This window comes from Camponotus floridanus, unplaced genomic scaffold (genome assembly GCF_003227725.1).
Source record: "Camponotus floridanus strain SB8 unplaced genomic scaffold, Cflo_v7.5 scaffold108, whole genome shotgun sequence".
Classification (NCBI taxonomy): domain Eukaryota; kingdom Metazoa; phylum Arthropoda; class Insecta; order Hymenoptera; family Formicidae; genus Camponotus; species Camponotus floridanus.
The window spans coordinates 170,001-232,500 of record NW_020229224.1 but is presented as its reverse complement, the minus strand read 5'-3'; the positions used below and the strand labels follow the sequence as shown (position 1 = coordinate 232,500).

The 62,500-nt window shown below is 33.9% G+C and overlaps 3 protein-coding genes and 1 non-coding gene across 11 annotated transcripts; 3 read left to right on the top strand and 1 right to left on the bottom strand.

Moving 5' to 3' along the window:
* The first annotated feature begins 9,764 nt into the window (after nucleotides 1-9,764).
* On the top strand, nucleotides 9,765-15,505 carry LOC105251607. 4 transcript variants are annotated; one of them, XM_025412330.1, is made up of 4 exons: nucleotides 9,765-9,927; nucleotides 10,371-10,418; nucleotides 10,503-10,811; nucleotides 10,911-11,947. In XM_025412330.1, the coding sequence occupies exons 1-4, from the start codon at nucleotides 9,856-9,858 to the stop codon at nucleotides 11,652-11,654; spliced, it is 1,173 nt and encodes a 390-aa protein (XP_025268115.1). In that variant the 5' UTR covers nucleotides 9,765-9,855; the 3' UTR covers nucleotides 11,655-11,947. The 4 variants fall into 4 exon arrangements, with proteins under 4 accessions (XP_025268115.1, XP_025268116.1, XP_025268109.1 ...); XM_025412331.1 differs by having other exon boundaries at nucleotides 10,349-10,418; XM_025412324.1 differs by lacking the exon at nucleotides 9,765-9,927 and adding an exon at nucleotides 15,331-15,505 and having other exon boundaries at nucleotides 10,181-10,418; nucleotides 10,911-11,654.
* LOC112639168 lies at nucleotides 14,783-15,951 on the bottom strand. 3 transcript variants are annotated; one of them, XM_025412348.1, is made up of 3 exons: nucleotides 15,814-15,951; nucleotides 15,324-15,393; nucleotides 14,783-15,239 (listed from the first exon to the last, which is right to left on the bottom strand). In XM_025412348.1, exons 1-3 carry the CDS (start codon nucleotides 15,825-15,827, stop codon nucleotides 14,940-14,942), a joined length of 384 nt encoding a protein of 127 aa, XP_025268133.1. In that variant the 5' UTR covers nucleotides 15,828-15,951; the 3' UTR covers nucleotides 14,783-14,939. The 3 variants fall into 3 exon arrangements, with proteins under 3 accessions (XP_025268133.1, XP_025268128.1, XP_025268125.1); XM_025412343.1 differs by having other exon boundaries at nucleotides 15,324-15,371; XM_025412340.1 differs by lacking the exon at nucleotides 15,814-15,951 and having other exon boundaries at nucleotides 15,324-15,479.
* Nucleotides 15,952-16,066: 115 nt separating this feature from the next.
* On the top strand, nucleotides 16,067-40,161 carry LOC105248827 (ubiquitin carboxyl-terminal hydrolase 45). 3 transcript variants are annotated; one of them, XR_003123331.1, is made up of 14 exons: nucleotides 16,067-16,310; nucleotides 17,528-17,661; nucleotides 18,501-18,679; nucleotides 19,486-19,515; nucleotides 20,465-20,627; nucleotides 21,832-21,999; nucleotides 22,152-22,373; nucleotides 23,316-23,578; nucleotides 23,665-23,879; nucleotides 24,204-24,690; nucleotides 25,710-26,004; nucleotides 26,170-26,193; nucleotides 26,265-26,439; nucleotides 28,342-28,524. XR_003123331.1 is itself a non-coding variant. In XM_025412307.1 (14 exons), exons 1-14 carry the CDS (start codon nucleotides 16,226-16,228, stop codon nucleotides 39,865-39,867), a joined length of 2,769 nt encoding a protein of 922 aa, XP_025268092.1. In that variant the 5' UTR covers nucleotides 16,067-16,225; the 3' UTR covers nucleotides 39,868-40,161. The 3 variants fall into 3 exon arrangements, 2 of the variants coding, with proteins under 2 accessions (XP_025268092.1, XP_025268098.1); XM_025412307.1 differs by adding an exon at nucleotides 39,795-40,161 and having other exon boundaries at nucleotides 26,170-26,439; nucleotides 28,342-28,526; XM_025412313.1 differs by lacking the exon at nucleotides 19,486-19,515 and adding an exon at nucleotides 39,795-40,161 and having other exon boundaries at nucleotides 26,170-26,439; nucleotides 28,342-28,526.
* Trnas-gga lies at nucleotides 38,695-38,767 on the top strand. The gene has a single exon. It is a non-coding gene; the product is annotated as a tRNA-Ser (tRNA).
* Nucleotides 40,162-62,500: the final 22,339 nt, after the last annotated feature.

Below are 62,500 nucleotides of genomic sequence, written 5' to 3'. Positions count from 1 at the left end.
TCTTATATAAAAGTTCCATGTTGTTTTAATATATTTTAATGTATTTTTCAGTCTTAGTCGATCAACGTTTATATTTTTTGTTGGAACTATTAAGTCCACAATTAATAAAACAATCCGAAGAACGAGGTAGACATACTATCAATCCAGGAAAAACATTATTGTTAGCAATATGGATGATGGCAACTCCTAATTCATACAGGTAAGTTTAATTTTGGATAGAAAGATAGTACCAATGACCAAAATCGGATAAGATGTTTTAAAGATATTATATATTTAATAAAGTATAACAAGATGTAATAAATACATAATATTTAATATTTACTTATTAATTCTATTCTATTATTAATTTTAGGTGCGTTGCTAATCGATTCGATGTAGGAAAAGCAACAGCTTGGAGATGTGTTCAGAAAGTTGTGAATGCATTATATTCACATCTTAACACATTTATTACATGAAACGGTCCACTTTTCTCTACGCTCCGGACCGGCTCGTCGGACAGGATTTGAGCGAAGGGGGGGGGGGATAAATCAATCTGTGCGATCATTTTACTAAAACTAGATGTGTGTTTATTGAATGAAGTATGTACAATGTATGTATGCGAAAGTATAAATGTCGGTGTGTTTGTTCGTCTAATAATTAAACTAGAAAATAATATCCGGTGTACAAAAGAAAACGGTAGAACCTGCGCGGACAAGTAATATTCAACAGGCATACGAGAAACGCGTATAACTGGTACCGGACGATCACGGAATCGCGGACTTAAAGCTACGGACAAGAAATCAAGACAGGTACTTGGGACGGACACGGAATCTAGAGCTAGAGTTGTACCGTCGACGGGGCTGGTTGTCAGGACGGCTCAGAGATGCCGGCGACACCCCGTGCAGTTGGGCAATGCCTCAACTGAGACGCGTACAGGAAACCGGAGCTGCTCGGTGGGTCGGACGACAAGTCGTCTCGGACTGAATCAGGAGAGACCGGAGACACTCGGTGGATCGAGGAACACCTCGATCTGGAGCGGTTTCGGGAAGCCGGAGACACCCGGCGGATCGAGGAACACCTCGACCGGGACTGGCACAGGAATCGAAGTTACTCGGCGGGAGTCGAGAGACACCTCGATCAGGACTGGCTTCGGGAAGCTGGAGACACCCGGTAAATCGAGAAATACTTTGACCGGGACTGGTACGGGAGCCGGAGTCACTCGGCGAGAGTCGAGAGACTCCTCGACCTGGAGCGGTTTCGGGAAGCCGGAGACACCCGGCGGATCGAGGAACACCTCGACCCGGAGCGGTTTCGGGAAGCCGGAGACATCCGGCGGATCGCCTCGCCCGGGATGGGATGATCGAAATCGGAGACATCCGGTCGAGCCGAGAAAGCGTAAGAGCATGCATGGTTGCGAGCGAGATAACAGAGGTGTATAGCGGGAAATTAGCGGGTGCGTTTAGACAAGCGAGTTGAAAAAAATAGATTTTATTAAATAGTGACAAGAAAAGGAATGATGCGCGAGCGCATCGTTACTCATGGCTAGATAGTAGAAGACTATTTTCAGCTCGTGTCCATATATGTTGTAAACAGATAAAAATAGAATATAAAATGTTAAACAGATATAGAATATAATATTAAACAGATAAAATATAATACATATAATAAATATAATACATGTTCTTTCGTTTGAAAATTATTTTTTTAATTTATACCTTTTGTATCGATTTCAGTACTGCAGTTTGCAGTATCATCAGATTTGCGTTGCACCTCTGTTTCATCATGTCTCACTTCATCATATCTTGCATCTGTATCTGTAAATGTATCTTCTATAAAATATATAATTTATTAATTTGACTATTTGAAATTGTCCATTTTTTATGGACAATTTTAAATAGTTAAATTAATAAATTAAACATTAAAATAATTTGTTTGTTTGATATCTCTTGATTATCTGTTTGTATGACATTTTGCAATTCTATATGTGTACCTTTATTTTTTTGCTTGACGCAATAATGAATAAGCAAATTCATTATCTGAAAAATTACAAAATAAAATAGTATAATATGAATGTTCCCACAGGGCACAAAGACGTCTAAAAGACGACTAAAACTGGACATATTTTCGTCAAAGATGTCTTTTAGTTAGAGACAATAGTCGACGAAAAATCGACTAAAAGTCGGCTCATGACCCGAATTTAGTCACTAATCTGTCAAGCCAAAAAATGACTAAAAGATGACTAAAAGACGACTAAATCATATCATAATTTTTAAACGAAACATATATATTTCAATCCCTAAATAATAATATAATTTATCTATTTCATATAAAATTTTACATAAAAATTTTGTATAAAAATTTTATTTATAATTTATACTTGCATATTGCACTTTACATCTTAAATAGATAATGAAAAATTATTTTCATTCATTTGCCGGACATTTACTTGTCCGACTTATAATATCAAATATCTGAATATCTGAAACCCATGGTTTAGATCAGAAATTAAATTGAACAATACATTTTTAATCTTATTTGTTATCTTTTACAAACTTTATATAATTCTTATAACTGAAACTTAAATACGAGAAAGATAACGCATTGCACGTCGCGTAGCGGTAAACGAACGAACTAATACATGCTTGCGTGCTTGCGAGAAATTTTGACCTCCAAGACCGGACATCCAAATTGTGGACGTCCAAATATTGACCGTTAACGAATGTCTTAAATCGGATGTACGATGGACGTTTATTTTATGTCCATAGACGTGCGGACGTAAAATAGACATAAAATGAATGTCCATAGAATGTCCTGTGTTGTCTGGGTTTAGACGTACAAATTCTAGACTTTAAAAGGTCGACAAAAGGATGTTTTGTTTTAGTTGTCTTTTCGACATGATGAAAAGACATTTATAAGACGTCTTTTTCGCCATGTCCAAAAGTTGACTTAGAAAAGACATCTTTTCGTCGTCTTCTAGTATTTTGTGTCCTGTGGGTTATAGTAAAAATAATAATATAATAATATAATATGTATATTATAAATAATATTATAAACAATAATATAATATGTATATTATAAATAATAATATAATATGTATATTATAATAAATAATGATAATGTCACTATTTGGGCATTCAGGAATAATAGATAAATTAACTCAAACTATAAACAAATAGGTTATGTATTAATTTCTATTCCGAAATATTTGTAAAATGAATGCATATATTACAATAGTTGTAAATTTAACATTTCTTGCTCTTGCAACATCTGTAATCGATATTAAAATTTTGTATTCTTTGTTATTTTCTGCGTCGATGAGAGTGAACTTCTCCATGGCACCGTCCATGATTTCCGCCATCTTAAATATTGTAACTGCTTCACCTTTCCAGCAGTGATGGTAGGCCGGGTGACTTTTTCGCGCATGCGCCGCGAACGCGGCGTTAACGAAGTATCTAGTAGAAGCAAATGGTGTGTCACTGATCGCCCTTAAATAAATTTCTGAAAGAAAATTTTTAAAAAATTTTTACGAGCGACCAATAGTGCGTTCGAAAATATGTTTGGTTGGTGTTGTGAAAAAAGATAAAGTTGACAGTATTGAAAACTCCCAGGGCTGCGTTTCGTTTCTCCCACTGGGATCACTGAGATTAAAAAAATTTGCTACTTCAGATATTAAAAGAAATAAATAAGTAGTTAAATATATTTTATAATAATATGTTTTATTTGTATACACATATAAATAGATATATACACTATAGTTATTATAATTAATGTAATCATTATTGAATACAGTAGAACAAATCTGTTCTAACCTTTATTTAATAAAGTGACATGATTTACCTAAAATGTGATTTAAATTCAATATTTGTATATCTGGTAATAACATGGACGTAAGAAATACAGAACAGAGTGTATTGCTGCGGGGGTGAAGCTCAAAGGGTGAGAGAAAAGAAATGTCTACTGAAACGGAATATGAGGCATGTAAGATGGTAACGAATATTAATTTCACGGAGTGTGATATTTTTGAATTCCTTAATATTCAGAAATGATTCGGAATAACACAGCGATTTCAGATGATAGATGATTTCACGGAATCTCTCATATTTTATTCGATTTACGTCCGTGCGCCGTGAAAATAGACACTACATCTGAGGCATCTAAGATGGCCGCGACAATAAACCCCTTACCCTTCAGGCTTCATTCCCCTCGTCTAAAAGAGTACTTTATGCTCTGTCCTGTATTTCTTACGTCCATGGGTAATAACATTTTCCAAATAATCTGTTATTTTTGGTATTATTTTCCTTTCACCTCTATTGTTATTACCTCTATTTTCGAATAAAATATTTTGTAATTCTTCATTATTATCATCACTATCTGAAGAAGAACTACTCGAAGATTAAAAAATGATGTTTTCGAGTAAAATATATTGTTCCACAATAATAATTAATGTAATTGCAACACTTTCATATATTGTACACTCCGCGACAACGATTCGTTCCTTCGCGGGGCAAGGGGAGCGTAGCCTCTAACCAATCAGTCACTGCCACGCTGCCAGCTGATTGGTCACTTCTACGCTCCCCTTGCCCCGCGAGAGAGGGGCCATGAAACGAATCGTTGTCGCGCAGTGTACACTGGGCGACAACGATTCGTTCCGTGGCCCCTCTCGCGGGGCAAGGGGAACGTAGACATATATCATAGCGCCATCAGGCGGCAGCGGCCAACTAGTCCTGATTTATCGATCTAATTACCGATCGCTACAAAATAATATTCTGGGTCGATAATGGACAGAGTTGGTAATACACACGCGCGGTTTAATTATACGAGAATAAATCATTAATATAAGGAGGCAGGAAAGGAATGAATGATACATTAAAATACAATGCTTTTTAAAAATGTTTAAATGAAATTTCCGCACGAATGTTCCAACGTTAAATAAATTATGGCTCCGAAAAGAATCGTTTTAATCAATGGTTTAGAAAAAAAATTATTTAATAAATTCAGTCTACCATTCTATTCTAGCATTCAATCTACTACGAATAATGTTAATTACACGGTGGCTATCTTCTTATATATTAACTTTTACATCACTTTATTCTATACAAAAACAAATGAACATCATTATGAAAAGACACTCGCCAGGACCGATGTTCAATTGTTTTTTATCAAGTCCTCTTTACTCAACAATGGCACTTAGCGATTTTACTCGTGGTCGGATCGTAGGTTTGTGGGAAGGAGGTATGAGTGTGAATGACATTGCTGATCGTATTGAATGTAATGAGAGAATGGTGAGAAAATTAATTAATCGGTGGCAGGAAGAAGGTCGCGATCTTATAGACAGACGTAAAAACAACCGTGGACGGCGATCTACATCTGTTGAAGAAAATATATCTTTAGTCAGACAGGTAGATGAAAATCCTTTTCTTCCGGTCTCGCACTCTGTAAAGAATTTAAATTTACAGATAAGTAGTAGAACAGCGCAAAGGCGTTTGCACGAAGCGAATGTGCACTGTTATCATCCTGCACGTAAAATTCCTTTAACGAATCGACATCGCGATAATCGTGTCGCTTTTGCGCTGCATCAATTAAACACCGCGTCACCGGAAGATTGGGCTCGAACTATCTGGGTTGACGAGAAAGTATTTTGTTCGGCAGATGATCGACGTCTGTTTGTCTGGAGACCTGAAGATCATCGATTACATGAAAAATATGTGCTTTCTTATGGAAAGAGTGGGCGCATTACTTGTGCTATGTGGGGGTGGATTAGCTGTCATTGTCCGGGAGAACTAGTCGAAGTGTCATCGCATATGGACGCCATCGAATATATAGATATTCTGGAGAACATTTTGCTGCCAAGTGTTCGCAGAATCTATAGTGAAGACGATATGCCGACATTTCGACTAGTTCAGGATAATAGTCCAGTGCACACCGCCGGCATAGTACAGGAATGGTTTGCTCAACATCCAGAAATTGAAGTCCTTAATTGGCCAGCGAAATCTCCGGATCTCAATTTAATTGAAAATATTTGGGCAGCAATCGTAAATTCGTGGGATCCTGGCCATGAAAGAACTAAAGCACAATTAATTATGCATGCAAAGAATGCGTGGGAAAATCTCAGGCAGAAGCCTGAACTTTTCACAAACCTACGTGAATCCATTGAGAAAAGGCTAAATCAAGTTGTTGAGCGAAATGGATGGTGGACTGATTATTAAACAGTTCTTTTTAGAGCTAAGTAAACGGTTCTTTTCAGAGCCACCATTTATTTAACGTTGGAACATTCGTGCGGAAATTTCATTTAAACATTTTTAAAAAACATTGTATTTTAATGTATCATTCATTCCTTTCCTGCCTCCTTATATTAATGATTTATTCTCGTATAATTAAACCGCGCGTGTGTATTACCAACTCTGTCCATTATCGACCCAGAATATTATTTTGTAGCGATCGGTAATTAGATCGATAAATCAGGACTAGTTGGCCGCTGCCGCCTGATGGCGCTATGATATATGTCTACGTTCCCCTTGCCCCGCGAGAGGGGCCACGGAACGAATCGTTGTCGCCCAGTGTACATACAGTACAATACAATCCTAATGATCTCAGTGGGAGAAACGAAAGCACTGGGAGTTGTCAATACTGCCAACTTTATCTTTTTCCCCAACACCAACCAAACATATTTTCGAACGCACTACAACAGCACACTTTCATTTCACTAATCACTTTTCTCGCTGTATTTTAAAATACTATAACATTCACTCGGGACTCAGGACTTCTTTCTGGCATCATCGATCTCAGCTTGCCCGCCAAAACTTTAGCGCCCATAATCCGCTACACCGTTGCTTTCCTGTGATTACTACTGCGCATGCGCGAAAAAGTCGCCCGGTCTACCATTGTCACGTCTCAGTGACTTACTTTTTCCCTAGATACCTCGGTTCTAGAGTAACGTGCGCTCTCTTTATTTTCAAGGCAACCTGCTTACACCGGCTATACCTTGGGGGAGCTCTTGCCGAGAGCGAGGATCTGACTTATCGATAACGGAAAAAATTGTAGAAGCCGCGAAACTTTAAGATGAGATTATATACATGTATACTAAATATTTATTAGAATGGAATTTCAAAATTCTCTATCAAATACATTAATTGATCGATATCAATATCACCCGAGATATAGTGAGCTATGAACTCTAATAAGATTTCGAGGATTTGAGTTTGTTCATCGGTTGTTAGCGCGAAAAAATCTTTATCATTACAAGAAGGCTTCATTGGAGAGTCTGTAGGAAATTCTCTATTTCATAGTGGTTTTCTGGTAATTGATATTTTAATTGATTTATTAGATCTCCTTGTTCAGAGGATGGGCCTTCAGTGATATCCTTATATTTGATGATCTCTAGGTAATAGTTGTAGAAAGAGTCAAACTCTATGTTTGTAGTAATAGATTGATAGAATTTTTGTGATATAAATTTTAGAGGTAAATAAAAGAGAAATTTAGCTTTGGTTTTTAGAACTGATATAAAACTTTCAGGGAAGAAGACCCTTCTAACGGATTTTACGTAACTAGGATTTGAGTTTGCCTTTATTCTTTGATATCGACGGAATCGAAAGATGTCACGATATTCTCTGGTTATTTTTCCCGCTCTATGTCTTTTCTTTTTAGAATTTAGTTGTGAGTTCACCATTGATTGAGGAAATTAGTGGATATTCTCTTTTGTTGATGTTACTATCTGATTAGCGTCAGCTCAAGTGATCGAATTTTACAATAACGAAAAAGATATATTTCTTTTTATTTAGTTCAGCTAAAACGTCAGTAATTTACAAGGATATGGATGTCTCCGGCATGACGGAGGATGCCTGGGGACGACGGGACTCTTAAGGTGGAGTAACGTTAGGATGACAGAGTTTGTATAAGGAAATTAGGATGCATCCGGCATGACAGAGGATGCCCGGAAGCGACAGGAAAAGGGAGAGAGAACAAGAAGGTTTTCAGGCGGCACCGAGAAGATGCTGTTTCCCTGTATTCCTTTTCCAGAGGAAAGACGTTTGAGTTGAATGCAGTAGATTATATAATTTCAAATTTCGTTTTTATATTCCGTTTTTATATTCCGTGAAACGCCGATTAACGAATTAATTTAGGAAATTAGGATGCCTCCTGCATAACAGTGGATGCCCAGAGACGATGGAAATTTAGGGTCGGCTAAACTAATAATGAATCCTTTTGGAGTAAAAACAGGAGAATGCAGAAGTCTCCGGCATGACAGAGGATGCCTGGAGAGATCTTAAAGGAAGGATGTACTCGACGTTTAACGGATGAGAGCTATATAATTTTAATTAATGATTATCTTGACGCTTGCCAGAATAAAATGATAAGGTATTGCGATTTTATACTGATTAGGAAAGGAATACTATCAGCAGCATGCCGGTGCTTGACAGTATTATTATTTATTCATTTAATCTTCTATTTCTTGTTTCAGGAGGTATAATAAATGCAAGGAAGGTGAACGAACAATTGAATTTGAAAACGAGAGATTAAAATAAAGAATATAAAAGAATCTGGTACTTACCACCCCGAGATAAAATTCTGTTGATTGTAGTCGCCTTCGTATATGGGAGGTCTGGGTCTTTCCAAAAAAATGGACACGGTAGATATGCACAATTATAGCTCTTTATTCGAAGTCCACCGAGAGGAATAGCAAATTGACAAAAGTTAACTTAATTATTATTAATAGCTAGGATATACGAATAATAGCGACACTTGACAAAACGACTGGTAGCAAGTCCTTTCTACTGAATGGTTATTATTACTACTGTGTTTCGCGCCCGAAATCCGGGGTTTATATACTGGTAATTCCTTTGTTACTTGCATGATCTTTTGCTAAAGGAATTCTCGAGTAAGGTGATCTCTTCATCGGACCACGTCGTACTCGGAAGCATCACCGAATTTCTTATCGATTGTTTAGACATAGATATCTTTTCATCGAAACGCGGCGGTGATCAGAGGGTAACGCGTGAATTTCATCGGAGGTGTCGGTTGCCGTCTCCGAAAAGTCGATGTTTGACATATTTATGACTTCCTCTTTGATTACCTCGCGAAAAAGTTATTCGTTCTTAATTTTAATACTAATGTCTAACGCAATGTATTGAGATTATAGAATCGTTATATGTATAACTTCCCTTATATTTTAGAAAAGATTTAGAAATATAACTCGATTTAGATAAAATAATCAAATTTAAATTACAGCATATAAAGGAAATTATTTACACTGTTTGTGAATTAATAATGAGTTTAAATAAAGCGTTTTAAAGAGTTAAAATGGTTTGGTAGTTATTAAAAATAATCCAATTTTAAAATCCAAGTTTAAAATTAATCCAATAATTTCTTTGAAATACCTTATTTACGTGATTATCTATTTTGGTCGCATTTATTTAAATCTAATTTTTAAATTTAATATGTATAAAAAGTCCTTATTATGTATTGATTAAGGGGTACATAGTTAATTAGCAGGTTAAATAACCGTGTATAATAGGAACGGTAAGCAAGTGTTGAATGTTATAATTCATATATTAAAATTAAAATCTATAGTAATAATGAATAAATTCGGATTATAATTAATGAAATTGAATATTCGTTCTTACTCCGTGATTATAATAAAGAAGCAAGATGGATAAGCGAATAGTAACTAAATCTAGTAATTTTTAAAATGGCGAGACGTCACACCATCACTGCTTTCCAGCCGCAGTAGCTGCAGCAGGAAGTGACGACAAAATCAATGACGTCATTGTTCTCTCACAGCACTGCCGTATAGAGACCTATAATCAGAGATGCGCCATTGGCGAACAGTTTTTGATTGGTCACTGTAAATCACGTGGTTTTTCCGCCATCTTGTACCCCATGACGTCATTAATGACGTTACTGATGACGTTTATTGACATCATGCTAACTGTTGCTCATGTTAAATCTGAGGTAAGATCTTATTTTTTATATAATATATATAATGTATATAATATATATAATTTATAATATATAATATTATAAATTATAATATTATATATATTATGTAATATCTCTAATAAATAATTAACGTACAGTTAAATTTGTATCTGTGTCTTATTTTATCTCAATATAATGTGTAATATCGTTAAATAGTTTCAATGTAAGGTTAGTTTGTGTCTCTTCGTGTCATTATGTTTTACTTATATATTATTTAAGTTACATTTTATTTACATTAGAGTCCTATAGGACTGTAAGGCTGCGATCGCCTCGACATTGTAGCCCTGTTTTTTTTATATGTAAATAAAATGGTCCGTATATGCGAAGTAAACGGCTGCAATGTCCGGGAAGGACAGAGAAAGATGCTTTTTAATTTTCCAAAAAATCCTGAAAGGCGTTCTATTTGGGTGTCACAGACTGGACGGAAATTCTGGCTACCCGGAACCTCCAGCTGCATCTGTGAAGTGAGATATTTTTATTACTGCTTGTATTATGTGTTATATCTGCAATGTGTTATAATGCATTGATTAATTTTGTCACAATTGCAGGATCATTTTGATGCATCACAATGGGAAACAGTGCGTGTAGATGGGTCTAGAAAACTCCGACGTTTTGCAATACCTTTGCGTGCAGAAAATAATAAAAACGTTTCAAAATTTGTCACAATGCATGATCATAAGTATACTGTTGACGCAAGTCAGCGTCTTCCCTTTCAAGACCTCACTACACAAATGAACTCATCTCATGACAACAATTATATCTCAATTCAATGTGTGCCATCAAGATCCATTCAAGTTGCAGGAAGTCCAGTAATAACCAGAACGAACAACATTACAATAGAGAATATGCATCAGGATGTAAGCCAAGATCTTTTCTTTACCTCTTATTTTTCTCCTAATCTCTTTAGATCTTTAACGAAAACTAATCATAAATTCTTTTCTGCATTTTTTTTCTAGTCTAGTGATAATCCCGACCCACTATCTATTTTGGCCGATATTTGTGCTGTCTCTGAACCGGTCGATATACTTCCAGCTACTGCAAGTTCAGCATCAATAAAAAAAATTCAAGAATTACAAGATCAGCTGAAAAAACAAAAGGAAGAAATAGAAACCTTGCAACATGTCAACGAGCTTTTAAATATTGTAGCACAAAAAGTAACAGAAAAGTTCCATACTATTAAGTCTACTTATGATAAATGTAGAATTAGACTATGGAGATTAGAACAAAGTAAGATAAAATCTACTCTTACCTTAACATCAAGACTACGTGCTGATCAGATTGCATCTCTGAGAAGGCAATCCAATCGTGGCCTCAAGTGGAGTTCAGAAACTATAAAGGATGCCCTTGTGTTTAAGATGAAATGGGGGACTACGAATTTTTCTGATTTTATAAATTATTTACCTATCTTTCCATCAGTGAGGACTCTGCAAAGAACGATTGAGCACATTAAATTCGAAAGTGGCATTTTAGATGAGGTTTTCGACATGCTGAAGTATGCAGTAGAAGGCATGTCTGAAAATGAAAAAGACTGTATGATTGCTGCAGATGAGATGGCAATTAAAGCTGGATTAGTGTTTGACCCATCAACTAAAAGAATGATAGGGAAATGTACATTTCCTACTCATGTCGGGCCAGCTAACAAGATCCTTGTTATCATGTGTGGAGGAATTTGCATAAGGTGGAAAGTTGTTCACTACTAAGTAAGGGCCTTCCCAATTGTTCTGCAATTTTTGGGCTTTCCCTTTACTTCTTCGAGGGTTAAATAACCAGACTCTCTCTCCCTCCTTAAAAAATACTGCTCTAGCTTTCCGATCATATCTGGCTTTCATTAGAGAGGACTTTAAAACCATACGTTCCCTAACACAAGAACGAATTTCCTCTAATTTTGCTCTTAAATTTTCGATAAAATTTTCCGGGGGTAACCTTTCTTCGTCAAAACTGGGAGTTTCTTGAAACAAATCGACCGGTAGTCTTAGTTCTCGAGCGAAGTACAATTCTGCAGGGGTCACTCTTGTGGTTTCATGTTTCGAAGATCTATAAGCCAAAAGAAACATAGGGACCCACTCGTCCCAATCTTTTTGATTCTCGGAGATGTACTTCGCCAAGTAATTAATAATTGTCTGATGTTGGCGTTCCACCTGGCCGTCTGACTGAGGGTGAAGAGCTGTAGTCCTCGTCTTTTTGATCCCAAGGAGTTGTGTCAACTCCTTAAATAATCGAGATTCAAAGTTCTTCCCTTGGTCTGTGTGAACCTCCAGAGGTACTCCATGTCTCGAGACGAATTGATTTACGAAAATTTCGACCACCGTTTTGGCTCTAATGTTCCTGACAGGGAAGGCTTCTACCCATTTCGTGAAACAATCTACCATAACGAGGAGATATTTATTCCCAGATTTAGTCAACGGAAGGGGACCAAGGATATCCATTTGCACTCTTTCTAACGGGGCTTTGGCGTTGTATATTTGTAAAGGAGACTTTCCCTTTCCAGAGAGACCTTTCTTCGATATACAGATTGGTGCAAGTCTTGCACCATTTTTCAACGTCAAGCTTGCAATTTGCCCAATAGAATCTTTTTCGGATCTTCTCCAAAGTCTTGTTGACTCCAAAATGTCCTCCGGATGGAGAATCGTGAGCCTCCTGTAAAATTTCCCTGATCCGATCTTGAGGAACTACTAATTGGAGGAAACTTGTATGAAGATTTGGGGCCTCCCACTTCTTATAGAGAATTCCATTTTTCAAAACAAGAGAATCCCAATAAGACCAATAAATTTGAGCTGAAATTTTCCCAGCAGGAATTTCCGGATGCAACGGTCTTTCCCCCGCTTCTTTTCCTCGTATTATGAAAGAAATATTTGGGTCAGTCCGCTGTGCTTGACGCCATTCTTCAAGATTTTCTCCCGTTAGCACAATACGAGCGACCATTCCTTCCGCGTTTTTCCTCTCGATTTTAGTGCAGTATTCGCATCCGGAGGCCTCACATAATCGTCTTGATAGTCCATCGGCATTCCCGTGGGATTGTCTCTTTCGATAAATAATCTCGAACTCAAATTCTTGCAGTCTCTCAAGCCATCGAGCCAATTGTCCTTCTAGTTCCTTAAAAGACATCAACCATTTTAACGATCTATGATCTGTACGAATGACAAATTTTCTTCCTAAAAGATAGTGACGGAAAAATTTTAAAGAATCTACAATCGCTAATAACTCTCTTCTAGTCACACAATAATTCCGTTCAGTCTTGCTAAGTACTTTACTAAAATAAGCGATCACTCTCTCTTTTCCCATTTGACTCTGAGATAACACCGCACCGATGCCGATGTTTGACGCGTCTGTATCCAAAATGAATTCCTCCTCCCCCTTAGGAAAAGACAATATTGGAGAAGACGATAACATTGATTTTAATTTTTCAAAAGCATCTTGGCATTCTTTTCCCCAAACGAATTTAACTTGTTTTCCGTTAACACGAAAAGGGGTTTCGCTAAAGAAGAAAATCCTTTCACAAATCTGCGATAGTAAGAACAAAAACCGAGAAAGCTCCGTAACTGTTTTTTAGTATGGGGGATCGGCCATTCCCTCACGGCAATAATCTTTTCGGGATCTGCAGCAATGCCTTTTTCTGAAATAATATGTCCCAGATACTTAATATTCCTTTGAAAGAAAACACATTTCTTAGGATTCATTCTCAAATTAGCCTCTTTTAATCGCGAAAATACCAAATTCAAATTTTCTAACATTTCATCAAAAGTTTTCCCGAAAATGATTATGTCATCCAAATATACTAAACACTTCTTTGATAAAAGACCGTGTAAAACTTTTTCCATTAATCGTTCAAAAGTCGCGGGAGCATTACATAAACCGAACGGCATTACGGTAAATTGCCAAAGACCCCTGCCGATTGAGAAAGCCGTCTTTTCCTTGTCCTCAGAACGGACCTTAAGTTGCCAGTATCCGCTCTTTAAATCCAATGTAGAAAACCATGAGTTACCTGAGAGTTGATCTAAAATATCGTCGATTCTAGGAAGAGGGTATGAATCCTTTACCGTCACATTATTTAGTTTCCGATAATCGACGCAAAATCTTATACCGCCGTCCTTCTTTTTGACCATGACGGCTGGAGAAATCCATGGGCTTTGCGATTCTTCTATGACTCCTTGTTCCTTCATATCCTCAATAATTTTATCTACTTCCTTCCTTAAATAAATAAGAATTCGACGAGGTACCTGTTTAATGGGGGGAGAGTCTTTTATGTTAATAACATGTTCTACAACACTACAATTGCCAGCCACAATTCTTTCGGAAAACACATCAGAGAAATTATTTAAAAAGTTTGCAAAAATTTCTTTTTCCAGTTCCTTCAAATCTAGGGAATCATTTCTAAAAAGATTCTTCAAAATAGTCGGAACTCTATAAGAATTTTCAATTCGAGAACAACCAACAATTCTATTTTCATTCGGGTTTAGTTCATTAAATTCATGATCAAAAATATCTTGCAAATTAATTTTTGTAAGAAAATCTACTCCCAAAATACAATCGTCATTTATGGCGGCAACGAACAGAGGAAATATAATTAAATGCTTCCCAATCTCTATTTTTACCTCTACTTGGAATTCAATCGAAACTTTTTCTCCCGTCGGATACCTTAAATTACAATTCTCGATTTTAGTCCTTTCAGTATACTTATCTACTAAGTTTTTACTTAAAATAGAAACATCGGAGCCCGTGTCTATTTTCAAAGAACAATCTCTTCCGTTTATTCTACCATTATAATAGAAATTACTTTGCCTAACCCTAGCGACACCAAAATCGACGAAACGATTCACCGTCGGGGCTTTTTGGGAGAAAGTTGAGCTCCCCCCGCGTAGCTCAACTAAACCGCGTTTCCCTTTTCCTCCGGGCATTCCGAACGGAAATGCCCTGTCTTCCCACACGTCCAGCATTCTCTATTCTTTGAGGAGTTTCCCCGCCATCTCCCCCTCGAAGAATTTTTCTCATCGTGCCTTTTCCGCGTGTCGATTCCAGGTTATTACTGGACTTCCTGCAACTTGAATGGATCTTGATGGCACACATTGAATTGAGATATAATTGTTGTCATGAGATGAGTTCATTTGTGTAGTGAGGTCTTGAAAGGGAAGACGCTGACTTGCGTCAACAGTATACTTATGATCATGCATTGTGACAAATTTTGAAACGTTTTTATTATTTTCTGCACGCAAAGGTATTGCAAAACGTCGGAGTTTTCTAGACCCATCTACACGCACTGTTTCCCATTGTGATGCATCAAAATGATCCTGCAATTGTGACAAAATTAATCAATGCATTATAACACATTGCAGATATAACACATAATACAAGCAGTAATAAAAATATCTCACTTCACAGATGCAGCTGGAGGTTCCGGGTAGCCAGAATTTCCGTCCAGTCTGTGACACCCAAATAGAACGCCTTTCAGGATTTTTTGGAAAATTAAAAAGCATCTTTCTCTGTCCTTCCCGGACATTGCAGCCGTTTACTTCGCATATACGGACCATTTTATTTACATATAAAAAAACAGGGCTACAATGTCGAGGCGATCGCAGCCTTACAGTCCTATAGGACTCTAATGTAAATAAAATGTAACTTAAATAATATATAAGTAAAACATAATGACACGAAGAGACACAAACTAACCTTACATTGAAACTATTTAACGATATTACACATTATATTGAGATAAAATAAGACACAGATACAAATTTAACTGTACGTTAATTATTTATTAGAGATATTACATAATATATATAATATTATAATTTATAATATTATATATTATAAATTATATATATTATATACATTATATATATTATATAAAAAATAAGATCTTACCTCAGATTTAACATGAGCAACAGTTAGCATGATGTCAATAAACGTCATCAGTAACGTCATTAATGACGTCATGGGGTACAAGATGGCGGAAAAACCACGTGATTTACAGTGACCAATCAAAAACTGTTCGCCAATGGCGCATCTCTGATTATAGGTCTCTACTGCCGTAGCGTGCTGCCATGAATTTTGGAACGCAGTTTGTAGCGCTGGCAGCGCTGGCAGTGAATTTTGGAACACAACCTTGGTATGATGTTCCACCCACAATAAATGTGCGCGCGCCTTGACTTGTTCCACATGTTTTTTTCATACACGGACGTCAGAATTGAGAATTTGGATTGTGAGCCAGTCAGATTTATTGGCACGTGCATATTGATGTATATAGGAGAACTATTCCATTTAGTTAGGCGACAAAATGAGTAAGAAGCGAAACAGACAGCCAGATGCGGATTGCGATGCCAGCGAGGCCTCCACCGAGTCTTGCGAGGAAACGAGCGCAGGTTAAAAATGCGTATACATAAATAGAACTTCGATTTTTATAGATCAGTAATCTAACCTAACTCTAACTTGATTTTATACAACAATATTTCTAAATCCAAGAATTTATCGATTTTACTTCTTTATTCTTCAATTCTACATGACTCCTTGGATTTTTCTATTCTTGCTTTATATTCTATACATCTTTGAATTATTAGATTAGGAATGAATAATTCCAACAGTTCAAAAAGTCCCAATAAATATGTAAATATATATGCATATATATTTATATATATTTTTTCTTCATTATTTATTTCTGCCAATCTCCATGTTTTACATATATATGTGTTTTATATATATATATATATACACATACATACATACATACATACATACAGGATGTCCCAGACCACTCATACACTCCTCTTAAAATGAAAATAAATGGTTTTTATCAAAAATTGCGAACAATTTTTAAGTAAATCGGGTACGTTCTATCAAATGGTGATATTTCCAACTTTTGATTCCGACCAAAAATATGCTATCCGGATCGGAAATTGAATTTTTTTAGGGGAACATGATACTTTTTACTACAGATTTGAATTGTACGTGAAAAAATAAGAAACTTTTGTATCAAACGTTTTTTCTGAAAGTGCTTCTGTCAATTTTAAAATTGACCTTGAAAGTAACTATGAATGTTTGATTCGTTGAACGTTTCTATAAAGTAATATATATATATATATATATATATATATATATAACTTTATATAATATAAAAATTGTAAATAATTTAATGTTGCTAGACGAATATTTCAATGATCCTTTTATATAATATATTTTATATTATTTTTTTCATATATTATAAGTTTATATTGATATTTATGTGTGTGTGTGTGTGTGTGTGTGTGTGTGTGTGTGTGTGTGTGTGTGTGTCTATATATATATATATATATATATATATATATATACACATACATATATATATATATATATATATATATATGTATTGTATATGGATATCTATAATTTAATTGTTAATTTAAAAAAAAATTAATGATAGTTTTAAACATAATTTTAAAATCTAAACAATCAGAATTTTTACACTTAAAAATTTAGCACTTAAAAACATAATAGTTAATATATTAAAATATTTTGATCTCTTTCATCTTTCTCTGAACAAAAAAGAATTTTTTATTCAAATTTACATAGATATTTTAATATTGATTATTAATTTTGTCAACAGGTACAAAATGTTTGCATATAGCTAAAGCTGTCAATCTGAATAAAGTGAAGAAGAATATAAAGAAGATTGGAATAATGAATAAATGTTCCGTTTGTAAGAAATTAGAAGTGGACCTTAAAAAAACAGAAGAAATTGTAAATAACATACCATTTGATTAGTATATACAGAGTGTACCAAAATTTCCGCATGTGGAATGCACATCATGATTGTTCGTACCAAAACTTTTTCCTTTGGAAAAATTGCGTCTGAACATTACTTTTTAAATGAAAGCAACATTAAGCTAATGAATAAGCGCTTTAGATTACTTGTATTAGAGTCGGCGCGCGCGCGGCATATGTGGCATTTGATTGTGTGTACGCTATTTTACTATTTCACTAAAGATTTTACAAGAATTGTGCATGATATCTAAATATCTATTTTCAATACAACGTACTTAATAAGAGTTTTTTTAAATTGATATCATCGAAGCAACGACTGAAAGTAAAATAAGTAGATTAGAATAATTTTGATCAAAAATTATTGCTCCTATATTCTAAATATATTTTAGCTTTGAAAAGGGCCAATTAAATGTTTTAAATGTTTAGCACATGTTTGAAATGTAGACTTTCTATTTGTATATTCGCTCTGCGTATGAGATTTTTTTGTATACGTTGGACGTTTTTTTGTAAGTTGTATTGAAAATAGCGATATTTAAATAATAATTCATGTAAAACTTTAATGAAATGGTAAAATAGCTTATATGCGCAAACGCCACACATGCGCGCGCTGCCCCTGATTCAAGCGTAATCTAAAGCGCTTATTCGTTAGCTTAAAGTTGCTCTCATTTAAAAAGTAATGCTCAGATGCAATTTTCTCAAAGGAAAAAGTTTATTTCGGTACGAACAATCACGCTGTGCATTCCACATGTGGGAATTTTGGTACATCCTGTATAATACATATTATAGTCCTAATTCAAAGTTATTTAAATTTGCAGTATTTCTCAAAGCCATTGTGGATTTGCTTACAATGTGGAGATCAAAATTGTGATAAGGAAAAGCATGCTATAGAGCACTATAAAAAGCCCCACAGTGATTGTCATTGCATAGTGATAGACATTCATCATTGGAATGTTTGGTGTTTCCAATGTGAAATTGAAATTCATCCTAATAGCAGGTAAATATATACATTACAGATGTCAAAAAATCGATTTTTTTCTCAATAGAAAACAAACGTTGAAAAAAATTTTTTTTTCTTTATTGGAAAGAGAATCAATATTCTTTCACAATTTTTTTAAATATATTTTTCTTCATACTTTTTTTTTTTAAATAAAAATTTTGAAATTTTTATATTTTTTATTTATTTTCTTTGAAAGTAATTTTATTTCATTAATGAGACTTTTATGGCAAAGTACATACATTAACATAAATAAACATATTTCGAATAATTTCTAGTTAAATGTACAACAAAAATTTTTATTATGCATTTAATTAAAAATTATTTTTGTTATTTATTATTTGGAATCATATTTGGTATTATTTTAATCTCCGAAATCCCATTAAAATTATTTTAAAAAGAATAAATTGAAAATATAAGAGTTTTAGTTTTTCTTTACATTAAAATAATAACTTATAATTAGTACAGTTTTAATAAGTACATTTTAAAAAATTACGAACTGTTTTTGTATCTATAATGAAAACAATTTAATTTTGATTTATTTTTGAAGAATTTACTTAAGTAAAAGTAATAACTACAGCCAACTGTAGCCAATTGGAATGTGGTCTATATTAAGATAAGATGTCTATATAATTCATTCTGTTATTAAAAAAATCAAAAGTAATAAAATCAACTTGCAAAATAATCAAAATATAATATTGTTATTAAATATTAGAAGAAGAAAAAAATGTGCAAAACGAGGTTTTTTCATCAAAAAGCATATTTTATGAAAAATAATATTTTTTTCTATTTACATTTGTACACAGACACATATCACATGATATGCACATACATGGGTAAGATATATGTAGAGTGACAGGAATAATTAATTAATGAAATTTTCAATTTTTTTTGTGATACAAATATAAAAGAAAATAATAATACATAATAATATTTAATATCTGCAATTATACTTTTTTTAAAAACAAAATTATCTTTTTATATAATAAATTGATTGTTTTTTTGTTATTTTGTATATAAAATGTATTAAAGTAAGATGATCAAAAAGTATAATTTACATCCAATTTATATCATTTTGTTAGATATGCTTGATATTGCTATTGATATAAAGTATGAATTGATATAAATATTCATCTAAAGTATATGATTTAGATAATAATAATTAATTTTAAATTTAAATAAAACTTGAGAAAAAAGCTTTTCAAAATAGCCGTTATCCTAAGGATATGTTTTACTTACTATACAGGAATTACTGAGCAATTATTTAATTTATTTCAATATAAATTATAATTTTCATAATAAAATAAAATTACGTTTTATAAATTTTGAAAAAAGTTAGTAAAGTTCGACTTTTAAAAATGCTAATAATAAATTTACAAATATTATTTTGTTTTGAAATTTGCAGAATTAAAAATTACAGCATTTCCAAATATTATTTATAACTAAAAATTACGGAAATATTGATGAAAAAGCTATTAATGAAATTATTGGCCAATCTTCTAAAATTCAATTAAAAACTAAAAATGTGTATAAAGATTTTCTAATTATAATTTTTTTTATTTTAAATATTTATGATATTTGAATATTTGTTGATTTTTTATTTCCTGATTTACACTGAAATTTTCTTTCATATACTAATTCTTTGATAAGTAACAAAAATCTTTGAAACTTATGAAAAATTAATACATGCATGTGTTTTTGTGTATGTGACATAAGAATTTCTTAATATAAAAAAAATATTTATTTTTGCACCTTTGTAAATATGCATTGTCTTTTTTTATACAGTAAAAAGTTGTTAGAAACTATTGAATTCATCAAGAAATGTGCTACTATGCAAATACCACAACCGAAAACACCAGTAACACAATGTCAAAATCAAACAGAGATCATAACTGATGTGCAGGAGAAAGAGAAGCATAAAATATTGAATAATCTTCCCAAAGTTGGGGTATGTAAATTATATGATTTATTTTTCATTTGATTTGATTCTAGCCCAGGTAGCAAGCACACGTCATTTTGACGTTTCAAATTGGTCATTCGCTGACGTCACGAGCTGACCTTTTTATAACGTAAAAGTAACAGTCTAATGTTAGATTCTTAACGTCGTCGTGACATGTATCGCATTTTAATGTCATAAAATGTACCATATTTTGACGTCTTTTTCTTAGCATAATAATATATTTAATAACGTTGTCGAATAAAGTAGCTTAACTGATTCGAGACCATCATTGAACAATTATAGCCATTCTATTCTTTAGAGAATCGATTAAACTGCTTTATTTGAAAATGTTGGAAAACAAATATGGTCCCATGGAAAAAAATAGGTCCCAAGTTTTATATTGTTATTATTTTATTTAAACATAAATAAAACTTACTTCTAATATCATATAAAATTTCAACAAATAATGTCTGCGTTTTATAAAACTATTTTGTCAATCAACTGTATTATAAAAAACTTATAAAAAAATATATTTTTAAAAATATATTATTTATTTAAAAAATATTTATTTAAAAATATATTTCTAAAAATTTATTATAAAAAATATATTTTTTGGCACTTTAATTACACTCGATTGATATAGCTAATATTTTCACTGTGCACTAATTTAATGAACATTTGAGTGGTTAAGCAACATAAGTCAAGCACATATAAACGCATGCGTCGAAAGAAAAATATTGTTAAAGTCTGATCGCGAAAGTCAAATTATATAAAAAATTTAAAAAAAATTTTTTTATGAGATCAATGTATTAACTAATCACAATAATAAAATAATCGTCAGTTCATGACTGAAATATGACGTCAAAATGGTATATCAAGACGTTAATATAAAGTCATATTACAAATGAGTCATTTTGACGACATATGACCAAAAATGACTAGTTTGGAACATCAAAATGACGTGTGCTTGCTATGTGAGAGATTGCTTTTTTTAGAGAGAAGTCTTTTTAAAGGAATTTTTTTAAAATTTAAACATAATGTAATAATATAAAATGTGTGTACAGTATATTTAACATTTAACAATAAACAAAATTGAATTATTTCACATTTATATATAACATATAATGATATATAAATAACGAGAAGAGAGAGGTAGTGTACAATCATACTCAAAATATTAATAATAGAAAAATGTTCTTAAATAATGTAACAGGGTTTAGCAAATTTAGGAAATACCTGCTTCTTCAATGCTGTACTTCAGTGCCTATCACAGACTCCTTATTTAATGAAGGTGCTGGACGATCTGCGTTTACCCGGACAAAAATTTATCTTGCCAGGTGGAAAGCACAAACCTTTGGATGCAGAGGAAGAAGTGGAATTTGTATGTTTAGTTTTGAAATTTTTTTTATCTCAAGGAAAAACAATAAAAGAACATCAATATTAATATAGATTTGCTCAATTAAATGTTATATCTTATATTTTTATTGTTATTTATCTTATTTTTTGCGAGTGATCATTCTTTTCACTTGATAGCCACCAATTGAAGGGACCTTAGAGCGATGGGGCAGTTTCACATCGGTTCTTTGTGAAACTCTATCAAAAATGCAGAATACTAACGGCTATCAGACATATACACCTCTGAATTTACTTTGTAAGCTTAGGAAAAAAACTACACAATGTGTTGATGGAGGGCAACACGACTCGCACGAATTACTCCGACATTTGTTGGAAATAGTGCGAAATGAGGATCTTCGAGTAAGCAAGAAACTGTGTTAATTATTTCTTCTAATTAAGTATTTTTTTAATAATGTCATTAGAATTGATTTTTACTTTCTAAAATATTTTAGATGTTTAAAGCAATTATGATAGCTAATTTAACAAATATATCTAATCTGCTATGTACTGAAATAGTTAAGGAATCTTTTTTTTCTTTAAAAAATAAAAATGCCTATAATTTTGTTACAAATTGGATTGGATTGATAATGAGAACAGTAATAAAAAATTGTAAAATTTGAAATTTCTATTTTCAGAATTTTTAGTCAATTATTTTTATTTTTCACAGAATTATATAATAGAAAAATGACATCCAGCAACTTGACAAATGTTTTTGAAGTTAATGAATAGCAAACATGAAAACAATGGTATAATTTTGTTAAATATATTTTAAAGAGACCTTTTAATTTGTTCTTTTAATGATTGTTGAAATTTATTTATTAATTACAAGCGTTTAAAGTCAATTTAAAATCAATTTGACAAGGAATAACTCAATGAAAAAGTATAACAACCGTATAACAAAAAACAAAGCAAAAAATCTACTTTTTAAAACTCTTAAAATTACACCATATTTATTTATTTATTTTATCTTATTTATTATTATGGCATCTATTAACTAACTGAAAAGATTTGGCAAATTGGATGTTGTTTCAAGTTGGATATTTTTCTATTGTATAATATTGTCAATTGAAATTGATTTAAAGGTTTTGAAAATGAAAATTTCAAACTTTACAATTTTTTTTTATTATTGATTTCAAACCAATTTGCAAAGTTACAGCCATTTTAGAAATTATCTTTTTTTTTTCTTTTTTTTTTTTCTTTTTTTGAGAAAAAAGAAGTGATCTTTTAATTTTTTGAGATAATACAGAAATAAAAATAAGCAAAGGTCTTATATTGTAAGTTAAAATTTTATGTATACTGTAGAGATACCAGAGCATAATTCTAAAAGAGGTAGGCTTGAGTGAAAAAACGAAACCAGACGGTGTAGAGAAGAGTCTGAAATCACGCGTGAAATTCTACGGCAACCAAGCAAGCACGCGATTACTGGGACCAGAAACGGTATTTCGTGGTGTGTTGGTATCTACCTTACAGTGTCTGGATTGTCATCATTCGTCGCAACGCACTGAGCCATTCCTAGATCTGAGTCTCCCTGTTACAGCAGACAAATCACAGCCTCCGCTCTTGAAGTAAAGAACAAGTTTCTTATCTCTGTATAATTAATTTTTTTAACTTAGCTTATAAATAGTATATTAGTATATATTTTGATATATAGAAGGAAGAACAATGAAAACGACACCTTTTTCGATGTGACGAACAATCAGCAACGCGATTATCAAACTCTTGACACATCTTGGAAGCAATTGAAAAAAGAAAAGAAGGCAGCCAGGAAAAACCGAAAGATTAAAAGGCATGAGAATCATAACAATTATGTGCTAAAAGATTTGAATAATTTCACGGAAGAAAATAATGACAACACACCAAAGTCAGGTATGATTTTATTTAGCTCTAATTAGCAATATTTTTTACTTGCTTCTCATACGATAGACCAATACTAGGATTTAATTTTTGAATCGCTTTTCGTGGTTGGCACTTAGTCTCCGCTTATTGCAATTAAATTCTTCCAATTCTGCTATTTATAAAAAGTTAACTATTTATAAAATTACATTTACAAATTTAAACTATTTAAAAAATTGACTTTCTTTTTGTGTAAAAATAAAATAAAATGTTTTGGAAAGAATATTAATCCTTTAATTTTTAAAATTAATTTTTTTCATAAACAAAATTTTGTACGAGAAAAATGTTATTTCCTAGAGGAGAGTGATGCTGATGTAGAGGACAATATTGAAGTAGATCATTCTCATCCAGAAATTGGAGAATCTGGATATAGTTCGGAAAAAGCGTCCGCCGTCACCAGTCCTATATCTCTTATTGATCCCCATCATCATCCAAGCAACGACTTCAGTAACGATATCAACAATCTGACAAGTCTGGAAGACGGTAATCTGGGTAACAATGCGGACATAACACAAATTAGACACCTGGTGAACATTAACGTGTTAACTAGTCCTAGTCCAACCGATGTATCGATGACAGACTTGACTCAAATCAGAATGCCGTCAGAAAAAAGCGATAGGAATGTCAGCTCAGTCAATTCGGAGAACGAAGCATCAGCTACGACATTATCTACCTCCATGGTTCCTAATTCTGATGTCACAAGCCCTGAGGCACCCACTGCGAGTTTAAGCAGCTCCATCGCTTCTAAGGAAAGCCCTACTAGTCCCGTTAATGATACAGAAAGGTTGTACATGCAGATATTTAAATATTTTTTAAGAAATTTTAAATACGCACGCGCGCGCGCGTGTGTGTCTGCATGTGTATGTATGTGTGTGCAGGATGTTTCAAATCACCGTTCGCCTCTTTTATTTTGAAAAGGAATGGTGTAAATAGTAGGAAAAAAAAATGTTTACCATAAAAACTCATTTGAAGCGGTACTTTCACTTTTGAGAAATTTTGAGAAATAACCGGAAGTAAATTAAAAGTTTTAAATGACAATATGGAACAACATGGATATTGTTTGATAGAGCTTTTAAAAAGAAACAACTTTTGCTTGCAAAAAAATTGATATCGCTTACTATTATCGAGAAATGAAAAAAGTACTCAATCTCTTGTCTTAAAAAATCGAGACTCATTATTAATGGTATATTCGCCAATTGCCAATATCATCAAGATTATTTAACTACTGAGCATCTTGAAAAGTTCGAGCATCACAACAATTGCAAGCATTTTTTAAAGAATTATTCACGATAACGATAAAATGTTATCAAGTTCTTTTTTCAAGTAAAAGTTTTTTTAAAGCTCTACCTAACGATTTATGTAATCATATTGCCCTATGTCACCATTTAAAATTTTTAAATTTGCCCCTATTTCCAATACTTTCGAAAACTTTCATTTTTCAAAAATGAAAATATCATCATTAAAAACTTTACATAGACTTTTATGAAAGGTATGTTTCCCTCAACTTCTTAGCATTACTCTTTTCTAAGATAAAAAAATGGTACAAAATATTCTGTGTAATTTAAATTCTGAAAATTTATTATGTATGTGCAAAATTTACACATTTTTTTAAATTTTAACTTGAATTATTATTAAATTGACACATTAAATACGATTTTTTTGAATATTTATATTTTTAAAATTTCATGTTATGGAAATTTGATAAAATTTGGGATTCTAATGCAGTATATATTTAAAAATGTCGAGATTTCTAGAATAATGAACTGCATAAACATAATATTGATAAGCATGATATTTCTTCAGATTAGACGGTGTCGAGACATGGATGGCAACTACCTTATCAAAATGCAATAGAAATAAATATAATGACGGAACTCCTAATGATGATGATGCCGAAGAACAAGATTTATGTAATGAACTCGGCGATATTATGATGGGAATGTCTAAATTGGGAATTTCGGAACATCAGTCTGGGAGATACAAAACTAAAGAAGGCGAATGTTCTGTGGAATCATGTTTGAACCAATTTACTGCACTGGAACTAATGACAGGAAGTAACAAAGTCGTGTGCGAAGCGTGCACAGCTCGCGAGAAAAAGGTAACTTAAAGAAATAAAAAGAAGAGGAAAAAAATAATTCTTTTTCTTCAAAGATTAAAAAAAAAATTAAAATAAAAAATCAAACTTTGTTCGTTTATAGGCAAGAGTCAGTAATCTAATTTTTTTCTCACTTTTTTCTCTCTCCTCTTTCTTTTTTTTTTGTAGAGTCAGGAGAGTTCATCGAAAATGGTATGCACTTCAAGTACCAAACAATATCTCATTTCTCAAGTACCTCCAGTATTAATATTGCATTTGAAAAGGTTTCAAACGCAAAGAGTTGGTTTTCGAAAAGTTCTCAAGCATGTGTCATTTCCGATGTTATTGAACTTGGCACCAGTTTGTACGGATTATAAAAAACGTCGACTTTATGCGCTTTATGGGGTCGTCGAACATAGTGGAACCGTTCATGGTGGTCATTATGTTGCTTATGTAAAGGTAAATTATTTCTGACTTATAAAATTAGAACTTCAAAAAGAAAAATGTTTTTAGATCTTAATTATATTAAATAAGATATATAGTATTTAAAATATAATAATTAATAGTAAAATTATATATAATATTGAATTATAATCTAACAAATACTATAGCATATTTTATAATCATGCATAAAAAGGGCTCCATCTCATACAAATGTTATTGTCATATATTATCAAGGCCATTAACATTCTGAAGGTTTTAGCCGACGTTCTTTATTCAAAAATTATTAATAAATAAAGTGGGAATTATTAGTTAAAGAGATGAAAAGTTTCTGCACAGAATCTTCTTGAAACTTATGTTAAAAGATAGGTTAATAAGAGGAATCGAAGTGTCATTCCCATTTCTTAATTCCTATTTCAAACAAAGGGTTATAGGTAAAAAACTAAAATCACTCGAAACGCGTATTTTTACATCGATAAGTAGAAGATTAGGAACTGTTGCTCTATAACTATAGAAAATATGACAAACTCAAATTCTCTACATTTGTGAACATTTATCCACTCTATCTAGAAAAGATAGGGATGTATGTGGGAGGAGGTCAGACTATATGCCTATTCGGTGAGTGAAAACTCTCTCCACAGGATATGCGTTGATGCCGTTGCCACGGATGGATTTTGTCGCTCATTGTCAAATGGGCGTGTAGACACGTCTGACCTCCTCTCACATATATCCCTATCTTTTCTGGAAAACACTTTTTAGCCCAAAGAATCATTGTTAGAAAACAATATTCGCGGACTAGAAAAATATGTGGGGTGCAAGTGGCTGGATCGAGAATCGAACCCGAATCTTTCGCTTTCCGGGCAACTGCTCTAGACGGAGGGTACCCGATTGAGCACGTCGCCAATTGGCCAATTCAAAGTAGGACTCTCTGATTAGTTAATCGTTGCTGGTTAGCCTAGGCACAGATCGATATAATTGGCTGTGGTCAATCGCAACGTGTTCAAACGGGATACTCCCGCTCTAGATCACTGAGCTATCCAGATCTCACACCTAATGCCTGCTTTTTAACACAGTGATGTGCAACTCCAGAGCGATGTTGAATATCTTGCAAAGTTCTACATCTAATTTTAACCCTCATTGAGAATGAACATTGTCTTATCTTGCAAAGTGGGTACAGTGAGTCCCCCCCCCCCTTATCCACCACTTCCAAAAAACCTAATCTAGTCTAACCTAACCCGAGTCCGAGAGGTGGAATGGGCTCTACTTTGCATGCAAAGTATATGCGTGGATATAGTGAAATCCACTTCCATAAAATCTTCAGAATGTTAATCAGAGACATGACCTTAACAACATATGTCAATGAAATATTTATAAGGAACATTCTTATGCCTAATTATCGAATCTATATGAATAATTCGACTGGGTTGACGAAAATTACATGGTGTACTTCTCAAACTTTATTTATTATAATTTTTGAATAAACAATGACCGCCTGCTAAAATCTTCAAATGTTAATCAGAGACATGACCTTAACAACATATGTTAATGACACGTTTGTGCAAAACTGAGCCTTTTTTATACATGCATAATTATCCATTTTATATATTATATTTTTTGTTAACAAGTGGATATATAATTTTGATAAACATGCGACTTTGCTAACAAACAAATAATCGATTTTTTTATTCTATTTAATTAGAAGTAATATATTGCAAAAAAAGCATGCTAAAATTTTACAATTACAAAAAAAGTTTTTGTGTATGTGGGGTGAAGAAATTTTTCTTAGAATTAAAACATATTAATGACGAAATTTTCTGAAATGCATCTAAAAATGTTGAAAATATAGAATTCTAACTGTGTATAATTTAATTAAAAAGCTGTTAATAATTTCAAAATTATTTAAGTTGTTTTTGTGAATAGACAAGGCTGCCATTATCATCGGATGACCACCGATGGAGTTTTCTTCCTAAGGATAAGGATCCTAAATTGGATAATGTTAAATCGAGTAATACCAGTTCAGATTCGGAAGGAGAGGAAGCATCGGCGAAAGCCGCATCTGTTGTAGAACCACCACCTGGAAGATGGTATTATGTATCAGATTCTCGGTAAGATTCTTGTTGTTGAAAAAAATACTAAGTTTTGCATTTGTAACATACATCAAATCTGAGCTATAATATGAGTATGTAGTTTAAAAAAATACTGATAGAGATTTTTGAAAAAAATACACTCAAAAATTACATTCTAAAAATTCAGAATTTAGGAATTAAAATAGGGATAAACTTCCGAAAACCGATTACCTCCGATTTGAATGAAATTTTGTAAAAAGCTTCCTTTTAGCTTAAAATACAAGCCTGTAAAAGGAATTTTGGCGACTCCTACAAAAAAGTCATTTTTTTTTAAAGAAAATGAAAAATATTGGGACCTTGAATAAGTTCTCGCTGTTTTTTCGTGAAAATTAATGCTTTATTTTAAAAAAGTCGTAAAAAACATGTCACTAAAAATATTGTCCATCGCTAGCCACTACTTTTTTCCATCTTTCTGGCAGCATTTGAATTCCACATCGGAAAAACGACATGTCTTTTGAGGCTATCCAAGAGTCGACCCATTTTTTGGCATCTTCATAAGAATGTAAGTGCTGGTCAGCCAGGCCATGTGCCATCGATCGGAACAAGTGATAATCAGAAGGGGCAATGTCTGGTGAATACGGCGGGTGGGGTAGGACTTCCCATTTAAGCGTTTCCAAGTAGGTTTTCACCGGTTTTGCAACATGTGGCCGAGTGTTGTTATGTTGCAAAATCACTTTGTCGTGTCTCTGCTCGTATATCGGCCGTTTTTCCTTCAATGCTTGGCTCAAACGCATCAATTGTAATCGATAGCGATCTCCTGTGATGGTTTCGTTCGGTTTGAGCAGCTCATAATAAATTACACCCAGCTGATCCCACCAAATGCAGAGCAGAAGCTTCGAACCATGGATATTCGGCTTTGCCGACGATGTTGATGCATGGCCGGACTTACCCCATGATTTTCTACGCTTAGGATTATCGTAGTGTATCCATTTTTCATCGCCAGTCACGATACGATGCAAAAAACCTTTCCTTTTCTGCCGTTGAAGCAGCTGTTCACACGTGAAAAGACGCCGTTCGACGTCTCTCGGCTTCAACTCGTATGGCACCCAATGTCCTTGCTTTTGAATCACTCCTAATACTTTCAAACGTTTCGAAACTGTTGTGTGATCAACTCCTAATGATTCTGCAAGTTCATCTAGCGTCTGACATGAGTCTTCATGAAGTAATGCCTCCAATTCTTTGTCTTCAAACTTTTTCGGTGCGCCAGAGCGTTCTTTATCTTCAATATCAAAATCATTATTTTTGAAGCGTCTAAACCAATCTCTGCATGTTGTTTCCGACAGAGCATGGTCGCCGTAAGTCTCAACAAGAATTCTGTGTGCTTCAGCTGCAGATTTTTTTTGAATAAAGTAGTGCAGTAAAATTCTCCGCAAATACTCTTTTTTTGGCACGAAACTCGACATGTTAACACTATGAAAAAAAAAAGTTGTTTACACTTCGGCGCAATGACATACACTGAATTTCAAGCTTGCTTATAGTACTTCCCTATAGATGCGTTACCATCTTAAATTACACGCACGCAGTTCTGGTAACACCATCTGTTGGAAAACAGCGAGAACTTATTCAAGGTCCCAATATAATAATAAGAGAAATATATATACAGGATGTCCCAAAAGTCCCGGACCGGTCGAATATTTTATAAACTATGCATTTTAGAAAGAAATGTTTCAGACAAAAGTTGTTAGGCTTGAAGGGGGCCATCAGATAGTGGCAATGATTTGACATGGGAGAGTCATTTAACACGTGCAGATCACCGTCAATTTCTTAAATGGAACTCCCTATTTTTTATTAAATATTCTGGTAGCTCACGTCGGGAGCTTTCTAAAACACTATAATTAAGTTAGTTTTCATTAAGTACTTTCCGAATTATTCCGAGGTTTGAAATCATTTCTTAATTTTACATAAACCGTAAAATATCTTGTAAAATATTCATTTTTCGATTATCTTATCTTAATACTTTTATGTACAAAATAATGAGAGGAATCAATTGGTGTAAAGAAAAAACATAGTTGTTTTTAAGAAAAAATATGGAATTGTTAATTGCAAATTACATATTTTTTCTTAGAAACAACTATGTGTTTTCTTTACACCAATTGATTCCTCTCATTATTTTGTACATCAAAGTATTAAGGTAAGATAATCGAAAAATGAATATTTTACTAAACTAGAACAACACAGGCGCGCGCTTCGCGCGCGCTATTGAGCTATTACAAAAAATGAAATAAATAAAATATTCAAATATTTAAATATTCAAGATATATAATATATATTCCAATATATACTTAATGTTATAATTCAATTTAATTATATTAAATAACTTTAATAATATTATATAATATTAATAAAATTGAACAACTATATATATATATATATATATATATATATATATATATATATATATATATATTAGGTGTACAACTTTGCTTCCGCCGTTTTTTTTCCGAAATTCGAGGCTTTATTGTAAAAAACTAGTTATACATTTATGATTCAAAGTATTGTCCATCGCTGGCCACTACTTTCTCCCATCTTTCGGGCAGCGTATGAATCCTGCGTCGAAAAAACTGATCATATTTTGAGGCGATCCACGAATCGATCCAATTTTTTACTTCTTCATAAGACTGGAAGTGCTGGTCAGCCAGGCCGTGTGCCATTGATCGAAACAAGTGATAGTCAGAGGGAGCAACGTCTGGACAATACAGCGGGTGAGGTAGGACTTCCCATTTCAACGTTTTCAAGTATGTCTTGACCACTTTCGTAACATGGGGTCGAGCATTGTCATGCTGCAAAATCACTTTATCGTGTCTCTCGTTGTATTGCGACCGTTTGTCTTTCAATGCTCGGCTCAAACGCATCAATTGCGTTCGATACCGATCGCCTATGATTGTTTCAGTCGGTTTTAACAGCTTAATACAATCTTCTTTCTTCCACCGCTATGCCGGTCTTCGACGTCAAAATCACTGTTCTTGAAGTATTGAAACCACTCACGACACGTTCTTTCACTAATAGAAGCCTCACCATAAGTATCTGAGAGCATTCGATGAGCCTCAGCTGCAGATTTCTTCATATTGAAGCAGAAAATTAAAACCTCCCGCAAATGACGAGAATTTGGCTCGTACACAGACATTTTCAATTGAGAATAACTTTATGATGGAGACACAAATCGACTAATGTTTCTATGGGGTTATGTTGACAGATGTCCAAGTATATTGTATGACATCTATGATCTATTTATTTCGACCACCACCTACCGCTAAAGCGATCTACAAAAAAACGGCGGAAGCAAAGTTGTACACCTAATATATATATATATATATATATATATATATATATATATATATATATATATATAATTTTTTCTCATCGTCCTTCCTTTCCCTACTTTTTTAATAATTTAGCTTTCATTCTTTCCCTCTTAATTTTCCTCCTTATTATTTTATTCTTTCTCTCTCTTTCTCACAATCTTTCTCTCTCTTATTTCTCCCTTTTCCTTCCTTTCTATCTCTTTTCCTCTCTTTCTTCCTCTCTTTCTCCCTCCCTCCCTCTCCCTCTCCTCCCCCCCTCTCTCATTATTTCATTTTTTCTAAACTAATTTTATAAATGTTATTTTCACAAATTAAAAAAAACAAATATATAATATTACTGTGTAAAATATTTAATAGTTTTTTAATAGTTTACAAATTTAAAATATGCAAATTTAAATACTTTTTTTTTAAATTGACTTGTGACAGTTTAAAATAAAATTTGCATAGTGATGATTATCTGTTTTATATAAATTATCCATATACAATAAAAAAATTTTTTAAAAAATAGTCAATTTTTGAATTTTTTAAATTAAAAAAATTTTAATTTTAAATTATTATTAATATACAGGGTGTCCCATTATAAAACATCCAGTCGAATATCTCGAAAACCAAACCCAGGAGAGAAAAATGTTTCAGACAAAAGTTGTTTGGTTTCGAGGGGGCCATAAGATGGTACCATTGGTTTGACCTTGAAGAGTCATTTGAAGATCACGTGAAGATCACCTCAATTTTTTTAAATGGCACCCCCTATTTTTTATTACATATTCTTGTAGCTGACCTTGAGCGCTTTTCAAAACACTATAATAAAATATTTTTTCGTTGAGTATTTTTCGAGTTATGAGGCTTGAATAATTTCTTAATTCTACATAAATCATAAAATATCTAGTGAAATATTCATTTTTCGATTATTTTACCTTAATACTTTTATGCACAAAATAATGTGAGAAATCGATTGGTGTAAAGAAAACACATAGTTATTTTTAAGAAAAAATATGTAATTTGCAATTAACAATTACATATTTTTTCTTTGAAACAACTATGTGTTTTTTTTACACCAATTGATTTCTCTCATTATTTTGTACATAAAAGTATTAAGGCAAGATAATCGAAAAATGAATATTTTACTAGATATATTATGGTTTATATAAAATTAAGAAATGATTTCCAGCCTCATAACTCGAAAAGTACTCTATGAAAAAATATTTTATTATAGCGTTTTGGAAAGCTTTCGAGGTCAGCTACAAGAATATGTAATAAAAAATAGGAGGTGCCATTTGAAAAGATTGAGGTGACCTTCACGTGACGTTCAAATGACTCTTCAAGGTTAAACCAATGGTACCATCTTATGGTCCCCTCGAAACCAAACAACTTTTGTCTGAAACATTTTTCTCTCCTGGGTTTGGTTTTCGAGATATTCGACTGGATGTTTTATAATGGGACATCCTGTATATAAATTTTAAATTTTTTTAAATTTAAATTTTTTTTAATTATTATTAATATATATAAATTTAAAATTTTTTTAAATTAAAATTTTTTTTAATTATCATCATGTTATCATCATTATCATTATTATTTATAAAATTATAAATTGAATTATTTATTAATTTTATTATAATAATTTTTTTATTATTTATTAATTACAAAATATAAATAATGAACAAGTAATTTAATAAGTAATTTAAGCATTATATAAAAAATAATACAAAATTATAAATTAATTAATAACATATTTAATAACTTTGATAAATGTTTACTTTACGTCACACAGCTCGAAAAAATTTTATTTTCACATATGTTGTCGAGGATATATTCTTAAGTAATACACCGTTTGAATTTTGTAGCGCTCTCTCTTCGTTCCTGAGATATGCAATTTTGAAGTTTCATACTTTCATTACTTTCTTTATATCCTATTTATGTATTCCAATTTTTTGTTTACATTTGCATTGTTACATTGCTTATTCGACTTTAGTTATATTTTGAAATTCATAAAATACATCTCATATTTCAATTTTCACAAAAAAAAATCGAAAGCGAAGCAATTTTAAATTTTCAACATAAAAATGGCGATAACTCGAAAACAACGTATTTTCGGATCTTTGTTTGTATTAACTTTCTTCCTTGTTTTTAGTTTTCTATTCATCTCCCGAACGACTTACCTCGACTTAACGACTCGAAACACCCTATACAGGATGTCCTAAAAACATCGCACTTCCTCTTAAGGGCAGATTCCTTAGAAGATTTTAATATGAAAATCCTAATAAAAAAATGTCGAGGCTATAATAATTTTAAAACGGGAAGCGATTATATCTGACTAATAACAGAGCTGAGGCTAAAGTTGAAACATGTCGCAAATTTTTTTATTTGAATTATTTTTAAAATGCTCCTATGAATAGAACACCCTTACTATGATATTATTATATTATTATCATGAATTTACAATGACATTGTCTTTATATTGCAAACACATTCCAAAATATTGTAAAATGTAAAGTAAATACATATCAAATCTAATTCTATTATAATTTACTCGTCACAGTGTAGCATAGTAGACACTTTCACGATTCTAATTTTGATCGATTACTTTGACAGCTAAAGTTTAAACTTGTCGCAAATATTTTATTTGAATCATTTTTAAAATACTTTTAATTTTTGCGTCCATCATTCATAAAATAATGTAATGCAACGTATAAAGAAGCAGAAAAACTTATGATGACAATGTCATTGTAAATTTATATAATAATCATAATATCATAAAAAAGGTGGGATTCATAGGAGCATTTCTTTCACTTGTCAGTTCGTCGTACTTGAGCACACGTAATCTCAGCTCTGTTATTAGTGAAATATAATCATTTTCCGTTTAAAAAGTGCGATATTTTTAGGCACCCTATACACACACACACACACACACACACACACACACACACACACACACACACACACACACACACACACACACGTAGATTCATAACATATACATGTATCAATTAAATATATTTTATTTTTATATTTAATAATATAGAACAGTATTATTACCTTTTTATATTATATTCCTCCTTTTCTTTTTCTTTCTATATTTCTATCTCTTTTATCTTTTTCTCTGCTTCTTTTATACTTAATTTTGTTCTTCTTTAATTTTACTTTTAATTTTAATAAAGCTTCTTTCTCTCTCTCTTTCTCTCACTCTGTTTTTTCGTGTATTTTCTAACTTTAAATAAAACATTTACATTAATTATATATTATGATTATCAATGATAAAAACTCAAACAAATATTTCAAATAAAAAAATATAAATAACTCAAATAAAAGAAATATTTAAAAATCCTTATTAATTATATTTAACAAAATATATAAGATATGTAAATAATGTAGTTATATAAATAAGTTATCTAATAAATATATAATTACCTAATATTATATTCCTTTCTTTTTCTTTCTCTTTCTCTGTTCTATGCAAATATCATGTAAAATTCGCGTGATCAGGTCTGTAACAACATTTATACATTTACAGATGTAGCGATCTGTTATTGATTTTTTCACATTAGATGATATTGACTATTTTACTACACAGCTAATTTCATTTAAATAACTCAAAGAAAAAAAGGATTTAAAAATATTGATTTTTACTACACAGCTAATTTCATTTAAATAATAACTCAAGAAAAAAGGATTTAAAAATCATTAATCTCTACTTTTCATTACATATTCTTGTAGCTTATCTCTTTCCAAAACACAATAATTAAGTTATTCTGCATTCAGTATTTCTTTTAGTTATTAGGCTTGAAAAAATTTTTCAAATTTATATAAATCATAAAATATCTTAGAAAATATACATTATTCCATGATTTTATCTTAAACACAAAATATTTAGAGTAATTCATGTTATAAAAAAAGGACATAGTTTTTTTCAGAAAAAAATATGTAATATGCAATTAACAGTTACATATCTTATCATAAAGATAACTATATATTTTTTACAACAATGGATTCTTCTCATTATTTTATCTAAAAGTATTGAAGTAAGATCATCGAACAGTGAATATTTTACGAACTTTCTTCTCGCTTTTTATGCTTATTCTTCTTTAACTTTAAATAAATAAAATATTTATACTAATATTCTTCTTTCACTATCTCTCTTTTAATATTTTTTATACTTTTAATACTTTTATGTACATATATATATATTTATATACATATATATTCCTCTCTCCTTTTCTTTCTCTCTTCTTTTCTCCTTCTCTCTGCTTTTTTTAATAAAATTTCTTTATCTCTTTCTCTGTCTCTCTTCTTTCTCTCTCTCTCTCTCTTTCGCTATCTTGTCTCTTCTATATAATTTTAAATAAAACATTTACCATAAATAACAATTATAAATAATAATATTAAAATATTGTATACAACATAACACAACATAATTACCTTCTTTTCTTTTTCTCTCTCTCTCTTTTTTTGCTTCTTTTAATAAAGCTTCTTTCTCTATTTCTCTGTCTCTCTTCTCTCTCTCCTTTTCTTTCTCTCTCTACTTTTTTAAATAAAATTTCTTTATCTCTTTCTCTGTCTATCTTCTCTCTTTCTCTCTCTTTCCTACTTTAAATAAAACATTTATCATAAATAACATATAATTATTTAAAGGCATTTTATATATATATATATATATATATATATATATATATATATATTTTATATATATATAATGCCTTTTCTCTATTTGTCTTTCCGCTTCTTCCATCCTTTTTCTCTTTAATTTATTTTATATTTCTTCTTTCCTTGACGTAACAGTCAACCTGTCAAACTGTCAAACGACACGAATGAAGCAAATCGCTCAGCAAATTACTATTGACGATCAATAACCAATCATCATCCCGGAAAAGAGGCAACAATGTCAATAACATGCCTTTCTTAGACAAGGAAAATATTTTATGATTTATGCAAAATTAAGAAATGATTTCAAGCCTCATGACTCGAAAAATACTCAATGAAGAAATACTTTATTATAGTGTTTTGAAAAGCTCTCGAGATAAGCTACACGAATATGTAATAAAAAATAGGGGGGGTTCCATTTAAGAAATTGAAGGTGACCTTTACATCACCTTCAAATAACTCTCCAAGGTCAAATCATTGCCACTATCTGATGGCCCCCTTCAAGCCATACAACTTTTATCTGAAACATTTCTTTCTAAAGTGCATAGTTTATGAAATATTTGACCGGTCCGGAACTTTTGGAACACCCTGTATAATAGGATAGTTAAATTGTCTCGACCTTGACAAAATATGTCAAGGTCACTGTTCTGAATACTCTCCATAAGATTTTTAGTAAAAAAATCTTTATTAAACAAAATATAAACATAAAATATTATACATTTTCTAACACATTTTAATTAATTCTTCCTGGATAAACTCTTTTAATATCTTTTAAAAGTTGATCAAATGGATCTATATTAAGTTTTCGTACGCGATGACGCCACATAAATTCGCACATATGGTCAGCTATTCGACTTGAACCGACATCACCATGAAATAATTGACGACGCATCCATCGCCAAGATGATTCAATATTTTGTGTATGCGCACCAGAATTTGTAGAATCAACAAATTTCACAATGATTCACCGTCTTATGTATATATCCATTATCATTGAGATTAATATATCCTTTCCAATCTGTGTGAATTTCAGTACTAGGTACGACAGTTTCTTTATTAAACTCAATAGAATATCTTTGTTTCTTTTATTTTTTGGATAAATTTCTAGACGATAATTATTTGAATATCCACGATGAATCATTTCAAGAATCCAACATCTTTCTACAACACGACCTCTATGATATTTGCGCCTTTGACCAATTTTGCACACGTTAATTTCTACTATTTCATTGATTCCACCAATCAATCTTTTCTCTTCAAATTCAGCATCTAATGCAAGCATACAGACTTCTCTACAATAAGATATTTTATCTGCAATAGTTTCGCTAGATAGTTTCTCTGTTGGTAATAATACTATTTTCACGAATAATTTGTTCGAATGTCATATTTACGCAGAAACAATACGTTATAATGATACAAGTTGCAGGAGATGAATGACATCTTTCAAATCATGTATTTTCTGCGATTTTTAATGATTTTTTGTTTATAACTTTTTAATTATTGAAAAGTCACGGTTATGATCTTAACAGCTGACCTTCGTATGATTCCCTGAAGCCATCTGGAAAGGTCGGGCCCGATCGGAAGGGTATCCCATTTAAAAAAAACAATTCTATTTTTTATAATTTTCTTTTAAAGAAATGACTTTTTTGTAGGAGTCGCCAAAATTCTTTTTACAGGCTTGTATTTTAAGCTAAAAGGAAGCTTTCTACAAAATTTCATTCAAATCGGAGGTAATCGGTTTTTCGGAAGTACACCCTAAAATAGTTTGTACAAAAAAGTAAGGTAATTATTTACTTTAAGGGAATAACCTCTGATGCCTTTGACCTTGACATATGTTATAGAGATTACCCTTCTGAATAGCCTTCAAAAGGTTTTAGCCGTCGCTCCCACATACATCCCTATCTTTCTCTAGAGGCCTTCCCCGGCCCTATATTAGGGTCCATCCGCCACTGCTATTTGGTACAGTGAGGATTTTAGTATATTCTAGAGAGATCTTGGGGGATGTGGTCACTCTACGGCGTTGTGCTGGTCGGTGCCGTTTTCATACGAAAGGCCAGTCGGAAGCCAGCATATACGCGAATACCTCCACTGATACTTATTTGGTCAGCGAGCAACCTTTCAGGGATCCTGCGTGGTAATCGGCATTGAGTGAGATATCAACATCGCTCTGGAGTCGCATCACTGTGTTAAAAAGCAGCATTAGGTGTGAGGTCTGGATAGCTCAGTGGTCTAGAGCAGTTGCCCGGAAAGCGAAAGATTCGGGTTCGATTCCCGATCCAGCCACTTGCGTTTCACATATTTTTCTAGTCTGCGAATATTGTTTTCTAGCAATTATTTGTTAGGCTGAAAAATGTGTGAATGCTCTCTCCACAAGATGCGTCAATGCCGTTGCCATGAATAGATTCTGTCGCTCGTTGACCAAATGGATGTAAAGACACGTCCGACCTCCTCCCACATACATCTCTATCTTTCTCTAGAAGAAAAGCGTCTTGCTTTACGTGAATTTCAATTGCTCACAACTTCTTAATAAACAATGACCGCCAACTAAAACTTTTTGGAGGTTACTCAGGATCATGACCTTGACCACATATGTCAAGGTCATGATCATCGGTGAAGTTGCCGTTCTTCTAGATAATTACCCTTCCTATTCATTTCTTCCAGCAATCCTCTATAAAATTTAATGATTGTTATGATTGTTATGATAACTTTAATTAAATCAGATTATGTTCTTACACACATTTGCATATTAAATGAATTCGATTCATAGCATATCATTGATTAGATATTATGTCAGAATTTCAAAATTGCATAAAATTATAAGAAGAAAAATATATATATATATATATATATATATATATATATATATATATATATACATATGTTAAAAAAACAAAATAAGGAAATTTTTTATTTATACTTACAGAATTTAAAGATCCCAAGAAATAAAATTTTTATGCAATATTTTCGAAAAATTTTTTTGATTCAGAAGAAAAAAATTAAGATTTAAAATAATTATCAAAATTATTATAAGTTTTATAATTGATGGTGATATTGATAATTAATATCAAAGTTATGTCGTTTTTTTTTATAATATTACAAATATAAATTTTTAATGATAATGATAATAAGTTATATTTCTTAAAATCAGCAATAAATTATTTTTAAAAATCATTAATAGGATAACAAGTTATTTTTATAAAACATTATAGTTATTTTTATAAAATATTATAAAATATTATAAAATATTTTTCCAATTTTGCTTATTTTATCATAATTTTCTTCGGTATTAATTCTCAGTTTTTTATCACAGGGTATCAGAAGTAGATGAAAATACAGTACTACAAAGTCAAGCGTATCTGTTATTCTACGAAAGGATTCTCTGACTCAATAGAACGAGGCAAGATGAACTTGAAACTTGAAGGAATTATTCGCATTTCTGGTTTTCGGGCAAAAAGAAAACTTTTACTTTTGAAAATCTGAATTTTACAATTTTTTATATTATATTGCATGTTATTATATATATGAAATATGTAACTAATGCTTATAATTTTATTGATTGTATGTACATTGCAAGAAAAAGAACTGGAAACTATTAGAAATAATGAAAATTAAGTTGTTTTCTACAACTAATGTGATAAATGTATTCAATATCCACAAAAAATGTTTAAATTAATTAATGGACATATGAAATTTCAAATTTTTTCAATTCCCAAATTTATGTAAATTTTAATAACGCAAATTGAAAATATTTTTTTAATTAAGTTGTTTTCTACAACTAATGTGATAAATGTATTCAATATCCACAAAAAATGTTTAAATTAATTAATGGACATATGAAATTTCAAATTTTTTCAATTCCCAAATTTATGTAAATTTTAATAACGCAAATTGAAAATATTTTTTTAATTAAGTTGTTTTCTACAACTAATGTGATAAATGTATTCAATATTCACAAAAAATGTTTAAATTAATTAATGGACATATGAAATTTCAAATTTTTTCAATTCCCAAATTTATGTAAATTTTAATAACGCAAATTGAAAATATTTTGCATTTTATATTATTCCTTTTTTCTTTTTTTAATATTAAATTAATGTATAATATAAGTAATATTGTTGATCGATTTCGATCTCTATTTAAATTTAAAAGAGCAATTTCTGAAATAAGGACATAAGAAAATAAAATCTTTTATATAATAAATTTTACAAAATAATTCCGACTTAGATAGTTTTTCTTTAGAATTCTTTAAAAAATGCAGGAAATTTGAAACTTAAAATGTTTAATAGGTGTAATATATTACACACACGCACACACACACACACAAAATGTGTCCCAGACCCGCCGTACATCCCTTTTAAAATGAAAATAAATGGCTTTTATTAAAAATCGCGAACAAATTTTAAGTAAATCAGGTACGCTCTATCAAATGATGATATTTTCAACTTTTGATTCCGACCGGAAATACGCCATCCGGATCGGATGTTGAATTTTTTTAGGGGAACATGGTACTTTTTATTACAGATTCAAATTGTACATGAAAAAATAGGAAACTTTTGTATTAAACGTTTTTTCTGAAAATGCTTCTGTCAATCTTAAAATTGATCTTGAAAGTAACTGTGTACATTCAAGCACACATACACTCTTATAATTAGTCGCATCACAGGAACATTTGAAGTTCATTGTTTCATCACAATTACTTTCAAGGTCAATTTTAGGATTGACAGAGACACTTTTTTAGAAAAAAACGTTCGATACAAAAGTTTCTTATTTTTTCACGTACAATGCGAATCTGTAATAAAAAGTTTCCATGTTTCTCTAAAAAAATTCAACTTCCGATTCGGATGGCGTATTTTTAGTCGGAATCAAAAATTGAAAATATCATTTGATAGAGCGTACCCGATTTATTTAAAAATTGTTCGCAATTTTTAATAAAAGCCATTTATTTTCATTTTAAAAGGGATGTATGGATGGTTTGGAACACCCTGTATATAACAGAGTGATTCATTTTAATCTTAACAGGCAAATATTTTGAAAAATATGCGAGATACGAAAAAATATTTCAGACAAAAGTTATATGGTTTTAAAGGAGAAATAAGATGGTGTCATTAATTTGACCTTAAATAGTTGAAGATCATCCTAAATTTTTTAAATGGAACCGTCTATTTTTTACTATATATTCTTGTAGCTTATCTCGAAAGCTTTTCAAAACACTATAATTAAGTTAGTTTTCATTAAGTACTTTTCGAGTTATGAGGCATGAAATCGTTTCTTAATTTTACATAAACCGTAAAATATCTTGTAAAATATTCATTTTTCGATTACCTCACTTTAATATTTTTATGTATAAAATAATGAGAGGAATTGGTGTAAAGAAAACACATAGTTGTTAAAAAACAGTATGTAATTTGCAATTAAGAATTACATAATTTTTCTTAATAATAACTATGTTTTTTTTTACACCAATTGATTCATCTCATTATTTTGTACATGAAAGTATTAAGGTGAGGTAATCGAAAAATGAATATTTTATAAAATATTTTACGATTTTTGTAAAATTAAGAAATGATTTCAAGCCTCATAACTCGAAAAGTACTTAATGAAAAATACTTCATTATAGTGTTTTGGAAAGCTCTCGAGATAAACTACAAGAATATGTAATAAAAAATAGCAGTTTCATTTAAAAATTTGAGGGTGACTTACGTGACCTTCAAATAACTATTTAAAGTCAAATTAATGACATCATCTTATGTTTCCTTTAAAATCATATAACTTTTGTCTGAAACATTTTTTCGTATTTCGCATATTTTTGAAAATATTTGCCTGTTAAGATTAAAATGAATCATGCTGTATGTGTGTGTGTGTGTGTGTGTATATATATATATATATATATATATATATATATATATATATATATATATATAATTATTTCACATATATGTATATTGATTTATAGAAATAATTTAAAAAATATATCTCGAGGTGCGAGATAATTCAATATTGGAAAAAATTCATTATTAGAAAAAGTTATGCTGTTTTGAGTAAAAATAAAATATTTATATTTTGAAATTGATTTTATCAATAACATGATTACTTTATTCAATGATTTTCTACTAACTTTTTTGTAGATTTATGATTTTATGTTTGTAGAATTTTTGAAATTTTTCAATGAAGAACTAATTTAGATACTTTTTGAGATCTTCCAAAAAATTGAATTTTTTTATCTAAATTACTTTGCAAGGTCTGGGACAAATAGTAATCTGTAGGCACAATATTGCACTACTAATGCATTTTATTTTTTTTCATATTCAAATCGACATCAAATAAAGAGAGTATCTATTTTCTCTAGTATCTATTTCCTTGAGAGTATCTATTTTCCAGGAAAAATCCCCCTCCTGCAATTCTCAGGAATTTTTTGTACCTGAAAAAAGAAAAATTTATTGAGATTGATACAGAATTTTTTTAAAACTTAATAAGTGTGTTGATAAAGGGATACATTTCTAATAACCTTGACCTTGATATATATTGTCAAGATCATGACTTTGAATAACATTCAAAAGATTTTAACCGTCGTTCGTCATTTATTAGTAATTAAATTATATGAACAAGTACTATAAGAACAAATATTAAATATGATAATCTAAACTTCTCTATAAATATTTTATATTATTTAGTTATATATTTAAGTAAATTCATGGCCGCGGAAAAAGAGCGGAGTTCTGGGTGACTTCCGTTTCACGCATTGAGCGCATAGTTCGTAATCAGTGACTGCGTTCAGCAGGAAAAGCTGCTTTGCAATTGTAAAATTCGTGAATCTGATTGGTGTATACTCTTAGATTCAGCCAAAATTAAGAGCATATACCAATCAGACTCACGAATTTTACAACCGTTGTAAAGCAGCTTTTTCTGCTGAATGCAGCCAATGTAATGCGCGCATTAATATTGTTCCATTTCTATTAGGCCCGGTTTCACAACTCGAGTTAATCCGAGTTTAATACGTTAAACTGGATCCTAATTGGTCCATTCACTACTTAAACTCGGATTAACTGGATTGTGGAACTGGGCCTTAATGCGTAAATATAGTCTTGGAAATGGAATGACTTTTGATGCGTTTAATATGAAACAATATGGCTGCTATCGAAATAAATGACACACACATGTATCACATGTGTATATATATGACACATGTGCATATACACGAAGTTGTTAACTCTCTGCACATGCTCGCATTAACTTCTTCGGGTCCAACCTGGCGTGCGTTCAGATTTCTTACCCGATGGGTGAGGGTAGGGTGGATTGGGAATAGGCGTTGTAAACTGAAAATCTGAACGCACCCGGAGATCGTACAATTGGCGCCAAAAACAACACGTCAAATAAACATCTAATCTTGAAGATGGATCATCATCGCCGAGCAATTGTAGCGTTAGCTGTGACTATTAGTAATAATTTTTTACGAGAAAAAATGGAAAGTAAGAAATTGAGACAGATTGAAAGGCGCTAGATTTTCAGATGTTATTTCAAGATGCACTGAACAAATAGCTGTGTTGAAATAAAAAAATAATAAATCATGTAAAGATTGACGAAGGAAAATATATGAAGTTCCATCCACCATAATCTCTTATTATACAGGGTGTCCGTGAATTTTCGACCTTGACGAAATAAGGACGAAGGCGCACTGCTGGACCAGTTATCCCGATATTATGCACGACACCCAGTTTCACATAATTATTACACAACACGTAAAATTGTACGACCACACTTGGTTTTCGTGCACGCCCGGGAAATGATTCCATGTAAATTGCGGCCGCACGATAAGTATTTCCTCCCGCTAGTCCGTATGACACAATCATATCCGTATATTCCTGCAGAGTACACTTCATTTTCACTGTTAATTTACTACGCGAACACAAGATTTTTATTAAAACGTCTTAGCTCTCGCACGCTGTTGCCAGACTGCATACGCCAGCAGCACGCAACTACAGCTGAGCGGACATGCGAGTGTAAGGGTACGTGTGAGTTCGACGCCTGCGCACTATGATTACACTCACATGTCCGCTCAGTAACCAATTTACAATTTACATGGAATCATTTTCCGGGCGTGCACGCCAACCAAATGACCGTACAATTTTACGTGTTGTGCAATAATTATGTGAAACTGGGTGTCGTGCATAATATCGGGATAACCGGTCCAGCAGTGCGCCTTCGTGTACGAGATGAAGAAAGAATTCTTGAAGCATTTTATTAACGTATCATTATCAACGTGTGCAATACATTTTATCGAGGGATTTTCAACCACGGATCAATTTTTGTAAAGGTACTGTCACCATCAATTTTTTACATTTAAGATACATTCAGCTTATAGTAATGGCATTTTGAATAATTTTCAAATTGAGAGTGAAATAGGCCTATGGGAGAAACCACTATAAAAAAGTGCACCATGCTATCTACCGCAAGGTGTGGAAATGATAGCGCATCATTTTGTCGCCACTAAAAAGACGGGTCATTTTTCGACACGGTTTGCGATATATTGCGATATATCGCAAACCACCATCATGTCTTGGAGAGCAACCCGCCCACCGCTTCGCCGCGCTCCCAGTATCAGATTACAGTGGAACGACCTCGTCGCCGCGCGCTTCTAATCAGATTGGCCGATCTTCTTTATTTAATTTTTTGTTAATTATTGCGTCAATCATAAAACAATAGAGATCCTTCCTTCTTAATTTGAGCCAATCTACCTCCTTATTTTGTCAAGGTCGAAAATTCACGGACATCCTGTATTTAGCATTAATAAAATTACATCAAATAAACAACTTACCATCAACGTCCCATACAACCAATTTGTTGTTTTTAATGACTGGAATAGAACCATTCTCCAATCATTTAAACACAAGTTTAAAGTTCATTTTGAGTTAAAAAAACTCTTCACTTATTACTGTAATTCGTGTGTACTTAGCGCGAAATAATATTCGAACTCTATCCGCTAACACCCTGTGTCAAGAGCATTCGTATTGTAAGATATTTATTGTATACACCCGTTATGTGGGCTCGTGTCTGCGCGGTCATGTATAAGGTGCGCGCACATGATTGAGTCAGTATCGATATTCCGGGGCAGGATCGATATAAGAGGGTCCTGTAGAATTTGGGGCTCTCTTCTCTTTTGCGATCGATTTGAACAGTATCTAGCCATCTTGTGTCTTTATTGCGCAGTGACTGACTTTGTATTTTGTACCAGTTGCTACAGTGATAATTAAATCTTTGTGTGCTCTGAACATATATATATCACATTTTATTCTGACAATTATCCTGACCACGTGTATCATCACGTACTCCTTCAAGATAACCTTATCTAAGTGTATATTATTTTCTGGAGCAGTAACATTATTCTTTATCATCATTATCAGTGTCTTACAGTACGTATTAAATTCAGAAGTAGGATTCGTGCCAGTCGATTGTGTGGATCGATATTTTTTTGGTGCTCAAGAAAATTAAATCAAGTGAGAATGCAGCGAGCGGTCTTGGATGGAATGTCGCTGGAGCAATTAAAGGAGGAAGCAGCTCGGTATCAGTTGAGTGTCGTGAACGATCGTGCACGCTTGATCGATTCATTAATGACACATTTTGAAAAAAATAGTCCGGCAATGAATTTCCGAAAGGAGCATCCTTCCGGAGTATCGACTCGGGGAGCTCAGTGCCCGACGGCGGAGGGAGACGAGACCGTCCGTCGAATGGCCTCTGCTTTAGAGAAATTTACTACGACTATTACTACGCAAATGCGACAGCAGCAGCAAGTTCTCCAGAACATGACTCAAGTATTAAATAAAATGTACCAAAACGGACCGGGTCCTGCTCAGGAGAGGAATCCGGCGACCGCTCCGAGAGTGGAGGCCGGACAGGAGTCGGAGTTACCAAGGATCTCTCCGGCCCTTAGTCATTCATCGCTTGCGATGTCACACGCGCACGCTGTTAATTTATTAGCATCTCAGATACCAGAATTCAATGGTTCTGATGAAGACAATGTCAGAGTGTGGGTGCAGCGTGTGGACCGAGTGGCAAGAATCCATCAAGTTGTCACGGACGACTTCCGCGAAACGGTGTCGGATAGTCGCAGATAGTCGGGATCAGGATTCGCTTTTTCGGATAGGCAAGCTAAATAATTATTCTCGGTATTGTAGAAAAAAAAGAAAACTTCTTTATTATAAAAAAGAAGAAAAGAAAAGAATACAAAAATGTGGGCGTGGTATAGGTGAATCATAACACTGAAAATATAATAGCGAGATTGTATGAATAACGTGTTTGTGTAAATGTAGAGACGTGTTTGTATAAATGCAAGAACGTGTGTGTATAAATGCAAGAACGTGTGTGTATAAATGTAAAGTGTAATTGTATAAATGTATAATATTCCGAGATGCGCGATGCAGGTTTTATTATCGCAATAGTTTTTCGCGGAGATACAATTATCAATTTGCGCCGGCGATCGCTGCGGGAATCGGAAACTATTAAAGGGCCCCGCGCAATATCGTAAACCCGGTCAGCTGTTTTCGCGGCTATATTATTGTGCGCGGTCGTTGACCGCGGCGCGTGTCGGAGTTTTTGCTCGGAGTTTTTAGACACGGTCTTATTGCTATCTTCGTTTCGTGCGCGCGTATGGTTTATTACTAATTAAATACCGCGGGAAACGGGAAACACCGTGCCGACGGGAACAGCTCGTCGGGGGTAGCTCTCCACTCTACCTCGGAGTAATTGCAACGGCGTTGCGGTGGCGGGATGTTGTATCGAGAATGCTCGATCGTATCGGAGAGCGCTCCAATACGTTTTCCTGGCAGATTTAAGACTACACTTCAGGATAGCCTTAGCCTGAAACCGAGAATGCTCGGCTGAGGAGGAATTCATTCCACTTTCTATTCGCTTTTGAGGCTTCTTAAGGATCGGTTCTAGGTTCGGATTGTCTCGTTTGCACGAGGCGGATTCGGAATCTGGGCCCGTGATTATTTTGCGGGCCTTCTTATACCCCGAGTAATTAATCCCGCGCCGGCGTAAAAACAGGATGCCCCCACCGGGCGACGGAAAAACGGAGCGCGACGGGCCCGCTTGGTGGGGCGCGGCGGAGCCGGGCGCGGGGATTAACACCCAGGGCTCTTCGGGCGCTTTCGGATGTAGTCGGCGCGGCCCGCTGACGGCTTTTGCCGTTAAACAATTCGAAAAATAATTGGCGCGACGTGGCGCGCCCCTGCTTTCTTGCCCGGTTGTTTTTCCGGGCGGCAGTTTCCGACTGGTGTTCGGCCGGAAAAACTAGTAACGTGCGCTGGGGGGGGGGGGTGCATCGTTACAAGGTTCCGGAAGATGTTGCGCTCCTCGCTGCAACAAATAAATTGAGTGGTATGGCGAGACGATGGTTTGACCAGGGAACTGGCCCGATGTTGGAGTCGTGGAGAGGTTTCCGCGACGCCGTTATCAAGAGATTTGAAAGGGCTGTTCTATTTCACGTCGCATTACAAAAGATAGAAGCCAGGAAATGGAATGCTAATAAAAAGACATTCCAGGTTTATGCAATGGATCGGTTGGATTTAATGCGCGGTCTTGGGCTGTCGCAAAGGGATTCCATCCATATGCTGATCTCCGGAATAGGAAGCCAATCGCTAAGGGCGGTCCTTGCGAATCGACACGGTCGATCAATTTCTCGACGAGATGCACCGGATTTCTGCGATATCCTCGGAGACTGATGGACGACGGCCAAGTGGAGGTGGAATGATCAAGAAGGACCAGCGATGTGATAGCTGTGAAAAGGTGGGTCACCTTTCGAAAAATTGCCGGAAGCCTGAGATTCGTCTATGTCTATTGCAAGGAGCCAGGACATTACCGTTTCAATTGCCCTAAGCTGAAAGGGAGGAGATCAACGACGACATCCCAGCCAGCGGCGACAGCAGTCTCAGCCGTACAGCCGGCCCAGGAATCTACCGAGGTGGTGGCATTGGTCAGGGAATTCGGTAACAGCATTTATATTAATAATTCGCCGCTAAAAATTATCGGTTTAAATGGATCTACATGTGCGCTATTCGCGTTACTAGATACGGGTAGCCCTGTTTCTTTTATTCGATTTAATGTCTTTAATGTATTGTTCGACGATTCAAATTCGCCGTTAAATCCGGTCAAGGTCGTATACAGAGCCGTTAATAACACTGCTATTCCAATATTCGGGGGAAAAACATCTACTATTTGTCTGGAGCAAATACCGGCAGTCAATCTTGAGATAACTCTAAATGTTCTCGACAATAACAATCTTTCCACGGATATAATAATAGGTCGCGATTTCCTAGAAAAACATAATATTACAGCTATTTATAAGCCAGGCAATAATGATAACGAGGAAGAAATCGATAACAATAAAATTCAATTATTTCCTAAATTTCTTCTTAATATGGTTGCCTGTAATGAATCTGTTAATGCTTTTGAATAGCAAATATCGGATATTGATGTCGGTTTTGATAATCATACTAAAGATCGTTTAAAAAAATTACTCACTGATATAAATAATTTAACAATTGAAACGGTGGATGACGATTACTATGTAAAAATTTAACTCAGGGATGACTCGCCTTATGCGTACGCTCCACATAGGTTTGCATGGGCAGAGCGAGCTTAAATTCGCGAAATTACCGATGATCTTTTGTCGCAAAATATAATTAAACCGAACGTATCACCGTATTGCGCACGAATTGTTCCTGTTCGACAAAAAATGGCTCAATGCGTCTATGTGTGGATTTGAGGCCTCTTAACAGTAGAGTCGTTAAACAGAAATATCCTTTTCCGGTCATAGAAGATTGTATAGCAAAATTAGGTAATAAATCAGTTTTCACGCTGTTAGATTTGAAAGACGCATTTCACATTAAAGTACATCCTGAGCATACAAAGTATTTCGCTTTCGCTACGCCTGATGGACAATTTGACACGCGATTACCATTCAGTTTTTGTGAATCGCCCGCGAAATTTCAGAAAAGATGGTCTATATTTTGCAACCGTTAATTCGACAAGAGAAAATGCTAGTTTATATTGACGATATTTTGATTCCTTCCGAATGAGACACCTCCGATTAGACACAGTACAATTGGACACAACTGGCTTTGATTGGCTAATCGTGCTTGATCGTGCTGGTTACCCTAGGCATCGGTCGATATGATTGACTGTGTCTAATCGTACTGTGTCTAATCGGGCAATCCCCCTTCCGAATTAGTGGAGTCAAATTTGGAAACGTTACGTGAAGTATTGATTATTCTTAAAAAATATAATTTTGAATTGAATTATCGTAAATGTCAATTTTTAAAGACGACGATCGAATATTTAGGATATATTCTATCACCCAATGCAATCTCCATTAGCGACCGTCATGTCGCTGCGATTAAAGATTTCCCGCGACCAAAAACGATATTAAAAATTCAACAGTTTTTAGGTTTGACGGAATATTTTCGAAAGTTCATTAAAAATTATTCGACGATAGCTAAATTTCTTTTTAACCTTCTTAAGAAGTCGGTGGAATTTAATTTTGATAATCAATGCGTGTCAGCATTTGAAGAACTCAAAGATAAACTGTGTTTGCGTCCCGTTCTCGCAATATATAATTCGGAAGCGGATACATAGTTACATACAGACGCGAGTTCGCTAGAGCTTGGTGCAATTTTGTTGCAAAAGGTCAACAATAACAATTGGCTACCGGTCGCATATTTCAGTCAGTCTATATAGTTTTGAATTGAAAATGTTAGCTATTGTTAAAGCAATCGAGAGATTTCACATCTATTTGTACGGTATCGAATTCACAATTGTGACTGATTGTAATGCATTAGTTCATGCCGTAAATAAAGCGAATCTTAACCCGCGGATAGCTCGTTGGACGCTGACTTTTCAAAATTATTGTTTTAAATTGACACACCGTCCAGGCAAGCAAATGACACATGTAGATGCATTGAGCCGCCAGATCGGTTATATTGAATCTATTCCGCTTGAGAGGGAACTCGAATTTAAACAATTACAAGATGTAAAAATTAAAGAGATCGCGCAAAAATTAGAATATGCGGATGATGACAAATGTGAGTTGATCGATGGCTTAATATATAAAAAAGGGGTAGATCGTTCTTGTTTTGTGGTCTCGGATATCATGCACAACAGTATTATTAGAGCTCATGATGACATAACTCATTGTGGTGTTGAAAAAACTTTCCAGGGAATTCAGGAAAATTACTGGTTTCCTTCCATGAGGAAAAAAATACGCGATTATATAGATAATTGCCTTATTTGTGTCACTCATAATGCGAGAGGTAATATTCGAGAGAGCGAATGTCAAATTTCACAAACACCTGCGTCTCCATGTAAAAAACTTTATATAGATCATTTTCGTCCGTTGCAGGAAACGCAGGACGGGTTTAAATATATATTGGTTATGGTGGACGCTTGCACGAGATTTACGTGGCTTTTTCCATATAAAACTTTTCCAAATAAAACTACGTCAGCGAGAGAAGTCTGTGAAAATTTAAAATTTGTGTTTAATATATTTGGTACTCCCGAATACATTGTGTCGGATAGAGGTACCGCGTTCACGTCTCAAGAATTTGAAATGTTCGTTGCTGATAATAATATTGTTCATTATAAAGTAGCGGTTGCGGCCCTTTGGGCTAACGGCATGGTTGAACGCGTAAACAGATTTTTAAAAACAACTCTCAGTAAATTGATAATTAATCCGCAGGATTGGAAAAGTCATCTCGGCAAAGCTTCGTACATAATAAATAACACTTACCATAGTTCTATAAAAACATTTCCGTCTAAACTGCTTTTCGGGTATCATCAGAGAAATCATTTTGATTCTTCACTTTCGGAGGCAATAAAAATGTTCGCGCAAATTGAAACGGATTTGGATGCGGAGCGCGAAAAAGTACGCAGTGTTGCACAATTAGCAACTCAACAGGTTCAAAATTACAATAAACAGCGTTATGACGCTAGACATAAAACGCCTACGAAATATAAAGAAAACGATTTTGTTTTAGTAAGGGACACTCAGAGAAAACGAAGACAAAATCAAAAATTAAAATCTGTTTATAAAGAACCATATAGATTCGCGAAGGTATTAAATAAAAACCGTTATGTTGTGCAGGATATCCCGGGGCATAATGTATCCGCGAGGTCCTACAATACTATTTTATCACTCGATAGAATTAAGCCATGGATTAAACCTGTTATCGATCACTCAAATTAAAATATGTAGATAATTCTGTCGAATATTGTATATGTGTATATATGTAATGTCCTATTAGACGATGTATACTTTAAAAAATTTTTATTTATTCCTGTTAGATTGAGCAATGTATAATCTCTCTCTACACTATGTAATCTACGTTCTAAATTCTAGTTTCGTTTCTTTTATACTTTCTTACTTCGTGACTCTACTCGAACAGTTACTTGATATTAAAAGTTGCAGCTCAATGAATCTGTGGTAATACTTATTTCGTCCACCCCTTATCCTCGCTACTCTAACATCATCAGGTTATGGGCCCAGAGTTGCGCGTGTGAAGAAGGAATTTAGTCGCGGAATGAACTTCGTAAGTCACGAGTCGGAAAAGTTTTGAGAAACAACGCGTGTGCGAAAGTGCGACAAAAATGGCGGACGATGAAAAGTACAAAGTGCCGCTCTTTGATGGAAGCAACTACAGTAACTGGAAGTTTCGTATGCAGATTCTACTTGAGGAACATGATCTCTTTGATCTAATCGGTGAAGAGCTTAATACATTAATAGCAAGGCTACCGGCGGCAACCGCAGCCGCTCAAACTCCTATCTTGAAAAGAAATGACAAAAAATGTAAGTCGCTTATTACTCAACGTATCTCAGATAGTCATCTCGAGTACGTGAAGGAGAAAGATACAGCGTATGATATGTGGAAGGCTCTTTCGGATAGTTTCGAGCGTACAGGCGTCTCGAGCCAACTTCGTCTTAGAAAAATACTCTTGACCATGCGGTACGCGTCAACGGAATCCATGGCATCTCATTTTTTGAAGTTCGACAAGCTCGTTCGGGAGTTGAAATCGACCGGTGCTAAGATAGAAGAAATTGATATCGTATGCCATCTATTGTTAACGATGCCCGAAGAGTATGATATGGTCGTAACAGCCCTCGAAACAATGTCAAGTGGACAGTTAACTCTTAGCTTCGTCAAAACAAGGTTATTGGATGAAGAAGCGAAGCGAGGTGGCAGCACAGATTTAGTAAGTGGAAGCTCGTCTACCGTGTTCTCAGCTACGACGAATAAGCGCCACGGAAATCGGAACGCAAACTCAACCGGAAATCGGAACGCGAACTCAACCGGAAATCGAAACGCGAACAATAAACGGAATGTTAATTCGAACGGGAATAGCGCGGGAACGAGACGTAACCGGTTTGATTATAGATGTCACCACTGCGGCATAGTTGGACACAAACGGTCCGAATGTCGGAAATTGAAAAACGAAGATAAGAATTCGGAAACGGCGAATGCCGCGGTTGATGATAACTGTAACAAAAATCAAAAAGCCTTTGTGTTTTTCTCAAATGGAAGTGACAGTAGTGTGTCAAACGTAAATTTTGTTTTAGATTCCGGATCTACTGAGCATTTGTCAACGGAAAAGACAAAATTAATTAACGTGCGGAAATTAACTACGCCGATAAATATACGCGTTGCAAAGTCGGGTCACGTGCTGACTGCAAATAAAATCGGAGACTTAAGAGTGCGCGCGCGAGTAAACGGGAAAACTAGTGACATTGTAATAACTGGAATCTTATCGGTAGCGGGACTCGAATGTAATCTTCTCTCAGTTCGTAAACTTGAAATGAATGGTTTTTCAGTAATTTTTGAAGACGGTAAAGGAATCATTAAGAAAGGGGACAAAGTCGCCGCAATCGCGCGTCATCAAGACAAGCTGTATGAACTATGTGTTGAAAGCGTAACGGAAACCGCGAATGTCTGCAATGTCAGTGAAACAACACAACTGTGGCATCGTCGCTTAGGACATCTGAGCAGCTCCGGATTGAAGAAACTTGTGAGCATGGCAGACGGAATAGATGTGAAAGAATTGGAGACTTCATTGGAGCTCTGCGAAACCTGTGTGGAGGGCAAGCAGACTCGCCTCCCTCACCAATCTCACCGCATCAGAGCAAAGCGACCTCTCGAGCTGGTTCATAGCGACCTTTGTGGTCCAATGGACGTTACATCCTTTGATGGAAAAAGATATTTGCTTACTTTTATTGATGACTTCACTCATTTTACTGTGGCATATACATTGAAAGCCAAATCAGAAGTGCTCAAACATTTTAAAATGTTCCAATCATTGACAGAAGCTCATTTTAATTTCAAAGTAAGCAGATTCAGGTGTGACAATGGAAGGGAATACCTCTCGACTGAAATTCGTCAACATTTCGAGGACTGCGGAATACAATTCGAACTCACGATTCCCTATACGCCACAACAGAACGGAGTAGCGGAAAGAATGAACCGAACAATAATCGAAAAGGCGCGTTGTATGATTTTGAATTCAAAAATGAGTAAGATTTTTTGGTCCGAGGCTGTAATAGCGGCTGTTTACTTAATCAATCGATGCCCAACGAACGCTGTGAAAGGCAAGCTGCCAGCAGAACTCTGGTATGGAGAAAAACCCAATCTTCGGAAACTGAGGGTTTTTGGATGCGTTGCACATCTTCACATTCCAAAGGAACTGATCAACGGAAAATTCGAATCACGTTCAAAACGCTGCAGACTAATGGGTTATTGTGCGAACGGATATCGACTGTGGTGTCCGGAAAGTAGCAAAATATTATTAGGTCGAGACGTTATTTTTAACGAGTCAAAGTTTACCTCCGAGTCTGAAGATTTTTATGATGATTTTAGTCTACAGAAGTCTACAGAAGAAACAGTAAGGAATCAAGAGTCTCCCAATTCAGGCGGAGAACAAGATATCCCGAGTGATGAAGAATCCGAATACTTCGATAATGCTGATGAAGCAAGGATTTTGAGGAAGAGCTCACGACAGAGAAACAAGCCAAAGTATTTAAATGACTACACTGTCTTGGCTTTAAGCGCAGAATCCTTTGTCGAAGATATTCCACAACATTTTGACGACATACAAGGACGAGATGATGAAAGGCAGTGGATGGATGCGATAAATGAAGAAATTACATCTCTTGTCGAAAACAAAACCTGGGACTTAATACCATTGCCTCCTGAAAGAAAGATCATCGATAACAGATGGGTTTTCAAGATAAAAAGGGATAAAGACGGAAATATCGACAAATACAAGGCACGTCTGGTAGTGAAAGGATGCTCTCAACGAAGAGGCCTGGATTACGAAGAAACATATGCGCCAGTTGCGCGTCTCACTACGGTGCGAACCCTTCTATCGATAGTCAACCAACTCAGGCTAAAAACTAGACAGCTAGACGTTAAAAATGCTTTTCTACACGGAACTATTGATGAAGAAATATACATGAAATTACCTCAAGGATTCACCCAAGGTAATGGCCTCGTATGTAAGTTGAATCGTTCCTTATACGGACTGAAACAAGCTCCACGAGCATGGAATGCTCGATTCAACGAGTTCATCTTGACCCTAGGATTCAAAAGATCAGAACGAGATCACTGTCTCTATGTAGCAACATCCCAAAGGTGTCGGCTGTATCTACTGCTTTATGTCGATGATATTATCATTGCAGGCCAAGATGAAATCCAGATTCAAGAGATTGTTAATGCTCTTAAAAATGAATTCGCTATGACGGACATTGGCGAAATTGAAAGTTTCCTCGGAATAAAAATCGAGCAAACATCAAGAGGCCTATTTTTGAGCCAGAGAGCATATATGGAAAAAATGCTCACTCGCTTTGGAATGACGGAGTGCAATTCTTCCAAATCACCCATGGAAGCAAATCCTGAAAAACAAGAAAACGATGACGGAGAAGTCATAAATGAGATAAAACCATACAGAGAGCTCGTTGGATGTCTGATGTTTCTTATGCTCAACACACGTCCTGACATAAGTGTTACTGTAAACTATTACAGTCGTTTCCAGAACAATGCGAAATTAACTCATTGGAAAGGCCTTAAACGAGTTCTTCGATATATTAGAGGCACTCTCGACTATGGACTGCTGTTCAAACGAGGCTTAGATCCAGGAACACCACTCCAAGTCTACGTAGATGCAAATTGGGCTACAGACAACGATCGCAAGTCAACTACTGGCTTTCTACTTCAGGTCTTCGGCTCTACGGTAGCTTGGTCAACGAAAAAGCAAACTGGAATCACCCTCTCGTCTACTGAAGCAGAATATGTTGCTTTGGCAACAGCTTTGACGGAAGCAATATGGCTAAAAGGACTTTTAGAGGACTTTAATGTGAATAGTGCCTATCCCATTGCAGTGTTTGAGGACAATCAATCTGTGATTCATCTGTTAAGCCGATGGGAACATCGTAGATTAAAACATGTTGATGTTAAATACAATTTTGTTAGAAACATGTACCAAAGCAAAGAAATCAACGTGCATTACGTAAATACCAAAGAGCAAACTGCCGATATACTTACGAAAAGTCTCACAGGAGACCAATTTATTAAGCTTCGTTCTTATATTGGTGTTTGCAAAAATTAAGCTATATTTACATTTATGTTACGGCTCATACATTGAGGCGGAGTGTTAGATTGAGCAATGTATAATCTCTCTCTACACTATGTAATCTACGTTCTAAATTCTAGTTTCGTTTCTTTTATACCTTCTTACTTCGTGACTCTACTCGAACAGTTACTTGATATTAAAAGTTGCAGCTCAATGAATCTGTGGTAATACTTATTTCGTCCACCCCTTATCCTCGCTACTCTAACATCATCATTTATTCCTATGTATAAAGAACGAAATTGTAAACGAAATACTTATGTATTTATTGTATATGTTATATAATGTAACATTCGAAACGAATGAAGCGTCAGATTGACCGAACTGTAAGATATTTATTGTATACGCCCGTTATGTGGGCTCGTGTCTGTGCGGTCATGTATAGGATGCGCGTGCATGATTGAGTCAGTATCGATATTCCGGGATAGGATCGATAAGAGGGTCCTGTGGAATTTGGGGCTCTCTTCTCCTTTGCGATCGATTTGAACAGTATCTAGCCATCTTGTGTTTATTGCGCAGTTACTGACTTTGTATTTTGTATCAGTTGCTACAGTGATATTAATTAAATCTTTGTGTGTTCTGAACATATATATCACATTTTATTCTGACAATTATCCTGACCACGTGTATCATCACGTACTCCTTCAAGATAATCTTATCTAAGTGTATATTATTTTCTGGAGCAGTAACATTATTCTTTATCATCACTATCAGTGTCTTACAGTATTGAGTTGACCGACAGTCAACGTTTTCTGAAAAAAATTCTCTTTATGGAATCGTTTGTATTTCGTATGAAGATATTTAAAGTGCAATTAAAAAGATTTGTGAGTCATCCGTATAATTTTAATTAATTAATATTTTTTATTATGTAATTAGCCGACATAAATAAATATAAAAAAATTTTTACATAAAACCGTTTGTATTTCGTTTGAAAAGTTTTGAAGTGTATTTGAAAAGGTTTGTGAGTTATCAGATTAATTGTAATTAAATATTTTTAAATTATGAACCGGACCGGAAGCTATATAAATATAGATGCTTCCATGTTTGATTGTGATTGATCGATTTATTACGGTTATAACTGAAATTCTTTCATGAATACTGGCCTTTAAGAGCAAGCAAAATGAACACAGGTTTAATTCTATGTAACGTGTTTTTGTATAAAATTAAAGAATGTATAAAAAAAAATGTTGGCCCCTCCTCCCGCACCCACTCCGTCCCCCTCGCTTTGCGTGAAAAGTTGTAAAGTGGAACCTCCCTTCGCGTGGAAAGTTGCACCATACCGTAGGCACCCTTAAGGCTATAGCACACATTTTCCATAAGGGCCTATCCAGACAAACTTGCATAAGACATAAGCATATGCATAATCATAACCATAATAAAAGCTTATTCAGATAAACTTGCATAAGCATAATGTATAGAGAAATCGACCAATCATAAAGCTGCGTTCCAAAATTCGTTGTCAATATTAGCAATTGGCAATAAATTTCGGAACACAATCGCCGGTGTTATTATACTATAGTTTATTACCAAAGAATAAAATATTTGCCTCGTTTCTTTTTTGTGTATATTTTTAAAATCGGCTACACTTTTGTCATACAAATGAGGACAATTTTTGACAAGATCTATTAAAATTGTATCAGTATCGGCTTCATTATATTCATATTCATATTCTTGAGTGAGATCATTTACTTTTTCTGATTCCATCTTCTCCAGTATTTATAGCATTTTTTTTCTTCTGGAATATTGTTAAACCCTGTAAATATATTTTACAATTATTTTTGTATTGATCGCATACTTTTTCTTAGACATTTAAATTGGCATTTCTAACTGTACTTTTTATTATTATATTCTCCTAATAAGTCGATTATAGAAAAGTATAAATATATAATCAATAATAATGTACGTATAATGTATATAATAATGTAAAAACATGTAATCAACAATGTGTTTGCAATTCATGAATTTAATACGACAATCACTATATTTATTTATAGAATTTATGCATAGAAAGATTGTATAATATATTAAAAAATTGTAAGAATATATATAATTTATAAAAAGTTATAACAAATTCTAATATTGTAAATATAATGTAATATTGTAAATTGTGATAAAATTAAATATATATTAGCTATAAAAATGTATATCATATCTTATCATTATACAGAAATATTTTTTAATTATTTATTCGTTTTTTCGGAGTACAAATAAGTCTCCGCCGTTTTTTATCAAAAATTGAGCATTTATTGTGAAAGAACGGTACCTTATGTTTTATTCAAAGTATTGTCCATCGCTAGCCACTACTTTTTCCCATCTTTCTCGCAGCATACGGATACCGCGTCGGAAGAACTCTTCATCTTTTGAGGCTATCCACGAATCGACCCAATTTTTGGTATCTTCATATGATGTGAAGTGCTGCTGAGACAGGCCATGTGCCATCGATCGGAACAAGTGATAGGGCCTATCCAGAAAAATTTGCATAGGTGCATATGCATAACATAAGACCATATGGACCAATGAGCATCGAGTATTATGTTATGTAAGTTAATATAGCGATTTAATACTCGATGCTCATTGGTCCATATGGTCTTATGTTATGCATATGCACCTATGCAAGTTTGTCTGGATAGGCCAATAATCCGAAGGGGCAATGTCTGGTGAATACGGCGGGTGGGGTAGGATTTCCCAATTGAATGTTTCCAAGTAGGTTTTGACCGGCGCCGCAACATATGGACGAGCATTATCATGCAGGAGAATAATTTTGTCGTGTTTGGAGTAGTAGTGGGCGCGTTTTTCCTTGAGTGCTCGGCTCAATCTCATCAATTGTGTTCGGTAGAGAGTCCCAGTAATGATTTTGTTCGGTTTGAGCAACTCATAATACACAACACCAAGCTGATCCCACCAAATACACAACATGAGTTTTTTTTCATGAATATTCGGCTTGGCTGTCGATGTTGAAGCATGGCCACGTGGTCCCAATGATTTCCTCTTCTTTGGGTTATCGTAGTGAATCCATTTTTCATTATCAGTGACTATACGATGCAAAAAACCCTTTCGTTTATGCCTGGCAAGCAGCATTTCACATGTGCAAAATCGGCGTTCAACGTTTCTCGGTTTCAGTTCATATGGAACCCAATTTCCTTGCTTTTGAATCATTCCCAACGATTTTAAACGATGTGAAATTGCTTGTTGAGTCACTCCTAATGTAAGTGCAAGTTCTTCTTGCGTTTGGCACGAATCTACCTCCAATAATGCTTCCAATTCTGCGTCTTCATATACTTTCGGCCTTCCGCTACGTTCTTTGTCTTCGACGTCAAACTCACCGTTCTTAAACTTATGAAACCACTCACGACAACTTCTCTCACTTAAAGCAGCCTCACCATATGCTTCTACAAGCAATTGATGCGCCTCAGCTGCAGATTTCTTCAAATTAAAGAAGTAAATCAAAAGTTCCCGCAAATGACGCTTATTCGGCTCAAAACTCGACATTTTCGCACGAAAAAAATTATGTGATGCTAATACAAAATCGCTAATATTTCAAGGTTATGGTGTTGCCAGATGTCCAACCTTACGATATGACGTTTTACATCTGACAGTTTCAACCATAACTTACTGGTGAGGCCATCTTTTGTCAAACGGCGGAGACTTATTTGTACTCCTATTTTTAGGAATCTTACCTGCACAATAGAATAACTTGGTGAGCGAAAACTGAGTTCCCGGTTGTCAGAGAATATCAGACTGGTTTAATTATAGATTATAATAAGTATATAGATTATCGGATGATATTCTAGAACAATGTCACAGTAATGTCCTGTAAAATGGCATTAGCTCTTGCATATTCATATGCATAAAATTTCAACGATATGAAATCTAGTGACTTTTGCTTGTGCATATGTTACATTTATGTTGATTTATGTTTCATCACGATTTTTCTATAAAAGACGTGATTGGCTGAGCTCACTATGCATACGCCATGCAAGCTTTCTGGATACACAAAATTTTTCGACATTGTGTATATATTTTATGCTATAGTATAGTATTCCTTAAATGAGACATGTGATTGGTCCATTTTCTTATGCATATGCTTATGCACTTATGCAAGTTTGTCTGGATAGGCCCTAAGACATAACAGTAAGGTTTCGGACGATTTGGTTACGGATGGCCAAATTGAGCAACGCAATTGGTCGAAACCTTACTGTTATGTCTTATGGAAAGTGTGTGCTATAAGGGCCTATCCAGACAAACTTGCATAAGTGCATATGCATAACATAAGATCATATGGACCAATGAGCATCGAGTATTAAATAGCTATATTGACTTACATAACATAATACTCGATGCTCATTGGTCCATATGGTCTTATGTTATGCATATGCACCTATGCAAGTTTGTCTAGATAGGCCTTTAGGCCGCAGCACACACTTTTGCATAAGCCCATAACCATAAGCATAAGGAAATTGATGAGACACCTCCGATTAGACACAGTACAATTGGACACAACTGGCTTTGATTGGCTAATCGTGCTTGATCGTGCTGGTTACCCTAGGCATCGATCGATATAATTGGCTGTGTCTAATCGTACTGTGTCTAATCGGGTAATCCCCAAATTGATTGGTCCCCAAGTATATGCATAAGAAAATGAATCAATCAATTTTCTTATACTTATGGTTATGCGCTTATGCAAAAGTGTGTGCGGCCTATAGCCTTTACCGGAGTGATGCAGGAGGATACAACCATGAAGTAAGAGAGAAGGAGATTGAACTTGATAGCGCGCGAGTAAAGAAAATGGTCACGATTTGTGGCACTCATTGAAATATATATCATACTGGAATGAGCACGCCTTTGTTCTCGACCGGTCAGATGGAGATAGTTGTTCGGACCCGGATCTCTCTATCTAACCAACAGTCTCGGTCACGTGTTCACAGCTACTATTAGTTCTACAAACATTCGCCTTCATAAAAAGAAAATTTTATGCTTTAAAATGAAATTGTTGGATAATTATAAAATTTATATGTTAAAATTTATTTTTACATTATAAAATTATTTAATAAAAACAATGGGTGCTTTCCAGCTATGGTAACACAGTGATACACTGTGTGACACAGTGTTACACAGTGTCGACTTGTAGCTGGAACGTTTTTTAGCTATTTTATTTTGCCACTAGAGTGCAGGGCAGTCACTTTTAATAGTTGTCACTAGGTCTAAATTTTCAGAACGTTCCCACACAACATTATGTCGTCTTAAAGACGTCTAGATGTCTTTAAGTCGTCTTTTAGATGTCTTTTGGACGCAATATCACGCAATACCATTCTTAAAAAAATTAATGATACCAAATATGAAATGTTATGTTGGCACTCACTGGGGTGCTACAAAACGACGACACAGGCGAACACAGCATTTTTGCTGTGTACGATTGTGTCCACTTGTGTCGTAGTTGGAAAGCACCTGTGTCGACACTGTAGCGACACGGTGTCGCCTGTGTTGCTTGCTGGAAAGCACCCAATGTATATTGTTTAATAAAAATTGTTAATATATAACATGTATGTATAAATTGTCCTATATGTATATATGTGTGCGCAAGGCGAATGTTTTCAGCTAAGAGAGTAGACGAGATAGAAAGAGAAATCCGGTACCGAGTCACTGCCTTGTCTGACCGTTTTGACGAATGGAGGGGGTAACCTGTGCGCCTTCCAGTATGGTATATATTTCAATGGTGGCACTTAATTGAGAGGGAGTCCGCTGAAAAAAAGTTTTTTATGCTCGGGCGCCATTTGCAATTATTAACCTTACCTGGTCAGCCCGGCTTTATCTCAATTGTTTACCTATGACTTTATGTATTTTTCATGATAAAAATGGCATGTTGGATACGCGGATGCACCACCAAAGGAGAAAAGAAAGATTCTTCAAGGAAGAAAAGCTTTTTTACAGCTTGCACGGAAAAAATGTTTAATAATTGGTGTAATTATGAAATTGCTGCAAGAGGCATCAACGAGTTCAGCAAAAAAAGTCGCATCTGTGAATTACATTTTCAGAAAGATAACATTCTTCGAGGAGATATATTTTTCATATGGCAGATGGTGCAACTATTACCGTGCAACGTAAGGTACCAAAGTTGAAAGTGGGGTATTATTTGATACCAATTATTAAAACATTTTTTTTCGTGCAAGCTATAAAAAGGCTTTTCTTCCTTGAAGAATCTTTCTTTCCTCCTTTGATGATGCATCCGCGTATTCAACATACCATTTTCATCATGAAAAATGCATAAAGCCACAGGTAAACAATTAAGATAAAGCCGGGCTGGCCGGGTAAGGTTAATAATTGCAAATGGCATCCAACCATAAGAAACTATTCTTT

Bases quoted from the DNA above. Each gene is read 5' to 3' on its own strand.
- LOC112639168 (XM_025412340.1), bottom strand. From the start codon at position 15,479: ATGGTCCGTATATGCGAAGTAAACGGCTGCAATGTCCGGGAAGGACAG. The intron at 15,240-15,323 runs GTGAGATATTTT...TCACAATTGCAG, and splicing joins CCTCCAGCTGCATCTGTGAA to GATCATTTTGATGCATCACA.
- LOC105251607 (XM_025412324.1), top strand. From the start codon at position 10,263: ATGGTCCGTATATGCGAAGTAAACGGCTGCAATGTCCGGGAAGGACAG. The intron at 10,419-10,502 runs GTGAGATATTTT...TCACAATTGCAG, and splicing joins CCTCCAGCTGCATCTGTGAA to GATCATTTTGATGCATCACA. The intron at 10,812-10,910 runs GTAAGCCAAGAT...TTTTTTTTCTAG, and splicing joins TAGAGAATATGCATCAGGAT to TCTAGTGATAATCCCGACCC.
- LOC105248827 (XM_025412307.1), top strand. From the start codon at position 16,226: ATGAGTAAGAAGCGAAACAGACAGCCAGATGCGGATTGCGATGCCAGC. The intron at 23,579-23,664 runs GTAAAGAACAAG...TTTGATATATAG, and splicing joins TCACAGCCTCCGCTCTTGAA to AAGGAAGAACAATGAAAACG. The intron at 26,005-26,169 runs GTAACTTAAAGA...TTTTTTTTGTAG, and splicing joins GCACAGCTCGCGAGAAAAAG to AGTCAGGAGAGTTCATCGAA.